At 45.5% G+C, this 72,089-nt stretch overlaps 2 protein-coding genes across 2 annotated transcripts; one reads left to right on the forward strand and one right to left on the reverse strand.

Annotated features, from left to right (window-relative positions):
* The first annotated feature begins 28,968 nt into the window (after window positions 1-28,968).
* On the forward strand, window positions 28,969-30,844 carry LOC123103936 (STOREKEEPER protein). Its single transcript, XM_044525636.1, has one exon. It carries the CDS (start codon window positions 29,132-29,134, stop codon window positions 30,602-30,604), a length of 1,473 nt encoding a protein of 490 aa, XP_044381571.1. The 5' UTR covers window positions 28,969-29,131; the 3' UTR covers window positions 30,605-30,844.
* Window positions 30,845-42,127: 11,283 nt separating this feature from the next.
* LOC123103937 (uncharacterized) lies at window positions 42,128-45,338 on the reverse strand. The gene is made up of 2 exons (XM_044525637.1): window positions 45,103-45,338; window positions 42,128-43,151 (listed from the first exon to the last, which is right to left on the reverse strand). Exon 2 carries the CDS (start codon window positions 43,141-43,143, stop codon window positions 42,448-42,450), a length of 696 nt encoding a protein of 231 aa, XP_044381572.1. The 5' UTR covers window positions 43,144-43,151; window positions 45,103-45,338; the 3' UTR covers window positions 42,128-42,447.
* Window positions 45,339-72,089: the final 26,751 nt, after the last annotated feature.

Raw genomic sequence — 72,089 nt, forward strand, 5'->3', positions numbered from 1 at the left:
TTACTAGTTACAATGTTCAGTTCTGGTTAGGAAAGTATTAACTGTAGGAGAAATTCAAGAGGTGCTTTGTTGAACAGTTGGATATGAATGTTGATCCCGTACAAGATGTATGTGTCTAGATAGGGGCTTGGTAACAGAAGGGGTGGTTGCTGTTATATGGGCTTTGTGGAAATCTAGAAATAGAGCTTACTTCGACAATATATATCCCTAGTATTATTACACAATCTGCTCATTGACTAGAGTTTGAAAACTGTTGCAAGGACGAGAACTACGAGGGACGCAAGTCAAAGTGGCAAGACTAATGTTCCAGGTGGCTGTTAATATCGCCGACAAAAGGAGAGGTTGAGCGCCTACGATGCTCATGATTACTAGGTGATGACCCCTGGAGATGTGTTGTTGTTTCAGACAATGGCTACAATTTGTAATCTATCTTACTGTAATAGTTTCAGTTCCTCGTTGTGTGGTCCTATAATAAGGTTTATGTTTTGCTGGGTAGATGTCTCTTGTTATTAGAAGGGTGCTTGTAAACATATTTTGTGACGCTAATGCCTCGTCGGACACTTGGTGTTATCAAATTCCATAAATAAAATTGGGGGGGGGGGGAGTGTAACCCCTTAACAAAAAAACATAATGCGTTCTTACCTTTTTAACCGCACCTCGCGTCTTTTCTTTTGGAAAAAATGTAGCAGCCCTATGTTTCATTCACTAAGAAGGAGAACCCATAGAGCCAGGAAATTATAGGGAATACAATATGTCATGATTACAGACCACATTAAAAAAATAAAGAAACGACAAGAGAGCTACAACAAGGATGGAGAGAGTCGACGCTTGCAATTACAGATCACATCGACACAACCAACATCGAGAAAGACTTCAACTTTCATCTTCATCTGACCAAGCAAGTCAATGGCTTGAGAGTGGTCGCCTGGTTGCCACCCGTCAACATCCTTTCATAGGGACGAGGGGATCAAGGTGGAACCCTATCTCGCTAACATGGCTTTAGATGAGAGGATCAAACTCTTCGGCAAACTCAGTAGAAAAAAAGACTAGAAGCAAACACCCCCCCACCACCACCACCACCATGAACTGCGGTCATAGATCTTAAATTGGCCAACCGCACTTCAACTAAGATGTCAAAACAAAACTAAGATGTCAAACAAGTAAGGCATGATCAGATGCTTCAAGACGACACACCCAAGGAGGTTACGATGTCATTGACTGGATGCGAGACTTTCACCTGAAGAGCACATGCAGGCAATGTTTGACAGATCCACGACAACTGCTTTGGGAAGGAAAACAACGCCCTAAGGCATCACCGTCAATGCAATTAGGGCATGTACAATGATGCTATCTTAAAAGTGTCATGTAGAATAAATACTGAGATGGAGGAGAGAGAAAATACAAGAAAAAGTATGTCTTCTCTTATACCTAACTAAAAGATGATCTGCGAATCAACATGTGGTTAAGATGGTTAGGTGGACAGTGGTATCCCCATGTAACGCCCTCGATGCGGCTATATCTCCCACGTGCCGAAGCACGACTTAGAGGCATAACCACATTGAAAGCAATGTCGCAAGTGAGGTAATCTTCGCAACAACCCATGTAATACATAAGGGAAAGAGATACATAGTTGGCTTACAATCGCCACTTCACCCAATACATGAATAAAGCATTACATCAACCAGATACAATCAAGGTCCAACTACGGAACCCAAAATAAAAGAAGACTACCCCAAAAGCTACACAGATCCCCAATCATCCCAACTGGGCTCCACTACTGATCAATTGAAAACGGAACAACATAACGAACACGATCTTCAACTAGCTCCTCCTTGAGCTCGGTTGTGTCACCTGCACGGTATCATCGGCACCTGCAAGCTGGTTTTGGAAGGAATCTGTGAGTCACGGGGACTCGGCAATCTCACACCCTCGCGATCAAGACTATTTAAGCTTATAGGTAAGGTAAAGGTATGAGGTGGAGCTGCAGCAAGCGACTAGCATATATGGTGGCCAACATGCGCAAATGAGAGCGAGAAGAGAGAGAAAAGGCACGGTCAAACAACTATGATCAAGAAGTGATCCTAGAACAACCTATGTCAAGCATTACTCCAACACCGTGTTCACTTCCCGGACCCCGCCGAGAAGAGACCATCACGGTTACACACGCGGTTGATGCATTTTAATTAAGTTAAGTTTCAGGTTATCTACAACCGGACATTAACAAATTCCCATCTGCTCATAACCATGGGCACGGCTTTCGAAAGTTCAAATCCCTGCAGGGGTGTCCCAACTTAGCCCATCACAAGCTCTCATGGTCAACGAAGGATATTCCTTCTCCCAAGACAATCCGATCAGACTCGGCATCCCGGTTACAAGACATCCTCGACAATGGTAAAACAAGTCCAGCAAGACCGCCTGATGCGCCGACATCCCGATAGGAGCTGCACATATCTTGTTCTCAGGGCACACCGGATAAGCAATCCATACAACTAAAACCAGCCCTCGAGTTTCCCCGAGGTGGCGCTGCAAGGGGCTCTAGTTTTGACCAACACTTAGACAAGCACTGGCCCGGGGGGTTAAAATAAAGATGACCCGTCGGATGCGCGACTCCCAAGGGAAAAAGGCTAGGTGGTGAATGGTAAAACCAAGGTTGGGCCTTGCTGGAGGAGTTTTATTCAAAGCGAACTTTCAAGGGGTTCCCATTATAACCCAACCGTGTAAGGAACGTAAAATCCGGGAACATAACACCGATATTAGGAAACTAGGGCGGCAAGAGTGGAACAAAACACTAGGCATAAGGCCGAGCCTTCCACCCTTTACCAAGTATATAGATGCATTAATTAAATAAGAGATATTGTGATATCCCAACAAAATATCCATGTTCCAAACAAGGAACAAACTCCAATCTTCACCTGCAACTAGCAACGCTATAAGAGGGGATGAGCAAAGCGGTAACATAGCCAAACAACGGTTTGCTAGGACAAGGTGGGTTAGAGGATTGGCTTAACAATATGGGAGGTATGATAAGCAAGTGGTAGGTATCGCAGCATAGGCATAGCAAAAGAGCGAGCAACTAGCAAGCAAAGATAGAAGTGATTTCGAGGGTATGGTCATCTTTCCTGAAATCCCGCAAGGAAGAAGAACGAGTCCATGAAGAAGATAAACGCGACGTTATCAGAACCAACCCAAAGAAGCAACACCGGAAAGGAGCAAACAACATAGTAAACAATCACCACATACACATGGCATGATGCACAACCAAGTATGATGCATGTCCAGTTTAAATATGCATGGCATGGCAAGGGGCACAAACAAAACTACAAGTTAAGTGGAGCTCAATATGCAACGAGTTGCATATTGACGGAACACCACATCAATTATTTAGTTCTCTCTCGTTTAAGTACCCAACAATATTAAATGTTGTTAAACATGGCAAGAGATGAAGAAAAAGTAAACTACACAATCTAAGCAATTTAAATGGGGCCGGAAACAACAACAACAACAACAACAACAACAACAACAACAACAACAACAACAACAACAACAACAACAACAACAATTCCGGTAAAACCCCATATGCATTTAGCAAATTGGTGTAACAACAAAGTTAAACATTTAAATGTTATTATCATGATGCGGAGGACATGTTCAAGATTATGCAATTTTAATGAAAATGTTGATAAGAGCATTGTGAAGCATTTTGTCATCGTGGTGGAAACGAAAAGGGGTGCCACGACAACAATAACAATAATGGTGCCACGGCAACGTTCTGGTTCCGGTACTTGATTGAGATAGCGATGCAAAGGCGAAGTGTGCGGATGCGTGCAAAAGATGGTGGGGCGCTCCCGGATACCGAGTGTCCCACGAGTTGGCGACAAGGAAATGAGTGACAATTTGGACACGGTGCAAACACGAGCATCTCAAACATCGCAAGCATTCATTCACAGACGTCGTCTCGAGGTTATACCTTCGAAGCGTGCAAGCGGGACAGTTCTCGTTTGGTGCAAAGTAGAGGAAGTAGACGTTCTCGCGACGGCGGTAGTGGAAGTAGTCGTTCTCGCACGCTCTAGGGTCGACGGTAGAGGTTCTCGCGATCTCGGCGACGGTGGTGGTACATGTTTATCGTTACACGAGTTTCCGTAGACGTTCATGTCATCGGTGTCGTGGTACTTGGGGTTTTCGGACTTTCCAGTCCCGTTCTTGCGACGGTAGTCGTTCACGTTCGTTCGGAGAGGTACTTGATGACTCCAACGTCTTCGGGGCGGCGGTAGTGGTACACACGAAGGTAGTCGGACTTGATGGATCCGATGGCTCCGGACGTCGTGGTACTTGTCGATCCGGGTCTTGAGGCATACTAGGCATCGGTACCTTCGAGGAACTCGGCGTGTCCAAAACATAGCAGAACAAGGTCCCGGTTGCGGTCGTGTGAACGTTCAGTGAAGACGAACTTGCCGGACTTGTCGAACTGAAGGGGTACTTGGTGTTTTTAGGATTCCGAAGAAGGCGGTAGAGGTACTTGGCGCTCCGGTTCTTGCGGGGTAGTCGAACTTGACGAATACGAAGGGGTACTCAGCGAAACCACGTAGTTGTACACATGTTGAAGTAGTGGTACTCTGATGTCGACGATTGTTGAACTTGGAGGGCCATCGGCAGTTTCCTGACTTGGGTCTCCGTGTGCATGTCTTGACAGGTCCGGGGGTTCTCGGTGGTGACCATAGTCTTCCTGATGGCGCCGTGGTGGTCTAGCAGCAACAACAACAAGGGCGTCGAGGCCCATGGGCGCAGAGGAGATGGAGAGGAGGTCGGTTCAGCGGTGAGGAGGATGCAGGGGAGGCCCGGGCAGCGCATGGGGCTGTTGTTGCTGCTCCGGCAAGTAGGCAGCGGGTCGAGGCGCTCGGGATCCCGCGTCCAGATTGAGCAGGGCGAGGGAGCTGCGGTCGGGGGGCTCGGGCGATGGGCAGAGAGGCATGACACGGCGGGGCAAGGGCCAGCGACGAGGCAAGGCAACGAAGGGAGCCAGCGAGGAAGGAAAGGAAGATGAGCGCAGGGAGATGGGCAGCTCTGGCCGGTCGTCCGGGTCGCGGAGGACGATGGGGAGGCATCGCAGGCCTGCTGATCGGGAGCTCGAGGTGACCAGGTTGGAGAAAGGAGGGCAGGTAGGGAGGACGAGGGGGAGAGGGAAAGAGGTAGCGGTGATGTGGACCAGGGAGGACGACGACTGCGGGCGCGGGGCCTCGCTCCTCCCCCTGGCGATGCAAGGAAGAAGGAGGGGATCGAGGGCGACGGCTTCTGGCGGCGGCGATGGGAATGAGGAAAAGAGGGAGCGAGGCTGCGAGGGAGATGGGGGAGTCGGGCTAGGTTAGGATTAGGTGGGGCGCGACTGGGCCTAGGAGAGGTGGGTTAGATGGGCCGCTGGAACAGGAGACAGTTGGGCCGGCCTGGTGGGAGATTCTAAGAGGCCAGCAGCTGGGCTCTGCTCTCTCTCTCTCTCTCTCAACTCCCTTTAACAGAAAGCAAAGACAGGAGAGAAAAAAAGGAAAAGGAGGGGTTGGAGAAAACAATTTGGGCATGCGGTTAAATCTCTCGGACTCATAAAAATGAGTTCGTTCCGAGAAAAAGCATTTGGCACCGCTTGAAAGGATTGCATTCAAACACATTTGAATGTGATTCGAATAAGTTTGAGTTAGAAAAACATTTTTGGAGAGTCCAAAAATGTTCAGAATTTCTGTGGAGATCGGGAAAGCGATGAAAGAAGATATGGGCAAAGTTTGTGGACCAAACTTGAAGCGGGAAAAAGGCATGTGATTACCTGCAAGTGTGTCATGGTGAATTCCAAAAATGGAATATTTAATATAGCTCCCTAATATCGGGAGGATATGTTATAAAGAGAATCATCATGTGAACTCCCTCGATTTAAATGCATCAAAGATCCATGCCATTTATTTAGTTGAGTTAAGAAAAGAAATGACACGATGGCAAGATGACATGATGCAATGCACATGATGCAATGGTGAATGCAAAGAACCAAACAAATCACACGACGAAACCCGGAAACCCTGGAAGGCATCTAAAGCTCCGGTCTTGGGGCGTCACAACACTCCACCACTATGAGAGGATCTCGTCCCGAGATCTAGGATGGCACCGGAGGAAAAACGGAAGAGAAAGAGAAGAGGTAAAACTAAGTTGCTTCTTTGACAAACGAGTGAAACTAAAGAACCTTGAAAGGTTAAACCATTTCGAGAAAAGAATACAACGGAGATGAGCGAAGTTGAAAACACTCCGTTAGGAAAGATGAACAAGGAACATTACTAGAACCTTGTAGGTTGAAAGACATAAGAAAAGGGTTGCAATGGACAAGAAGTACATGCAAGCACTCCGGATTGCAAGATGAAGAATGCTTGAGCTCCTCTAAAAAGAATCTCAATGAACACTTCGAAAAGGAATTAAATCTTTGATGAACCATCGTGTAGAACCTCCATGAAGAACTCCGGTAACAAAAGAATGATCAATCGAAATGAAAGAGAAGTTGAAAACACACGGCAAAGACTTGTAATGAATAGATGGATTTTCACCATGATATAACCGAGAAAACTTGGAACTCCGGGAAAAGAAAAGATGAAACTATAGAAACTGAGAATTTGATGACACTCCGGAATAAGGAATTAATCACTTGGATGAAACAAGAATATGAATTACGTTATGCTTATCCTTCACCAATTTAAATTGATGACAATCAACGTATTTGGCATACTACTTATTCTCGTGGAAAAGATTAAAGAGAGGTATAGCTTAAACTTGAGAAGGTCTTCAACGAACCACCGGTAGGATTGAAACAACGAATGAATTAATCTGGTAACCATGGAATAGAATCTTGAGCAAACCATCGTAAGAATTGAAAATGAACGAATAAAAGATGAAGAAACACCGCAAAGGACTAGTAAATAAACGAAGATGCTTGATAGAATTTAGATACATGAGAACGAAGAGATCACGAGCTAATAAGAGAATACTTGAATGATGCACCGGCAAGATTTGAGAATGATAACTGAAAGCTGAGAATGAATAAACCTGTATTGATGGACTCCGGATAGTCAAACTGAGAAGACTCTTGAATAGCTTTGGATGGGTGAAAAGAATTCTCACTATCCAAAAACAACTATGAGAGGATGGCATCGAACTAGAACCACGAGTCTTTGAGAGAACAGATAAGATATGGAGGTAAAGCTCTTCTTCGGTCTTCAAATGTTGAGAATGACGACGAGAAACACCAACAATAATTGTCGAGGCACTCCGGAATGAAGAATGGAAAGGTTGATCCAACGATGAAAAGAATTTGAAAAATCTTGGAGAAAGGTATGTGACTGATGATAACTCATTCTTACATCAAACTTTGAAAAGGATTTGATAGATAGCTCCGGGAAGGGAAAAGAGTCAGGTAAGATCCTGGGAAAAGACCTCTGGGTTAGGGCCCACTCAAAAGAAACACCGTTGAACGATTACTTGAAATGGAGATAGCACCGGTTGAATTAAACGGCTTGAATGAGATAACAACCTCGAAATAGGTTGAACGGATTAGGAATAAAAACACGAATCTTCTGGGATATCTTCAGCACTCCGGAACAATTGAATAGCGAGAAATGAATGAATATGAGGTGCACCGGCATGAGAAGACATTTGAAACGAGGAAAAGGATATGATCAACAAAGCTTGAATTGAAACCACCGGAGAAGAAAAAGAACGAATAATGATAACTTGAACCTCCATTAGTATCTTCTTGAGAATCACCGGATAAGAACATTGACGACAAAGAATGGAGAGACTTTGCAAGAATAAAAGGATACTTGATTAAGACATCGGATTCCTTGAAGAAAAAGGGTGGGAGGGTGGGAAAAACAAAAAAAACAACTTGGGACGAATGAAATGAACACCGTTGAGAAGAACTGATAATTGATCTTGCGGACGTTGAAATGGTCTGATCCACTAGAAGAGAAACTCACCAGTTGAAAAAGGATTGACATGAAAGACTCGATGATCAAGAAGGATTAGTATTCACATAGAAATATGTGAACACCGCTTAGGAAAGGTATGGAATCAACATTTGACATTGAGGCAACTCGAATACCACAACTCAAAAGCAAAACAAAGGATTGACTTGCAAAGTAAGCCGGAACAAACATATCATAGAGATTTCGTTCGAAGTTTTCGTGAAGGGGCCTACACAGGCTCGATCGTACAGCACCATCATGTGTGGGGCAGTGCACATGACATACGAAGCGTCCCCGAGTCGGCATAGCCAAAGACTCTTTAAGACACAACGAGACCATTGTAAAACCAACCGTGGATAGGCGGACCACTAGACGTCGAACCCCAATTTCATATCATACATCTATCGAAAAGATATCCTAAGAGCTACTTGAATTCCCACTTATAAACTCCCGAAATTTTCCGGTTATGCAATCAGGTGTTGGGGATACAGGGGAAGCATAATATCTCACCCAAAACTAACAAATCCTACATCCAGCTGTATCCATCCTTCAACACATAACCAAGAAACCTTCGGAAATCATTTACCTCAACCTTTGAAAATCATCCGTTATACGAGTTATGGCAATACTCCCGAACTCCCGCCCCAGTACTGGGTGGCGTCGAGGTTATCTGACCAACAACTGCATAAAAGAGATTTTCGATGTCGGCAAAACTCAGGTATTCCAGAACTGCAATGATAAAATTATGACGACAACACCTCGGAGCTCAACTCCCCGGGACACTGCCACAACCCCTAAATGTCAGGAGGCACCAAGAACAATGTTCTTGTCACAAAACCATCGGAACGATTCCAAGATACCCGCGTGAACCTAAAATTTTTTTAGTAAAATTTGAGAAGAGAAGAGTCAAAACTCTACGTCAGGATGCCTCACTAGAGCGACAAAGGGACTGGGGAGTAAAAAGAAACCTACTCTCCGATATATATAAACCTAAATGACTCAAAACATTTTTTTAGACTCAACAACGCCAACGAGTCGATCAAGCAGGGGGCTCCTAAGGTCGGGGAAGGCTCTGATTACCAACATGTAATGCCCTCGATGCGGCTATATCTCCCACGTGTTGAAGCAAGACTTAAAGGCATAACCACATTGAAAGCAATGTCGCAAGAGAGGTAATCTTCGCAACAACCCATGTAATACATAAGGGAAAGAGATACATAGTTGGCTTACAATAGCCACTTCACCCAATACATGAATAAAGCATTACATCAACCAGATACAATCAAGGTCCGACTATGGAACCCAAAATAAAAGAAGACTACCCCAAAAGCTACACAGATCCCCGATCGTCCCGACTGGGCTCCACTACTGATCAACTGGAAACGAAACAACATAACAAACACGATCTTCAACTAGCTCCTCCTTGAGCTCGGTTGCGTCACCTGCACGGTATTATCGGCACCTGCACACTAGTTTTGGAAGGAATCTGTGAGTCACGGGGACTCAGCAATCTCACACCCTCGCGATCAAGACTATTTAAGCTTATAGGTAAGGTAAAGGTATGAGGTGGAGCTGCAGCAAGCAACTAGCATATATGGTGGCTAACATGCGCAAATGAGAGCGAGAAGAGAGAGCAAAGGCACGGTCGAACAACTATGATGAAGAAGTGATCCTAAAACAACCTACGTCAAGCATTACTCCAACACCGTGTTCACTTCCCGGACCCCGCCGAGAAGAGACCATCACGGTTACACACGCGGTTGATGCATTTTAATTAAGTTAAGTTTCAGGTTATCTACAATCGTACATTAACAAATTCCCTTCTGCCCATAACCGCGGGCACGGCTTTCGAAAGTTCAAATCCCTGCATGGGTGTCCCAACTTAGCCCATCACAAGCTCTCACGGTCAACGAAGGATATTCCTTCTCCCAAGACAATCCGATCAAACTCGGCATCCCGGTTACAAGACATCCTCGACAATGGTAAAACAAGTCCAGCAAGACCGCCCGATGCGCCGACATCCCGATAGGAGCTGCACATATCTCGTTCTTGGGGCACACCGGATAAGCAATCCGTACAACTAAAACCAGCCCTCGAGTTTCCCCGAGGTGGCGCTGCAAGGGGCTCTAGTTTGGACCAACACTTAGACAAGCACTGGCCCGGGGGAGTTAAAATAAAGATGACCCTCGAGATGCGCGACTCCCAAGGGAAAAAGGCTAGGTGGCGAATGGTAAAACCAAGGTTGGGCCTTGCTGGAGGAGTTCTATTCAAAGCAAACTGTCAAGGGGTTCCCATTATAACCCAACCATGTAAGGAACGCAAAATCCAGGAACATAACACCGATATGACGGAAACTAGGGCGGCAAGAGTGGAACAAAACACTAGGCATAAGGCCGAGCCTTCCACCCTTTACCAAGTATATAGATGCATTAATTAAATAAGAGATATTGTGATATCCCAACAAAATATCCATGTTCCAAACAAGGAACAAACTCCAATCTTCACCTGCAACTAGCAACGCTATAAGAGGGGCTGAGCAAAGCAGTAACATAGCCAAACAACGGTTTGCTAGGACAAGGTGGGTTAGAGGCTTGGCTTAACAATATGGGAGGCATGATAAGCAAGTGGTAGGTATCGCAGCATATGCATAGCAAAAGAGCGAGCAACTAGCAAGCAAAGATAGAAGTGATTTCGAGGTTATGGTCATCTTGCCTGAAATCCCGCAAGGAAGAAGAACGAGTCCATGAAGAAGACAAACGGATGTAGTCGAACGGAACCTCACAAACGCGACGTTATCGGAACCAACCCGAAGAAGCAACACCAGAAAGGAGCAAACAACATAGTAAACAACCACCACATACACATGGCATGATGCACAAAACCAAGTATGATGCATGTCCGGTTTAAATATGCATGGCATGGCAAGGGGCACAAACAAAACTACAAGTTAAGTGGAGCTCAATATGCAACGATTTGCATATTGACGGAACACCACATCAATTATTTAGTTCTCTCTCGTTTAAGTACCCAACAATATTAAATGTTGTTAACATGGCAAGAGATGAAGCAAAAGTAAACTACACAATCTAAGCAATTTAAATGGGGCCGGAAACAACAACAACAACAACAACAACAACAACAACAACAACAACAACAATAAAAATTCCGGTTAAACCCCATATGCATTTAGCAAATTGGTGTAACAACAAAATTAAACATTTAAATGTTATTATCATGATGCGGAGGACATGTTCAAGATTATGCAATTTTAATGAAAATGTTGATAAGAGCATTGTGAAGCATTTTGTCATCGTGGCGGAAACGAGAAGGGGTGCCACGGCAACGATAACAATAACGGTGCCACGGCAACGTTCCGGTTCCGGTATTTGATTGAGATACCGATGCAAAGGGGAAGTGTGTGTATGCGTGCAAAAGATGGTGGGGCACTCCCGGATACTGGGTATCCCACGAGTTGGCGACAAGGAAATGAGTGACAATTTGGACACGGTGCAAACACGAGCATCTCAAACATCGCAAGCATTCGTTCATGGATGTTGTCTCGAGGTTATACCTTCGAAGCGTGCAAGCGGGACAGTTCTCGTTCGGTGCAAAGTAGAGGAAGTAGACGTTCTCGCGACGGCGGTAGTGGAAGTAGTCGTTCTCGCACGCTCTAGGGTCGACGATAGAGGTTCTCGCGATCTCGGCGATGGTAGTGGTACATGTTTATCATTGCACGAGTTTCTGTAGACGTTCATGTCATCGGTGTCATGGTACTTGGGGTCTTCGGACTTTCCGGTTCCGTTCTTGCGATGGTAGTCGTTCATGTTCGTTCGGAGAGGTACTTGATGACTCCAACGTCTTCGGGGCGATGGTAGTGGTACACACGAAGGTAGTCGGACTTGATGGATCCGAGGGCTTCGGTACTTGTCGATCAGGGTCTTGAGACATACTAGGCATCGGTACCTTCGAGGAACTTGGCGTGTCCAAAACATAGCGGAACAAGGTCCCGGTTGCGGTCGTGTGAACGTTCAGTGAAGACGAACTTGCCGAACTAAAGGTGTACTTGGCGTTTTTAGGATTCCGAAGAAGGCGGTAGAGGAACTTGGCGCTCCGGTTCTTGCGGGGTAGTCGAACTTGACGAATCCGAAGGGGTACTCAGCGAAACCGCATAGTTGTACACACGTTGAAGTAGTGGTACTCTGATGTCGATGATTGTTGAACTTGGAGGGCCATCGGTAGTTACCTGACTTGGGTCTCCGTGTGCACGTCTTGACATGTCCGGGGGTTCTCAGTGGTGGCCATAGTCTTCCTGATGGCGCCGTGGTGGTCTAGCAGCAGCAACAACAAGGGCGTCGAGGCCCATGGGCGCAGAGGAGATGGAGAGGAGGTCAGTTCAGCGGTGAGGAGGATGCAGGGGAGGCCCGGGCAGCACATGGGGCTGTTGTTGCTGCTCCGGCAAGCAGGCAGCGAGTCGAGGCGCTCGGGATCCCGCGTCCAGATCGAGCGGGGCGAGGGAGCTGCGGTCGGGGGGCTCGGGCGTTGGGCAGAGAGGCATGATGAGGCGCGGCAAGGGCCGGCGACGAGGCTGAAGGAAATATGCCCTAGAGGCAATAATAAAGTTATTATTTATTTCCTTATATCATGATAAATGTTTATTTTTCATGCTAGAATTGTATTAACCGGAAACATAATACATGTGTGAATACATAGACAAACCGAGTGTCACTAGTATGCCTCTAATTGACTAGCTCGTTGATCAAAGATGGTTATGTTTCCTAACCATAGACATGAGTTGTCATTTGATTAACGGGATCACATCATTAGGAGAATGATGTGATTGACTTGACCCATTCCATTAGCTTAGCACTTGATCGTTTAGTTTGTTGCTATTGCTTTCTTCATAACTTATACATGTTCCTATGACTATGAGATTATGCAACCCCCGTTTACCGGAGGAACACTTTGTGTGCTACCAAACGTCACAACGTAACTGGGTGATTATAAAGGTGCTCTACAGGTGTCTCCGAAGGTACTTGTTGGGTTGGCGTATTTCGAGATTAGGATTTGTCACTCCGATTGTCGGAGAGGTATCTCTGGGCCCTCTCGGTAATGCACATCACTTAAGCCTTGCAAGCATTGCAACTAATAAGTTAGTTGCGGGATGATATATTACGGAACGAGTAAAGAGACTTGCCGGTAACGAGATTGAACTACGTATTGAGATACCGACGATCGAATCTCGAGCAAGTAACATACCGATGACAAAGGGAACAACGTATGTTGTTATGTGGTCTGACCGATAAAGATCTTTGTAGAATATGTGGGAGCCAATATGAGCATCCAGGTTCCGCTATTGGTTATTGACCGGAGACATGTCTCGGTCATGTCTACATAGTTCTCGAACCCGTAGGGTCCGCACGCTTAAAGTTTCAGTGATGGTTGTATTATGAGTTTATGTGATTTGATGTACCGAAGGTAGTTCGGAGTCCTAGATGAGATCGGGGACATGACAAGGAGTCTCGAAATGGTCGAGACATAAAGATCGATATATTGGATGACTATATTCGGACATCGGAAAGGTTCCGATTGATTCGGGTATTTTCAGGGGTACCGGGGAGTTACGGGAATACGAGGAAGAAGTAATGGGCCTCATGGGCCAAGTGGTGCAAGAGAGGAGGCAGGGCGCACGGCTCCCCTAGCCCAAACCGAATTGGACTAGGGGGGCGGCCCCCCTTTCCTCCTTTTCCTCCTTCTCCTTCCTTCTCCTTCTCCTCCTTCCTTTCCTCCTCCTAGTAGGAGTAGGAAAGGGGAGTCCTACTCCTACTAGGAGGAGGACTCCTCCTCCTGGCGCGCCCATAGAGGGCCGGCCGGCCTCCCCCTTGCTCCTTTATATACAGGGGCAGGGGGCACCTCTAGACACACAAGTTGATCAGTTGATCTCTCCCAGCCGTGTGCGGTGCCCCCCTCCACCATATTCCACCTCGGTCATATCGTAGCGGTGCTTAGGCGAAGCCCTGCGTCGGTAGCAACATCATCACCGTCACCACGCCGTCGTGCTGACGAACTCTCCCGTGAAGCTCTGCTGGATCGGAGTTCGCGGGACGTCATCGAGCTGAACGTGTGCTGAACTCGGAGGTGCCGTGCGTTCGGTACTTGGATCGGTCGGATCGTGAAGACGTACGACTACATCAACCGCGTTGTGCTAACGCTTCCGCTTTCGGTCTACGAGGGTACGTGGACAACACTCTCCCCTCTCATTGCTATGCATCACCATGATCTTGCGTGTGCGTAGGAATTTTTTTGAAATTACTACGTTCCCCAACAGTGGCATCAGAGCCTAGGTTTTATGCGTTGATGTTGTGCACGAGTAGAACACAAGCGAGTTGTGGGCGATATAAGTCATACTGCTTACCAGCATGTCATACTTTGGTTCAGCGGTATTGTTGGATGAAGCGGCCCGGACCGACATTACGCGTACGCTTACGCGAGACTAGTTCCACCGACGTGCTTTGCACACAGGTGGCTGGCGGGTGTCAGTTTCTCCAACTTTAGTTGAACCAAGTGTGGCTACGCCCGGTCCTTGCGAAGGTTAAAACATCACCAACTTGACAAACTATCGTTGTGGTTTTGATGCGTAGGTAAGAACGGTTCTTGCTAAGCCCGTAGCAGCCACGTAAAACTTGCAACAACAAAGTAGAGGACGTCTAACTTGTTTTTGCAGGGCATGTTGTGATGTGATATGGTCAAGACATGATGCTAAATTTTATTGTATGAGATGATCATGTTTTGTAACCGAGTTATCGGCAACTGGCAGGAGCCATATGGTTGTCGCTTTATTGTATGCAATGCAATTGCGCTGTAATGCTTTACTTTATCACTAAGCGGTAGCGATAGTCGTGGAAGCATAAGATTGGCGAGACGACAACGATGCTACGATGGTGATCAAGGTGTCGCGCCGGTGACGATGGTGATCATGACGGTGCTTCGGAGATGGAGATCACAAGCACAAGATGATGATGGCCATATCATATCACTTATATTGATTGCATGTGATGTTTATCTTTTATGCATCTTATCTTGCTTTGATTGACGGTAGCATTATAAGATGATCTCTCACTAAATTTCAAGATAAAAGTGTTCTCCCTGAGTATGCACCGTTGCCAAAGTTCGTCGTGCCCAGACACCACGTGATGATCGGGTGTGATAAGCTCTACGTCCATCTACAACGGGTGCAAGCCAGTTTTGCACACGCAGAATACTCAGGTTAAACTTGACGAGCCTAGCATATGCAGATATGGCCTCGGAACACTGAGACCGAAAGGTCGAGCGTGAATCATATAGTAGATATGATCAACATATTGATGTTCACCATTGAAAGCTACTCCATTTCACGTGATGATCGGTTATGGTTTAGTTGATTTGGATCACGTGATCACTTAGAAGATTAGAGGGATGTCTTTCTAAGTGGGAGTTCTTAAGTAATATGATTAATTGAACTTAAATTTATCATGAACTTAGTACCTGATAGTATCTTGCTTGTCTATGTTTGATTGTAGATAGATGGCCCGTGCTGTTGTTCCGTTGAATTTTAATGCGTTCCTTGAGAAAGCAAAGTTGAAAGATGATGGTAGCAATTACACGGACTGGGTCCGTAACTTGAGGATTATCCTCATTGCTGCACAGAAGAATTACGTCCTGGAAGCACCGCTAGGTGCCAGGCCTGCTGCTGGAGCAACACCAGATGTTATGAACGTCTGGCAGAGCAAAGCTGATGACTACTCGATAGTTCAGTGTGCCATGCTTTACGGCTTAGAATCGGGACTTCAACGACGTTTTGAACGTCATGGAGCATATGAGATGTTCCAGGAGTTGAAGTTAATATTTCAAGCAAATGCCCGGATTGAGAGATATGAAGTCTCCAATAAATTCTATAGCTGCAAGATGGAGGAGAATAGTTCTGTCAGTGAACATATACTCAAAATGTCTGGGTATCATAATCACTTGACTCAACTAGGAGTTAATCTTCCTGTTGATAGTGTCATTGACAGAGTTCTTCAATCACTGCCACCAAGCTACAAGAGCTTCGTGATGAACTATAACATGCAAGGGATGGATAAGACAATTCCCGAGCTCTTCGCAATGCTAAAGGCTGCGGAGGTAGAAATCAAGAAGGAGCATCAAGTGTTGATGGTCAACAAGACCGCCAGTTTCAAGAAAAAGGGCAAAGGGAAGAAGAAGGGGAACTTCAAGAAGAACAGTAAGCAAGTTACTGCTCAGGAGAAGAAACCCAAATCTGGACCTAAGCCTGAAACTGAGTGCTTCTACTGCAAGCAGACTGGACACTGGAAGCGGAACTGCCCCAAGTATTTGGCGGATAAGAAGGATGGCAAGGTGAACAAAGGTATATGTGATATACATGTTATTGATGTGTACCTTACTAGAGCTCGCAGTAGCACCTGGGTATTTGATACTGGTTCTGTTGCTAACATTTGCAACTCGAAACAGGGACTACGGATTAAGCGAACACTGGCAAAGGACGAGGTGACGATGCGCGTGGGAAATGGTTCCAAAGTCGATGTGATCGCGGTCGGCACGCTACCTCTACATCTACCTTCGGGATTAGTTTTAGACCTAAATAATTGTTATTTGGTGCCAGCGTTGAGCATGAACATTATATCTGGATCTTGTTTGATGCGAGACGGTTATTCATTTAAATCAGAGAATAATGGTTGTTCTATTTATATGAGTAATATCTTTTATGGTCATGCACCCTTGAAGAATGGTCTATTTTTGTTGAATCTCGATAGTAGTGATACACATATTCATAATGTTGAAGCCAAAAGATGCAGAGTTGATAATGATAGTGCAACTTATTTGTGGCACTGCCGTTTAGGTCATATCGGTGTAAAGCGCATGAAGAAACTCCATACTGATGGACTTTTGGAATCACTTGATTATGAATCACTTGGTACTTGCGAACCGTGCCTCATGGGCAAGATGACCAAAACGCCGTTCTCCGGTACTATGGAGAGAGCAACGGATTTGTTGGAAATCATACATACAGATGTATGTGGTCCGATGAATATTGAGGCTCGTGGCGGATATCGTTATTTTCTCACCTTCACAGATGATTTAAGCAGATATGGGTATATCTACTTAATGAAACATAAGTCTGAAACATTTGAAAAGTTCAAAGAATTTCAGAGTGAAGTTGAAAATCATCGTAACAAGAAAATAAAATTTCTACGATCTGATCGTGGAGGAGAATATTTGAGTTACGAGTTTGGTCTACATTTGAAACAATGCGGAATAGTTTCGCAACTCACGCCACCCGGAACACCACAGCGTAATGGTGTGTCCGAACGTCGTAATCGTACTTTACTAGATATGGTGCGATCTATGATGTCTCTTACAGATTTACCGCTATCGTTTTGGGGTTATGCTTTAGAGACGGCTGCATTCACGTTAAATAGGGCACCATCGAAATCCGTTGAGACGACGCCTTATGAACTGTGGTTTGGCAAGAAACCAAAGTTGTCGTTTCTGAAAGTTTGGGGCTGCGATGCTTATGTGAAAAAGCTTCAACCTGATAAGCTCGAACCCAAATCGGAGAAATGTGTCTTCATAGGATACCCAAAGGAAACTGTTGGGTACACCTTCTATCACAGATCCGAAGGCAAGACTTTCGTTGCTAAGAATGGATCCTTTCTAGAAAAGGAGTTTCTCTCGAAAGAAGTGAGTGGGAGGAAAGTAGAACTTGATGAGGTAACTGTACCTGCTCCCTTATTGGAAAGTAGTACATCACAGAAACCGGTTTCTGTGACACCTACACCAATTAGTGAGGAAGCTAATGATAATGATCATGAAACTGCAGATCAAGTTACTACCGAACCTCGTAGATCAACCAGAATAAGATCCGCACCAGAGTGGTACGGTAATCCTGTTCTGGAAGTCATGCTACTAGATCATGATGAACCTACGAACTATGAAGAAGCGATGGTGAGCCCAGATTCCGCAAAATGGCTAGAAGCCATGAAATCTGAGATGGGATCCATGTATGAGAACAAAGTGTGGACTTTGGTTGACTTGCCCATTGATCGGCAAGCAATTGAGAATAAATGGATCTTCAAGAAGAAGACTGACGCTGACGGTAATGTTACTGTCTACAAAGCTCGACTTGTTGCAAAAGGTTTTCGACAAGTTCAAGGGATTGACTACGATGAGACCTTCTCACCCGTAGCGATGCTTAAGTCTGTCCGAATCATGTTAGCAATTGCCACATTTTATGATTATGAAATTTGGCAAATGGATGTTAAAACTGCATTCCTGAATGGATTTCTGGAAGAAGAGTTGTATATGATGCAGCCAGAAGGTTTTGTCGATCCAAAGGGAGCTAACAAAGTGTGCAAGCTCCAGCGATCCATTTATGGACTGGTGCAAGCCTCTCGGAGTTGGAATAAACGCTTTGATAGTGTGATCAAAGCATTTGGTTTTGTACAGACTTTTGGAGAAGCTTGTATTTACAAGAAAGGTGAGTGGGAGCTCTGTAGCATTTCTGATATTATATGTGGATGGCATATTATTGATTGGAAATGATATAGAATTTCTGGATAGCATAAAGGGATATTTGAATAAGAGTTTTTCAATGAAAGACCTCGGTGAAGCTGCTTACATATTGGGCATTAAGATCTATAGAGATAGATCAAGACGCTTAATTGGACTTTCACAAAGCACATACCTTGACAAAGTTTTGAAGAAGTTCAAAATGGATCAGGCAAAGAAAGGGTTCTTGCCTGTGTTAGGTGTGAAGTTGAGTAAGACTCAATGTCCGACCACCGTAGAAGATAGAGAGAAAATGAAAGATGTTCCCTATGCTTCAGCCATAGGCTCTATCATGTATGCAATGCTGTGTACCAGACCTGATGTGTGCCTTGCTATAAGTCTAGCAGGGAGGTACCAAAGTAATCCTGGAGTGGATCACTGGACAGCGGTCAAGAACATCCTGAAGTACCTGAAAAGGACTAAGGATATGTTTCTCATATATGGAGGTGACAAAGAGCTCATCGTAAATGGTTACGTTGATGCAAGCTTTGACACTGATCCGGACGATTCTAAATCGCAAACCGGATACGTGTTTATATTGAACGGTGGAGCTGTCAGTTGGTGCAGTTCTAAACAAAGCGTCGTGGCGGGATCTACATGTGAAGCGGAGTACATAGCTGCTTCGGAAGCAGCAAATGAAGGAGTCTGGATGAAGGAGTTCATATCCGATCTAGGTGTCATACCTAGTGCATCGGGTCCAATGAAAATCTTTTGTGACAATACTGGTACAATTGCCTTGGCAAAGGAATCCAGATTTCACAAGAGAACCAAGCACATCAAGTTCCATTCGGGATTTAGTCCAAGTGGGAGACATAGAAATTTGCAAGATACATACGGATCTGAATGTTGCAGACCCGCTGACTAAGCCTCTTCCACGAGCAAAACATGATCAACACCAAGGCTCCATGGGTGTTAGAATCATTACGGTGTAATCTAGATTATTGACACTAGTGCAAGTGGGAGACTAAAGGAAATATGCCCTAGAGGCAATAATAAAGTTATTATTTATTTCCTTATATCATGATAAATGTTTATTATTCATGCTAGAATTGTATTAACCGGAAACATAATACATGTGTGAATACATAGACAAACAGAGTGTCACTAGTATGCCTCTACTTGACTAGCTCGTTGATCAAGATGGTTATGTTCCTACCATAGACATGAGTTGTCATTTGATTAACGGGATCACATCATTAGAAGAATGATGTGATTGACTTGACCCATTCCATTAGCTTAGCACTTGATCGTTTAGTTTGTTGCTATTGATTTCTTCATAACTTATACATGTTCCTATGACTATGAGATTATGCAACTCCCGTTTACCGGAGGAACACTTTGTGTGCTACCAAACGTCACAACGTAACTGGGTGATTATAAAGGTGCTCTACAGGTGTCTCCGAAGGTACTTGTTGGGTTGGCGTATTTCGAGATTAGGATTTGTCACTCCGATTGTCGGAGAGGTATCTCTGGGCCCTCTCGGTAATGCACATCACTTAAGCCTTGCAAGCATTGCAACTAATAAGTTAGTTGCGGGATGATATATTACGGAACGAGTAAAGAGACTTGCCGGTAACGAGATTGAACTACGTATTGAGATACCGACGATCGAATCTCGGGCAAGTAACATACCGATGACAAAGGGAACAACGTATGTTGTTATGCGGTCTGACCGATAAAGATCTTCGTAGAATATGTGGGAGCCAATATGAGCATCCAGGTTCCGCTATTGGTTATTGACCGGAGACATGTCTCGGTCATGTCTACATAGTTCTCGAACCCGTAGGGTCCGCACGCTTAAAGTTTCGGTGACGATTGTATTATGAGTTTATGTGATTTGATGTACCGAAGGTAGTTCGGAGTCCCGGATGAGATCGGGGACATGACGAGGAGTCTCGAAATGGTCGAGACGTAAAGATCGATATATTGGACGACTATATTCGGACATCGGAAAGGTTCCGAGTGATTCGGGTATTTTCAGGGGTACCGGGGAGTTACAGGAATACGAGGAAAAAGTAATGGGCCTCATGGGCCAAGTGGTGGAAGAGAGGAGGCAGGGCGCGCGGCTCCCCTAGCCCAAACCGAATTGGACTAGGGGGCCGGCCCCCCTTTCCTCCTTTCCCTCCTTCTCCTTCCTTCTCCTTCTCCTCCTTCCTTTCCTCCTCCTAGTAGGAGTAGGAAAGGGGAGTCCTACTCCTACTAGGAGGACTCCTCCTCCTGGCGCGCCCATAGAGGGCCGGCCGGCCTCCCCCTTGCTCCTTTATATACAGGGGCAGGGGGGCACCTCTAGAGACAAAAGTTGATCAGTTGATCTCTCCCAGCCGTGTGCGGTGCCCCCCTCCACCATATTCCACCTCGGTCATATCGTAGCGGTGCTTAGGTGAAGCCCTGCGTCGGTAGCAACATCATCACCGTCACCATGCCGTCGTGCTGACGGAACTCTCCCGTGAAGCTCTACTGGATCGGAGTTCGCGGGACATCATCAAGCTGAACGTGTGCTGAACTCGGAGGTGCCGTGCGTTCGGTACTTAGATCGGTCGGATCGTGAAGACGTATGACTACATCAACCGCGTTGTGCTAATGCTTCTGCTTTCGGTCTACGAGGCTATGTGGACAACACTCTCCCCTCTCATTTCTATGCATCACCATGATCTTGCGTGTGCATAGGAAGTTTTTTGAAATTACTACGTTCTCCAACAGAGGCAAGGCGATGAAGGGAGCTTGCGAGGAAGGAAAGGGAGACGAGCGCAGGGAGATGGTGGGGAGGCGTTGCAGGCTTGCTGATCGGGAGCTCGAGGTGACCGGGTTGGAGAAAGGATGGCAGGTAGGGAGGACGAGGGGGAGAGGGAAAGAGGTAGCGGCGTTGTGGACCAGGGAGGACGACGACTGCGAGCGCGGGGCCTCGCTCCTTCCCCTGGCGATGCAAGGAAGAAGGAGGGGATCGAGGGCGATGGCTTCTGGTGGCGGCGATGGGAACGAGGAAAAGAGGGAGCGAGGCTGCGAGGGAGATGGGGGAGTCGGGCTAGGTTAGGATTAGGTGGGGCACGACTGGGCCTAGGAGAGGTGGGTTAGATGGGCCGCTGGAATAGGAGACAGTTGGGCCGGCCTGGTGGGAGATTCTAAGAGGCCAGCAGCTGGGCTCTGCTCTCTCTCTCTCTCCCTCTCTCTCTCAACTCCCTTTAACAGAAAGCAAAGAGAGGAGAGAGAAAAAAGGAAAAGGAGGGGTTAGAGAAAACAATTTGGGCATGCGGTTAAATCTCTCGGACTCATAAAAATGAGTTCGTTCCGAGAAAAAGCATTTGGAACCGCTTGAAAGGATTGCATTCAAACACATTTGCATGTGATTTGAATAAGTTTGAGTTAGAAAAATGTTCGGAATTTTTGTGGAGATCGGGAAAGCGATGAAAGAAGATATGGGCAAAGTTTGAGGACCAAACTTGATGCGGGAAAAAGGCATGTGATTATCTACAAGTGTGTCATGGTGAATTCCAAAAATGGAATATTTAATATAGCTCCCTAATATCGGGAGGATATGTTATAAAGAGAATCATCATGTGAACTCCCTCGATTTAAATGGATCAAAGATCCATGCCATTTATTTAGTTGAGTTAAGAAAAGAAATGACATGATGGCATGATGACATGATGCAATGCACATGATGCAATGATGAATGCAAAGAACCAAACAAATCACACGACGAAACCCGGAAACCCTGGAAGGCATCTGAAGCTCCAGTCTTGGGGCGTCACAACACTCCACCACTACAAGAGGATCTCGTCCCGAGATCTAGGATGGCACCGGAGGAAAAACAGAAGAGAAAGAGAAGAGGTAAAACTAAGTTGCTTCTTTGACAAACGAGTGAAACCAAAGAACCTTGAAAGGTTAAACCATTTTGAGAAAAGAATACAACGGAGATGAGCGAAGTTGAAAACACTCCATTAGGAAAGATGAACAAGGAACATTACTAGAACCTTGTAGGTTGAAAGACATAAGAAAAGGGTTGCAATGGACAAGAAGTACATGCAAGCACTCCGGATTGCAAGATGAAGAATGCTTGAGCTCCTCTGAAAAGAATCTCAATGAACACTTCGAAAAGGAATTAAATCTTTGATGAACCATCGTGTAGAACCTCCATGAAGAACTCCGGTAACAAAAGAATGATCAATCGAAATGAAAGAGAAGTTGAAAACACACGGCAAAGACTTGTAATGAATAGATGGATTTTCACCATGATATAACCGAGAAAACTTGGAACTCCGGGAAAATAAAAGATGAAACAATAGAAACTGAGAATTTGATGACACTCCGGAATAAGGAATTAATCGCTTGGATGAAACAAGAATAAGAATTACATTATGCTTATCCTTCACCAATTTAAATTGATGACAATCAACGTATTTGGCATACTACTTATTCTCGTGGAAAAGATTAAAGAGAGGTATAGCTTAAACTTGAGAAGGTCTTCAACGAACCACCGGTAGGATTGAAACAACGAATGAATTAATATGATAACCATGGAATAGAATCTTGAGCAAACCACCGTAAGAATTGAAAATGAACGAATAAAAGATGAAGAAACACCGGAAAGGACTAGTAAATAAATGAAGATGCTTGATAGAATTTAGATACATGAGAACGAAGAGATCACGAGCTGACAAGAGAATACTTGAATGATGCACCAGCAAGATTGGAGAATGATAACTGAAAGCTGAGAATGAATAAACCTGAATTGATGGGCTCCGGATAATCAAACTGAGAAGACTCTTGAATAGCTTCGGATGTGTGAAAAGAATTCTCACAATCCAAAAACAACTATGAGAAGATGGCATCGAACTAGAACCACGAATCTTTGAGAGAACGGATAAGATATGGAGGTAAAGCTCTTCTTCAGTCTCCAAATGTTGAGAATGACAACGAGAAACACCAACAATAATTGTAGAGGCACTCCGGAATGAAGAATGGAAAGGTTGATCCAACGATGAAAAGAATTTGAAAAATCTTGGAGAAAGGCATGTGACTGATGATAACTTATTCTTACATCAAACTTTGAAAAGGATTTGATAGATAGCTCCGGGAAGGGAAAAGAGTCAGGTAAGATCCTGGGAAAAGACCTCTGGGTTAGGGCCCACTCAAAGAAAAACCGTTGAACGATTACTTGAAAAGTAGATAGCACCGGTTGAATTAAACAACTTGAATGAGATAACAACCTCAAAATAGGTTGAACGGATTAGGAATGAAAACACGAATCTTCTGGGATATCTTCAGCACTCTGGAACAATTGAATAGCGAGAAATGAATGAATATGAGGTGCACCGGCATGAGAAGACATTTGAAACGAGGAAAAGGATATGATCAACAAAGCTTGAATTGAAACCACCGGAGAAGAAAAAGAATGAATAATGATAACTTGAAGCTCCATTAGTATCTTCTTGAGAATCACCGGATAAGAACATTGACGACAAAGAATGGAGAGACTTCACAAGAATAAAAGGATACTTGATTAAGACATCGGATTCCTTGAAGAAAAAGGGTGGAGGGTGGGAAAAACAAAAAAACAACTTGGGACGAATGAAATGAACACCGTTGAGAAGAACTGATAATTGATCTTGCGGACGTTGAAATGGTCTGATCCACTAGAAGAGAAACTCAACGGTTGAAAAAGGATTGACATGACAGACTCGATGATCAAGAAGGATTAGTATTCACATAGAAATATGAGAACACCGCTTAGGAAAGGTATGGAATCAACATTTGACATTGAAGCAACTCGAATACCACAAATCAAAAGCAAAACAAAGGATTGACTTGCAAAATAAGCCGGAACAAACATATGATAGAGATTTTTTTCGTGGTGGGGCCTACGCGGGCTCGATCGTACAACACCATCATGTGTGGGGCAGTGCACATGACATACGAAGCGTCCCCGAATCGGCATAGCCAAGGACTCTTTAAGACACAACGAGACCATTGTAAAACTAACCGTGGATAGGCGGACCACTAGACGTCGAACCCCAATTTCATATCATACATCTGTCGGAAAGATATCCTAAGAGCTACTTGAATTCCCACTTATAAACTCCCGAAATTTTCCGGTTATGCAATCAGGTGTTGGGGATACAGCGGAAGCACAATATCTCACCCAAAACTAACAAATCCTACATCCAGCTGTATCCATCCTTCAACACATAACCAAGAAACCTTCGGAAATCATTTACCTCAACCTTCAAAATGCATCCGTTATACGAGTTATGGCAATACTCCCGAACTCCCGCCCCAGTACTAGGTGGCGTCGAGGTTATCTCACCAACAACTGCATAAAAGAGATTTTCGATGTCGGCGAAACTCAGGTATTCCAGAACTGCAATGATAAAATTGTGAAGACAACACCTCGGAGCTCAACTCCCCGGAACACTGCCACAACCCCTAAATGTCAGGAGGCACCAAGAACAATGTTCTCGTCACAAAACCATCGGAACGATTCCAAGATACCCGCGTGATCCTAATTTTTTTTTAGTAAAATTTGAGAAGAGAAGAGTCAAAACTCTACGCCAGGATGCCTCACCAGAGCGACGAAGGGACTGAGGAGTAAAAAGAAACCTACTCTCCGATATATATAAACCTAAATGACTCAAAACCTTTTTTTAGACTCAACAACACCAACGATTTGATCAAGCAGGGGGCTCCTAAGGTCGGGGAAGGCTCTGATTACCAACTTGTAATGCCCTCGATGCGGTTATATCTCCCACGTGTCGAAGCACGACTTAGAGGCATAACCGCATTGAAAGCAATGTCGCAAGTGAGGTAATCTTTGCAACAACCCATGTAATACATAAGGGAAAGAGATACATAGTTGGCTTACAATCGCCACTTCACCCAATACATGAATAAAGCATTACATCAACCAGATACAATCAAGGTCCGACTACGGAACCCAAAATAAAAGAAGACTACCCCAAAAGCTACACAGATCCCCGATCATCCCGACTGGGCTCCACTACTGATCAACTGGAAACGGAACAACATAACGAACACGATCTTCAACTAGCTCCTCCTTGAGCTCGGTTGCGTCTCCTGCACGGTATCATCGGCACCTGCAAACTGGTTTTGGAAGGAATCTGTGAGCCACGGGGACTCAGCAATCTCACACCCTCGCAATCAAGACTATTTAAGCTTATGGGTAAGGTAAAGGTATGAGGTGGAGCTGCAGCAAGCGACTAGCATATATGGTGGCTAACATGCGCAAATGAGAGCGAGAAGAGAGAGCAAAGGCATGGTCGAACAACTATGATCAAGAAGTGATCCTAGAACAACCTACGTCAAGCATTACCCAACACCGTGTTCACTTCCCGGACCCCGCCGAGAAGAGACCGTCACGGTTACACACACGGTTGATGCATTTTAATTAAGTTAAGTCGCTGCCTCCAAGGGCACCAATAGTGGAATCACGGCATCTCACATTGTGTGAGGGCGTGAGGAGAATACGGTGGCCCTAGTGGCTTCTTGGGGAGCATTGTGCCTCCACACCGCTCCAGCGGAGACGTACTTCCCCTCAAAGGGAGGGAACTTCGGTAACACATCCTCGTCTCCACCGGCTCCACTCTTGGTTATCTCATGCCTTTACTTGTGCAAGATTATTTGTGATATATCTCTTGCTTGCTTGTGTACTTATCTTTGTTGCATCATATAGGTTGCTCACTTAGTTGCATATCTAGACAACCTACTTTGATGCAAAGTTTAAATTGTTAAAGAAAAGCTAAAAATTGTTAGTTGCCTATTCACCCCCCCCCCTCTAGTCAACTATATCGATCCTTTCACTCTTGTTATTAGAAGGGTGCTTGTAAACATATTTTGTGACGCTAATGCCTCGTCGGACACTTGGTGTCATAAATTTCCAGAAATGAAATTGGGGGGGGGGGGTAACCCCTTAACAAAAAAACATAATGCGTTCTTACCTTTTTAACCGCACCTCGCGTCTTTTCTTTTGGAAAAAATGTAGCAGCGCTATGTTTCATTCACTAAGAAGGAGAACCCATAGAGGCAGAAAACAATAGGGAATACAATATGCGATGATTACAGACCACATTAAAAAACGACAAGAGAGCTACAACAAGGATGGAGAGATTCGACGCTTGCAATCACAGATCACATCGACACAACCAACACCGAGGAAGACTTCAACTTTCATCTTCATCTGACCAAGCAAGTCAGTGGCTTGAGAGTGGTCGCCTGGTTGCCACCCGTCAACATCCTTTCATAGGGATGAGGGGATCGAAGGTGGAACCCTGTCTCGCTAACATGGTTTTAGATGAGAGGATCAAACTCTTCTGCAAACTCAGTAGGAAAAAAAAGACTAGAAGCAAACACCCCCCCCCCATCGTGAACTGCGGTCATAGATCTTAAATTGGCCAACCGCACTCCAACTAAGATGTCAAAACAAAACTAAGATGTCAAACAAGTAAGGCGTGATCAGATGCTTCAAGACGACACACCCAAGGAGGTTACGATGTCATCGACTGGATGCGAGACTTTCACCTGGAGAGCACATGCAGGCAATGTTTGAAAGATCCACGGCAATGCCTTTGAGAAAGAAAACAATGCCCTAAGGCATCACCGTCAATGCAATTAGGGCATGTACAATGATGCTATTTTAAGAGTGTAATGGGACGTGTTTGGTTGCTCGCATTAGGCCCAACCAGGCCCGTGCGGGAAGGGAACGAGCTGTTTGGTTGACTGGTTTTCCTGTTGGGCCTGCATAGCACGAAACTTAAAGCACCTCTGGGCCTGGCTCACTGAAAACACAGGAATCGACAGTTTCTCGCGAGCCAAGCCGAGGCGAGCACAAGCGAGTGGGCCCTTGCACGAGTGGAGACGGGAGGGATGCGAGGTGATTACGTGAGGTCTTCAACCCTCTGATCTACACAACAGTGCTTCGGTTCGAGGTAAGCTCTATACGAAAAAGATGCACTTCGATGCTACGGTTCCATTCAGGCGATCGGTTCGTACTTTCGTCGGCCGTAAGTTCTTAATCTCGTGTTCCCGTTTGGAGCTATTCTGGACGAATTTTATCAGATTCATCGCGCACGATCGATCATTTGAAATTTCCTTTGACCAGCAGCCTAATATCGCAATTCCTCACAACATTCGTGTTGTAAGTTTTTGGTTTCGACGATCGTAGCTTCATCTCTCTTTAAACAGCAGTCTACTGCACTGACGCCGTCATGTCGAGCTCCTCTGTCCTCTGCTCAGAGCCCTCCTACTCGTCCCTCTCGATGCCTAAGACCTTTCCTTTGATCTCCTTGCCCACGTGCTACTACACTAGAGTCGTTTGCGGCGTCGCTCATCTCAGCCTACTCTTTGTCGTCCTCCTACTGCACTGACGCTGCAATGGCGCGCATACTGCTTTCTTGTGTCCTCCGTCTCAGCGCACACTGTAGTTCGCCGCGCCGCCGACGGGGTCGATCATCTTCGCCTCCTCTCCCTCGCCCTACTACACTGAAGTAGTTTCCGGCGTCGATCATCTCGCCCTCCTCTCTCGTCCACTGCATTGACGATACCATGGCGCGAGCACTGCATTCTCCTCCTCTGTCCATTGTCTTTGCGCGAGCACCGCAGCTAGTTCGCCGACGGTGTCGCTCGTCCACGACTCCATGCTTGTCATGTCGGACGCCACAGCCACTATCCACCGTAGTCGCCATTGTCCGGCGCATACTGCACTTCTTATCCCCTTCCCTCTGCTAGCTTTCAACCATGTCTGCTAAGTGAAGTGCTAACTCTTAATCATACCTCATGCGTGCAACCAAACACCGAGTTCATGTGCCGCTTGGGCCAATGCAGGCAACCAAATAAAGTGCACGTGCGTATTACCTAATGCAGGGACCCTAAATGTAGGCAACCAAACAACTCACAGATGTCGCGTATGAGGCTGTTTTTTCAGAGCCAGACTGGGTTGGGATGTGTATGCAACACAACTACTATTCATTACGGCAACCAAACACGCGCATGTAAATACTGAGATGGGGAGAGAGAAAATACAAGAGAAAATATGTCTTCTCTTATACCTAACTAAAAGATGATCTCTTATCACAGTTTCTCTCATCATATATGTTGGGACAACCTTAGTCAAACTTGAACCAGTCTGACTCGAGTCAAAGGAAAACGGGCCTGGTAGACACCCGGGCGGAGCGAGCACGCCCGGTCGCGCCGACTGTTTGGCAACGAGACCGCCCGGTCATGCCGCGGACAGGCATTGGCATTGGCATTGCGCACCGCACGGAAGGCCGGCACGGCACCCACCCACCCACCGCGGGCGTGGGCGTGGCGCATGCCAATCAAGCACGCCCACCCGCCGCACCCAACGACTCGATCGCACGCACCGCGCCGCGCTCTGCCTCTTAAAATATCGGCACCGATGCAGATACAGATTACCCAAGGGCCGCCGGGCTAGCAGCAGAGCACAGCACACCACAGCGCAGACCCCCAGCGCGAGGGACACGAGGCGAGAGCGCCCCAGGCCAGACCTTGCCGCCCCGCCGCCCGCGTCCCGCATGGCACCCAAGCGCTCCGCCGCCACGGCGTGGGGGTCCCCGTCCGACGCCTCCGACGCGGAGGGCGACGCGGGCCACCGCCGCCGCGGCCGCGACGACCCCCCCTCCGACACCGACCCCTCCAAGACCCCGCCGCCCAACCCTAACCCTAAGTCGTCCGCCGCCGCGCCCTCCTCCACCCCCTCCGTCGCGGCTGACTCCGCCGCCGCCGGATCCGACTCCGGGGGCACCTACGACTCCGACGCCGAGGCGCACCGCCGCCCCGCGCCCAAGCCCGCCGCCTCCTCGCCCAAGCCCGGCGGCAAGCCCAGGGCGCGCTCCCCCGGCATCAACTCCGACTCCTACAACTCCGAGGACTCTGACGCCGAGGCCGACCGCCGCCTCGCCGCTCCCAAGGCCGCCCCCTCGTCGCCCAAGCCCGGCGGCAAGCCCAGGGCGCGCTCCCCCGGCATCAACTCCGACTCCGAGGACTCCGCCGCGCCCGTGGCCTCGGACGCCGACCTCGACCCGGCCGCCGGCGCCGACTCTGAAGACGACAACGTCTCGCCGCTCCGCTCCGCGCGCCGCCCCCGCGCCGAGGCATCCATCATCAAGCCCATCAGCTCCCGCCCCATGGACTCGCCGCCCCGCGGCGGCGCCTCTGCCTCCGAGCCGCGCGTCAAGCGCCCCCGCAGCGCCGCCATATCAGCGCCCTCTCCGGACCCGCTGAAGCGCCCCTCGCGGCTCTGGAGCCATGACGACGAGCTTCTCATCCTGCGCGGCCTCGCCACATACCGCGCCAAGAGCGGCGTGCTCCCTGGTTCCACCAATGACATCGGTAAGCTCCACAGCCACATCCGTGCCCAGCTCAGTGTTAGGGTATCCACCACGCAGCTCAGTGATAAGGTCCGGCGCCTCAAGCAGAAGTACCAGTTGCTTGCCACCCGTGCCAAGAATGGACGGGAGCAGGAGTTGCACACCCCGCATGACCGCAGCATCTATGAGCATGCCAAGAAGGTCTGGGGGTTGGTTGGTAGTGGTGGTGGTGATGGAGGAGGCAGTGGGTATGAGAATTATGGTGGTGGTGATAGTGATGAATTGCAATACAGCGGAGATAGCGATGATGATATGGAGAGTCAGCGGGATGACCGCTACCACATCAAGAACCGGAAGGTGAGGCCAATTACAGCGGCCAATGGCAATGGGATTGGGCTTGGGGCTGTCAATGCCAATGGCAGAGGGAAAAGTGGGCTTGAGAAGGGGAAGGATGCATATCCCTACCTGTGGGAGACTGTTGAGGAGCTGTCCAAGGAGCATCCGAGTGGTGCGGCATTCAAGAAGGCATTTGAGGTGCTCGAAGGATCAAAAGCACGGGCGATAGAGGAAAAGCTGAGGAGGTTTAGGTTGACGGAGATCAGACAGCAGCTGCGTAGGATGGACCTGATGAAGGAGACGGTGAGGATGGTGCTCGATGCCCTTGAGAGTGCTGACTGAATAATGGCTGATCGATAGTGATTGGTAAACTGTTGGAAGGGGGAAATCAGTCTTTTTGTTTCTAGATAGACTATATGTGGTTAATTACTTACTTCCCTGGACAAGGTTGCAGTTGCCTCCATCAAAATTAGGCATAGAACATGGAGTGATGGTCTTCTCCTTGTTATTGTTCATGGATCATTGTATTTTGGGATTCTTAGGTGCTAACTTGTGGTTTATATGCTATTTGGTTGTGTCAAATCAGGGTTCTTGTATCCTCGTTGTGAATGCTGTGTTCACATATCCCCCCCTTTGTGCTGGGCCTTTTAAATCACATCATCTGCAGGCTGGTCAATATTGGGTGCTATTGTCTTACGCGCTTAGAGTTGCATAATTTTGTGACCATGCTAGGTCATGTCATTGCGCTTAATTAGAGTTGCAATGTCTTCCTTTTGATTTCTTCATTGGCATTTCTAGTTGTAATTGTAGTTGAGAAACAACTGCTACTGTGCATGCTTCAGGGCCTGTTAGATTTAAGCGGCGTGTTATATTTAAGCAAGTTCTTATAGTGAGAATGTTGTTGTTATATTTAAGCAAGTTCTTATAGTGAGAATGTTGTTTATATATTGTAAAGTTTGCGAGATGTTGCTCCTACCATCCATTATGTAAGGCCTGCCAATTTTGCTTGGATTGAATAAGATGGTGTGCTGTGGTTGTTATAGTTGAGGGTCAAAAGTAGTGGTTAGCTTTAACATGATTCGCTGGTGCTTTCATCACATAACACATTCTTTGAAAAGGGGATATTCTGAAGTCGATGCTTTCTCGGGATGGGAATAGTAGTCTGAAATACACCTGATGGAAACCTTTGTTGATTGTGATCTCTGCACATGTTTAATGCCTATGCTGTTGTGCGGCTGTTATGCGTGTCTATGTCGGTGAGCTTGTGTTATGCACTTGTGCGTTTTGGTGTCCCCCCATAGTTCTCTCATGTCACTGGTGTTTGATACGGGTGATTATCTTGGTCCTTGCTGGTGTTTTCTCTATCCATGGATTTTTAGAATCCTGCGAGTCCTGGGCTCTCTCTTCACTGGTGTGGTGATTATCTTAGCCCTTTTCATTTTTATCATGACATTCTTGAGGATACCGGTGTGTCTGAGGGCATGTACCATGATCAGGTCGAGTGAGTCCAACCGTAAACCGGTTTTTCTTCAAGGGAAAAAACATGTCGATCATGCATAGAAGCATTTTGCAAATCGAATTACACTATTTGATCAGGGCAACCATTCCTCGGACCCTTTGACCTCACCGTGAAGCGAAACGAAATTGATCAGGTTGAGTTCAGATTCCAGTAGTAGATGAGATAAATTACCATCCCTTTGTGTCCTGATAGTGCAACAGTACACTGCTGTACTCTTTGAACCATTGCTCGCAGCTCAGTCGTCCTTCGTTTGTCTTTTGGTGGACGGCAAAGCTGGGCCGACAGTTCAGGTAGAGCAGAGCTGGAGAATCTCCAAGCGAACTGGTAGCACATCTGGCCGAAGATTTTTGGCGAAACCACGCACCAGTAGCTTTCGTTGTGCTCTGTACGATTCTCCAGTGGGCGCAGCGCGCGGCGCGGGCCGTTCAGGGTTTAGGAGGAGTGGAGGAACGTCGTTAATCAGGGTGTGGGTGTAGCCTGGCATCATCAAGGGGAACTCCATGATTTTTCAGCCAAGCTCGCGTGGGTGAGACCGGACTTGGCGACTCACTGGTGATCCGCCGTGACTTGGCGACTCACTAAGTGACCCGCCCGGTCTCTTCACTCACTGATGACCCGGCCGAGGCAGGTGACTCATTGGTGACCCGGCGGGCGGGTCAGAGAAATGACAAGACCCGGTGGCCCAGAGGGCGGTTCATGGAAGTCTGGCTCAAGCTATGGTGGGCCGATTTAAGAGGAAAGTATAAGGAATGTTTTCTTACAAAGGAAGCAAGACTATGACTCCACTTGTAATAGAGTAATTCTAATCCCAATAGGACCATCAGCTGCCAGTGAATTTGCAACCGACCGTGGCTTCTCTCTCAATGTGCAGCGTTCATCTGGCGGAACCAATCCAACTCCTACCGTTCAATTTATTTTTTTGAATCAAAGGGGTTTCCCCCTGCCCTCGACTTTCTATTAAAAAGCAGAGGCAAACACCACCACCAACGTTCAAACAGCTCTCAGCCACAACCAGTTTTGAGAAATTCAAAAGGGTGCCTAGCAGGACAAGGTAGGCAGCTACAGTAAAAAAGTTAGTACAGAGTTGAGACACTTATTTTGAGACAGATGGAGTACAATAGATAGAAATCAGAGGAACCTACCATCACCCTACTAAACCACCCGGGCATTGATCATCTCCAAGCAATCCCAAGGAGCTCCCTCCGATGATGATCGATTAGGCGCAACCGCGCAAGCATCTGAGGAGCAGGGCAGCTTGAGCATCTGCACAGAGCATCTTCCATTGTCTGACCAAACCCAGGATGCACGACCTTGAAAAAAAAACTGTTGTGTAACAACCATAAGGTAGCAAATGTGATCATCTTAACAACTATAGCATGTTTCCTTTTTATCCAGTAGACAACCAAGTCATAAAAGGAGCAAGGACTTGGAATACCAAGAATATCAGCCACCATTCCAGCTTTTTTTTGCAACAACCCAATCAAAGAACAGATGTTGAATACCTTCCATTTCATTGCAAAATACACAAGTAGGATCAACCACATTGGCGCCGTTTAGCCAAATTATCTCTATTAAGACTCTTATTATGTAAAATGAGCCATAGGAAAACACGAATATTTGGAGGTGTTTTAATTTTCCAAATGCAATCTTTAAGACTAGAAGAGATCCCACCAAAATTGATTAGCTTGTAAAAGGACTTAACAGAATATATGCCAGAAGACTCAAGAGACCAAACATGGCTTCACTAGATAAAACAATTGGTTTCATGAGAGAAAGCAACTCAAACCAGCTACCGATAATTTTCTCACTAACACATCTTCTAAAAGTCAACTTTAGATCTGAACCATCCCAAAACCCATGCAACTGTAGCATCTTGATGTTGGCAAATCACATACAAGTCCCAAAAATTGGTCTTGAGTGAACACTCACCCATCCAAACATCATGTCAGAAGGCAACATTTTTCCCATTACCAAGTTTCCATCTATAAAAAGTTTTAACAGCAGAAAAAGCTCAGGAAACACCTTTCCAAAAAGGAGAGCCCAGACCAGGCCTATCCCAAAGAATAGTAGGTTTATCAGTATTATACTTAAACTCAACAACATCTTCAGTCATTGGGTCGATTATCAGGAAACCTTTTACTCCAAGAGACCAGAAAAGCCATGTTAAAATCCCAAAGATTAGGGACCCAATCTTTCTTTCAAGAAACAAGCCCCCAATTTCCAAGATGGTATTTGCGATCCTCCCCAATGTTGCCCCAAAAGAAAAGACCCATTTTCTTTCACGGCCCACTTAGGAAATTTAATCATGGTCATTTTGTGTGTGCAAAAACAATAGGGAAGACCCCTACTGTGACTCTATTTTTCATTATATGGATGGGTAATTACAATGGGCAGGCATAGCCTGATTACAATGCAAGTACTGAACAATGCAAGTACTGAGCAAGAGCAACTTTCCCCTATAGGACAAATTTCTACCAATCCAGCTAGAAATATTCTAATAATTCTATCAATAATGGGTTGAAGATCCTCCCTTCTCAACCTTTTGAGATGCAAAGGAACACCCAATTACTTAAAAGGAAATGAACCAATCTGTTAGCAAAATATTTGAGAAGTACGCATGTCACTTTTATGGAAATTAATTTTCATTCAAGATAACTTCTTAAAACAATAAAGGATCCATTTCAAATTTCTATCGTGATCCAAAGGAGCATTTAAAAAGAGAATGGTGTCATCTGCATAGTACAGACTAACACCACCACCAGGAATAGCATGAGGAAATAAGCCATCAATTAAATTGTGTTGAACATCTTTATCAAGCATCTTAGGAAAGACATCATCAACCAAGTTAAAAGGCAATGGGGGGGAAAAGGGTCTCCTTGTTTCAAACCTTTGCCACCAACAAAATAAGGACCATTGGTATCATTGATCCTAACACAAAAAGAATTTTGGAATAAAGTACTACAAATACAAGCAATCCATTAACTACCCAAACCCCTAGATGTGAACATTTCCACAAGAATATCCTAACTCACTCTATCATAGGCTTTATCATAGGCTAGTTTCAACACTAGCCCATTGACACCAGTTCTATGAATCTCATGGATAACCTCATGAGCCATCACAACACTTCCTGGAATAAACATAATTTGATTTAGAGAAATAAGCCTAACACAAATAGGAGAAACTCTAGGAGACATAAATTTAGTAAAAAAACTTAATAACACAGTTACCCAAGCTGATAGGACGGAACTTCGTCATCTCTTTGGCATTAGGTTACTTAGGAATCAGGGTAATAATAGCAAAATTAAGACGGCAAACGTCCAAAGTACCAGCTTCAAAATCCCTCACAAGGCCCATAAAATCCTTTTTAATTAAATCCCAAAACGTCTAATAAAATATAAAAGAAAACCCATCCGGGCCAAGGGCACGGTGAGCATAAGAGCTCGTAATGGTATCCTTAATCTCTTACTCGGAATAAGGTTTTTTCCAGTAAGGCATTCTCTTCCTTAGAAACAAGATCATTAGCCTCACAAAAAATAGAACCCAAATAAATATCAGGCTTAGGCTTAAAAGCAAATAAATTCTTGTAGAAAGAAGTAGCCACCCCCAACATCTCAGAGGTATAGGTCACATGACCATTATGCCCGGTGATAGCGGATAGATGATTCTTACGATGTCCGTGGTTAACCAAAAGAAATGAAAATAAGCATCATTGTGAACCCCCCCTAAATCTTTCTATCTCTAGATCTTTGCCACAAGGCAGTCTCTTACATTCTATTTATATCCTCATTTGGTAGCAAGTTTTCTCAAAAAACAGCTGAAATATTAAACTCCATAAGGAGAGCTTTCTTCTTCTTTTGATTAGCTACCTCAATGTTATTATTCCAACCTTTAATCTTCTTCCTAAGCAACCTAGTTTTGAATTGCCAATTCTCAATGGCGGAAACATCATTAGAATTAGTACTCCACACATCATGAACCAATTTAGTAAAGTTAGGGTGAGATAACCACCACTTCTCAAACCTAAATATCTTGGGACTTGTAATTTTTCTGACCCGAATGTCTAAAATGGGAGGAGTGTGATCACTCCCAATTCTAGGCAAGGCCACAAGGGAAAGAGAGAGGGAAGTGTTAATCCCAGCTCACAAAAGTGAGCACTCTACCGTTCAATTTCATGTGCTAAATTGATCAGACATAAGAGGTTTATGACTGCCCCATACATGGGTTCATCTTGTAGGCATAGAAGTATAGACAGCCATGGCAACTAATAAAGACAATAATCTAGCTACAATTCAACTAGTCAAGATATGCACCAGTAGCTTTCGATGTGTGTTGTACAATTCTCCAGTGGGCGCAGCGCGCGGCGCGGGCCGTTCAGGGTCTAGGAGGAGTGGAGGAGGATCGTCGTTAATCAGGGTGTGGGTGTAGCCTGGCATCATCCAGGGGAACTCCATGATTTTTCAGCGAAGCTCGTGTGGGTGAGAACTTGACCATCAGCTGCCAGTGAATTTGCAAGCGACCATGGCTTCTTTCTCCCAACGAGCAGCGTTCATCTGGTGGAACCAATCCAACTCCGGCCGTCCAATTTTGTTTTATTTTGAACCAAAGGGGTGTTCAAACAGCTCTCGGCCACAACCAGTTTTGAGAAATTCAAAAGGGTGCCTAGCAGGATAAGGTAAGCAGCTACAATAGATCAAAACCAGAGGGACAGATGCGTCAAGGTGCCAGACGGATGTTGCCATTTGTGCAAGGCCAAGTTTCGCAATGACAGATCTCCAAAGCCTAATAGTGTACCAACATTTGAAGATTAGGTGTGCAGCCATCTCTTGTTCCCTTTTGCAAAGAGGGCAAAGGCCACAGTTTGGCCAACCATGCTTCCCCAGACGATCGGCGGTCTAAATTCTATGTTGCAAAGCTAGCCATGCAAAGAATTTGATCTTTAGAGTTACCCACATTTTTCAAACCATGCGGTCCATGGGTGAAAGGGTTAGGCCAAGGAATTGGGCCTTGTATGCGGTGGCCACCGAGTAAACTTCATCGTTCGAGTGCTTCCAAATAATATCATCCTCGTGTTGCTCATCAAGGTGGAAGTCATGAACAAGCAACCAAAGAGTGAAGAATTCTAAGATGTGGGCACCGGAGATGATGGTGTTGTGGTTTATTTTGAGGATCCACACGTTTTCTCTAAGAGCCTCGCACACCTTTCGATTCTTTCTCCTCGAGCCTCGTATATTAGAAGAGCAATATCTTTGGGCTTGTGCCCAAGCAACCAAAGGGAGTCCCAAAACAACGTTTGGGCGTCGTCACCGACGGTAATAGTAGTTGAGGTGTAGAAGAACTCAAAATCCTCCCATGTGCAAGGGTTTCCATATCCCACCCATAACTTGCGTGGCTCCTTCCATTCATACCAAATCCACCGGAGGCGTAAGGCACATGCAAACTTGTCGGTGTTTAGCATAACTCTGACCAAACCCAAGATGCACTTCATGCTTCGCAAGTTCGACCTTGAAAACAAATTGTTGTGTAGCAACCACAAGGGAGGAGATATGATCATGTTTCTTTTTTATACAGTAGACAACTAAGTCATAAAAAGAGAAGGACTTGGGATACCAAGTATCTCAGCCACCATTCCAGTTTTTTTTGCAACAACGCATCAAAGAACATATGTTGAATACTTTCCATTTCAAATACACAATTAGGAACAACCACATTGGTGCCGTTTAGCCAAATTATCTCTATTAAGACTCTTATTATGTAAAATGAGCCATAAAAACATGAATGTTTGGAGGGGTTTTAATTTTCCAAATGCAATCTTTAAGACTAGAAGAGATCCCACCAAAATTGATTAACTTGTAGAAGGACATAACAGAATATATGCCAGAAGGCTCAAGAGACCAAACATGACTTCACTAGATAGAACAATTGGTTTCATGAGAGAAGGAAACTCAAACCAGCTACCAAGAATTTGCTCACTAACACATCTTCTGAAAATCAACTTTAGATCTGAACCATCCCAAACCTGTGCAAGTGTGGCATATTATTATTGGCAAATCACATACAAGTCCCAAAATTGGTCTTGAGTGAACACTCACGCATCCAAACATCATGCCAGAAAGGCACCATTTTCCCATTACCAAGTTTCCATCTATAAAATGTTTTAACAGTAGAAAAAAGCCCAGTAAACACCTTTCAAAAAAGGAGAGCCCAGACCAAGCCTAGCCCAAAGAATATTAGGTTTATCAGTATTATATTAAACTCGACAACCTCTTCTAGTCATTGGGACGATTGTCAAAAAACCTTTTACTCCAAGAGGCGAGAAAAGCCATGTTAAAATCCCAAAGATTAGGGACCCAACCTTTCTTTCAAGAAACAAGCCCCCAATTTGCAAGATGGAATTTGTGATCTTCCCCAATGTTGCCCTAAAAGAAATGAGCAATTTGCTTTAATGGCCCACTTAGGAAATTTAATCATGGACATTTGATAGGTAGGAATACTAGCAATGCAAGTATTGAGTAGGATCAACTTTCCCCTATAGGACAAATTCCTACCAATCTAGCTAGAAATATTCTAAATAATCCTATCAATAATGGGTTGAAGATTCTCCCTTCTCAACTTTTTGAAATGCAAAGGAACACCCAATTACTTAAAAAGGAATGAACCAATCTGCAACAAAAGATTTGAGAAAAGGAATTAGCAATGTTATCCTCTACATGGATACGCATGTCACTTTTATGGAAATTAATTTCCATCCAAGACAACTTCTTAAAACAAGAAAGTATCCATTTAAAATTTCTAGCATGATCCAAAGGAGCATTTAAAAAGAGAATGGTGTCATCTGCATATTGCAGACTAACACCACCACCAGGAATAGCATGAGGAAATAAGCCATCGATTACATTGTGTTGAGCGTCTTTAGCAAGTATCTTCTAAAAGCATCAACAACCAAGTTAAAAAGCAATGGGGGGAAAAGGGTCTCCTTGTTTCAAACCTTTACCACCAACAAAATAAGGACCATTGGTATCATTGATCCTAACACAGAAAGAATTTTGGAATAAAGTACTACAAATACAACCAATCCATTTACTACAAAAACCTCTAGATGTAAGCATTTCCATAAGAAAATCCCAACTCACTTTATCATAGGCTTTCTCATAGTCTAGTTTCAACACCAGCCCATTGGCACCAGTTCTATGAATCTCATGGATAACCTCATAAGCCATTACAACACTTTCTGGAATAAACCTCTATTTAATAAATGTAATTTGATTTGGAGAAATAAGCCTACAAAAACCTCTAGATGTAAGCATTTCCATAAGAAAATCCCAACTCACTTTATCATAGGCTTTCTCATAGTCTAGTTTCAACACCAGCCCATTGGCACCAGTTCTATGAATCTCATGGATAACCTCATAAGCCATTACAACACTTTCTGGAATAAACCTCTATTTAATAAATGTAATTTGATTTGGAGAAATAAGCCTATCACAAATAGGAGAAACTCTAATAGTCATAACTTTACTGAAAAATCTTAATAACACAATTACCCATGCTAATAGGACGGAACTTCTTCATCTCTTTGGCATTAGGTTACTCAGGAATCAGGGTAATAATAGCAAAATTAATACAGTAAACATCCAAAGTACCAGCTTCAAAAATCCCTCATAAGCCCCATAAAATCCTCTCTAATTAAATCCCAAAACGTCTGATTAAAGGTAAAAGAAAACCCATCCTGCCAAGGACACCATGAGAATAAGAGCTCAAAATGGTCTCCTTAATCTCTTCTTTGGAATAAGGTTTTCCAGCAAGGCATTCTGTTCCTTAGAAACACGATCATTAGCCTCCCAAAATCAAAACCCAAATAAATATCAGGCTTAGGCTTAAAAGGCAGATGTCAGACTCATACTCAAACTTACTCCCTTGTCCCATAATATAAGACGTTATTACATCCAATTTACTCATAAATTGAATGTAATAATGTCTTATATTATGGGACGGAAGGAGTACATAACAGGCAAAGCCCAGAATCCTGCCAACCTCATCACTCTAGATGGTCAGCAGTCCACACGCTATTTTGGATAGTAAGCCAAGCATAAAAAATTACCATTGGAGGAGCCCACACCTTCTAAATGACCTAGTTAATGGGGGTGAGTATAGCTCCCAAGAATTGAGCTTTGTATGTCGCCACCAAGTATCACCGTTAGAAGAGAACTTCCAATGGATAGAGTCGTCAACATCCTCGTTCAAAGGAACATTGAGACGAAAGCTCCACAAATTCGGCGACATGGTTTCAAGGGAGGCAATTTCTCATGTCAATCACTTCTATCCACGCATTATCTTTCACGACGTCGCTGACTTTCCAATTCTTCCGCTTGGAGGCTTTCAAAATGAGAGGGGCGATGGCTTTTGGCTTGTGCCCATGCAGCCATGGGCCATCCCAAAACGGGGTCCTCTTCGCATTTCTAAGGGTGATGGTGATGAGAGCATAGAAGAGGTTTGTGTCCTTTTCGTCGAAGGGGTTGCCCGTCCCAACCTGAATCTTTGTGGGATCCTTCCATTCTAGCCATGGCAACCAAAGTCGAAACTCCCTTGCAAATTTCCTGAGATTGAGCAAACCAAGGCTCCCAAGATGGTTAAGCCTGGAAAAAGGTCTCACAATTAACCTTACACTTCCCGACTATCACCTTATTGGTCCCCGCCCAAAGAAACAATCTTTCAATCTTGTCGATACTTTTGAGGACATGCGGGGGGAAACAAGCGACATGATGTGGTGGACCATCTGTGGGGTGAGGACCGATTTGGCGAGCACCCCACGACCCGCCGAAGTGATGTTCATGCCCTCCCAAGGAACAAGCTTCATCACCACTTTGTCCTAAAGGTACTGATAGTCGATCTGCTTGATTTGCCGAAACTGAGAACGGTAGGCCGAGGTACCACATGGGGAAAGTAACATGCATGGCAGGTAGCCCCGTGAGGATGCTACCCTAGGCCAAATCCTACACCGTATGGGAACAAATGAGCTCTTGTGGAAGTTTGTTTGTAGCCCTGTCACATCACCGAACTCCTGTAGGATACGAGCAAGGTTCTGGATATCTTCCTTGATTGGCGCATTAAAAACGGTTGTGTCGTTAGCATATAGAGATGTCCCGATGATAGCTCAAGGTCCCCAGATTTTATGGAGGAGGCCAAGTCTAGTAGCCGATTCGAGGATTTGTTGTAGTGGGTTGATGGCTATGACGAACAACATCGGTGAAAGCGGATCTCCTTGCCTAAGACCGCGACCATTTGCAATGGGATAAGTTGGCACACCATTGAGAAGAATCTTCGGCGAAGAGGTGCTAAGTAGGGTGGCAATCCAATCATGAAATCTACTAGGGAAGCCCCTTCTCCGAAGAATGTTAAATATTTACTCCCAACGCACCGAGTCAAAAGCTTTCCAGAGATCAAGCTTGAAGAGGAGGGAGAGGGCTTTGTTCCTGTGGAGCCGTCGGGCATGGTTCCTCACACACATAAAGTTTTCGTGGATACTTCTCTTCTTGATGAAAGCACTCTGAGAATTGCACATAATTGCATTAATGTGTGGTGAAAGTATAATGGCAAGCATCTTGGCAATGACCTTTGCAATGGCATGAATAAGGCTAGGGCCTACAATCGGTGCAAATAAGTAGGGACGAAGTTTAAAAAGATAATAGAAAAGTCGCCAGAAGGTAGAGAACAGGAGAAGATTACTCTCGCGGTTTTTACATTACTCAAACCCTTTGCACCTGCGATGGTCCAAAGCCAACTTTTGTCTTTTATTTTATCCACAATTAGCATAGATGGGGAAAACCCATGCGTTCCGCTCTTTTCAAATCTCCCAAATAATATCCCGCGTCATATACACTGCAAGGTGCTTAGAGGGGCGATTATAAAAATAATTTGATTTATCCTTGAGCACTGGTGCCTAAGTAAGCGTCTGCTATACAAATAAGCACCGATGCTTAGAAAAGAAACTATTCATTTTCATAGTTGGGGATCCGAAGGCAATTGAAAACCTTCATCCAAGTTGTAACCGTGAAATGACATTGGTATATGATATATGACGCGTGCGAACTCTTGTACTTGCTTACAAAGAGGACAAGTGTCACATAATGGAAAAGTGGCTAGTCTGGTTCGGGAATAAAGCAAGGACCAGCGTTCAGTTTTTCACGGCCCATTAGCCATCTTCAAAATAGTGGATGTCAGGTTCATATGTTTCTTTTTTGAACTTTCATATACGATATTGGATACCCGCTAAATTCATTTTTAAGAAAAAGAATCTCCGACATCTACATATCGGCCAAAGTATTAACCTTATCAACCTGCCCAGAGGAGATCAATAGCAAGTTGAATTGCATATTTCAGAAGAAAATGTTATGTTCATACAATGCAACAGTCAACAGGGATGCACAAGAGCAGTGCATCACACACCAGATAAAATGGACAGATATGAACTTCCTAAAAAACTATTTAAACCATTCCACCATTTTGCTAGTACCTTTAAATCCATGAAAGCCTCAATGTTTCTTCTGAATATAGGTCACTCATACTCCCTAAAACAGATCCAGGCAACTGCTACTCTGTCAGGTCTCAACTTCTGTAGGAGGTTGCGCTAACGGTAATGGCACATCATTTTCTCCATATTGGCCATTTACACTGCAGTATCATTAGCAGCACCAAGGTGATCATCACCTCCACGCCAACCAGATGACAGAAGCTCCTCCCACTGCAACATGGCAGACAATAGCCCTTGGAGCATTGACGAGCTCGTCGCGCAGATCATGTCTTGCAACGTGGTTCTGAACATGAGTCGCCTCCATCTATAAGTCTGTAGAGGGTCCGCAGCACGAGGCTTTGCCGAAGGATGCTTCTTTCGTGCATGCCTGCAGAGTTCTCGGTATGTACCACTGTATGAGCAGCCATCTTGCATGCAGCTCCTCCTGTTTCTGTTTAGCTGCTCCCGAGCAGGCTCAACCAGTGTATATCCCTTAACCTCACCACGGCAAAGTGGGCATGTGAGCACTATCGAGCCTGGATCATCACCGCTTCCTGGGCTTCTGCGTGACTCTATAAGCTGGCCGAGACAATTTGAGTGGAGGAAGCTGGTTCCACATACATATGGAAGGCAGCCTTTGTCATGAGATGAACAGAGTAGAAGGACAGCATCATGCGGACATTCGATGCAGACTGGACAGATCGCGTCTTTCCATGCACATTTCTCCGTTGCTGCTAATGTTGGCTCCTGGGTAGCAACTCTCTTGAAACTACAATGGCTGAAGGGCCTCAAATAACGCGTTGATCTGAGCTCACCAGACGAATATTTCATGCTCCTTGAATTTTTGGCCATCTTGAAGACTGCAAGTGCAAGATCAGCATGCTTAGCGTATCAACTCCTACAAAGTCTAATACAAGAAAATTCATATTGTCCATTGCACAAATAAAAATTAAAAAGAACCAGCTAACTGTAGGGTGAAAAGGGTGTTGTTAAAGGTTCTTTTTTGCTCCACTCTTCATATAAATAAATGAACTAGAGATCTGATTGATGGTTGATATATGAAAGGGCAACACATGATGCTGTGAAGAAATTAAATGGTTGATGTCACCCCCTTTTACTGTTTTACCCTGATAATTTTCCCTACGGGTGTATAAGGAACTATACAGTCTGATTCTAGCTATATGAAAGGGCAACACAAGATGCTGCGAAGAAATTAAATGGTGGATGTCACCCATTTTTGTTGTTTTACCCTGATATTTTCCCTACACGCGTACAAGTAAATGTAAAGTCTGATTCTAGATATATGGAAGGGCAACACAAGATGCTGTGGAGAAATTAAATGGTTAATGTCACAAACTTTTGCTGTTTTACCCTGATATTTTTCCTACAGGTGTATAAGGTACTATATACAATCTGTTTCAAGAATCTCAAAGTCTTATAAAAAGTGGAGAAATTAAATGGTTGTCACCAACTTTTTCTGTTTTAATACCCTAATATTTTTCCTACGGGTGTATAAGGTACTCCCTCTGTAAAGAAATATAAGAGCATTTAGATCACTAGAGTAGTGATCTAAACCCAGAGGGAGTACTATACAGTTTGATTCAACAATCTCAAACTCTTATAAGAAGTGGAGAAATTAAAATGGTTGTCACCAACTTTTGCTGTTTTAATACCCTAGTATTTTTCCTACGGGTGTATAAGGTACTCCCTCTGTAAAGAAATATAAGAGTGTTTAGATCACTAAAGTAGTGATCTAAACGCTCTTATATTTCTTTACAGAGGGAGTACTATACAGTTTGATTCAACAATCCCAAACTCTTATAAGAAGTGGAGAAATTAAAATGGTTAACGTCACCAACTTTTGCTGTTTTACCCTGATAGTTTTCTTATGGGTGTATAAGGTACTATAACAGTTGATTCAAGAATCTCAAGCTCTTATAACTTATAAGAAGTCCAACATCATATGCTGATCACAAATTCAAGGGAACATATTAGTGCTAAACTTTGAATCATTTGCTTTAGTCAGCACAAGTTCCGCTGGACATTGTATGCCAACTATAAGATCGACCAGAAGAATCAAACAGAGTACCAGATATGCTTTGTTCTCTTTATAATAGAGATCCATAATTGTTTCCATCACATAAAGATAGTAAAAGGCAACTTTGATGTTCCTAGTAGTCCAAGAAAAAGATAACTATGACACATGTGATTGCTACTGCAAGTGTGCCATTTCAACCAGACAAAATATAAGATAAAGATCAGTTCCCTCAAACCTTCACTAGCATATGTGTCGAATGTTAGATATCTTCACACGCGATGGACCTTACAGGAATGGAAACTAAAAAAGATTAAGATCAAAAACATATAGCACACAAAGGGATTCTACATAAAGTTAAAGATGGATTGTACTACGAAATCTACATTGCTAACAATATGGCGGACGTAGTGTCTGTCCAGGTTCCTAAAACAGTCTTAATTGCAATAACCGAACACGATCCATACGCTTTGCAGCACAGGGGAGTTTTACAGTGTCAAATCTTAACGCTATTGGATGTTTTGGGGGGTAAGACAGCGCCCAAAAATCACAACTTGAGGACACCCGATACGCATCTAAGCAACACTAAACACTTGTTTTCAACAGCAAAAGACCAAACACTTGTTTTCAGCAGAAGAAACACCAAACACTTGTTTTGAACCAAAGAAACACTCAGCGCCAGTTCCCCTGCCCGACGCAGGCAAACAACAGATCAAGATAAACAAGGCAAAGGAGGCGAACGGGCCGATTTGAGGCGGGGAGATTCAAAAACTTACCACCCGTGCCTCGATTCTCCGAGGAGAGAAGCAAAGGCCGCGCGGCGGGCGCGGCGGCGGAGGCGGAGGCGGCGACGGCGGGGAGGGAAGTCGCGGTGGCGTCGCCTCCCTGGGCGAGAGGCCGAGAATTCGGTCGGGTTTGCGGAGCGCGGCGGTGGAGCTTTTGAGCCGGGCTGCGGGGTACCTCCTGTCTAGGAGGAAGGGAGGGAGCCGGCTGCGATGTGGTGGCTAGGGCCCTAGTGGTGGTAGTGGCTTTGACCCTGGAGGGACAGGGAGACGAGGCGGGCTTGTCAAAACCTAGCACGGCCCAAGGCCCAGGAACGCGCTGTTAGACGGGCTGGCCCAGTTAGGCTTACCATTTCGCCGGTTTTAATTCACAAAGTGAGGTTGTCTCAAAAAGAATTTTTAATAAAGTGTGGGCATTCCTCAAAAAAAAGGAAGCTTCCAGAATGCCTCATGTCCTCAAAAAACAGGGAGCTTCCAGAAGATTTTTTTTCTTTTTTTTCTTTTCTGTGCATTTTATCTTTTGCTTTATATTGCCTTTTTATTTTCATTTTTTCTGGTTCCTTATCTTTTTTCCCGTTCCTTATATTTTTTCAAAATTTCTATATATTTTCCCATTTCCTTTTATTTTTGCGTTTTTTCAATTTTCCAATTCGTGATTTATTCCAAGTTTATGTTTTAAAAAAATTGCTAATATATTTCAAATCGGCAAAATTTTCCTTGAATTTCATGAAATCAAATTTGGGAACTTCTTTAAGACCAAGACATTTTTCAAATTTCTGGAAATTTATTGAAATTATGAACTCCTTTTCAAATTCATGATTTTTTTAATTCATAGAATTTTTAAGACCACAAAATATTTCTTTGAATTTGCAAACGTTTTTTTAATAATGATAAAATTTCAAGTCATTGACCATCTTTTGAATTTGCAAAAAAAATTGTAAACCTTTTAGGTTACCAAACATTTTCAAATTTGTGAACAGTTTTCAAATTTTAGAAGAAAATTCAAGTTTGCACATAATTTTCAAGTTGACAATCGTTTTTTAAACTTATTTTTTCAGATTCTCGATCTTTTTTCAAATTGGTGAGCAATTTTACAACCTACGAACTTCTTCAAATTAGCAAACATTTTTTTAATTTACAACATTTTTCAAATTCAAGAATATTTTTAAAATTTGTAACTTTTTTTAAATCTGCAAATGTAGTCACATTTATGAACTATTTAATCTATGGAAAACTAAAGGGTCGTTTTTCCCTCAAAAACCAGCAGTTGAATAAAAAGCGAGCGAGCCGACTAGGAAGGAGCTCAAACGAGCAAGCATGAAAAAAAACGACAAGCAAGCTGAGGAGCGGAGAAGCAAGACGAGTGAGCTGAGCTAAGAGCATCTCTAGCCACACCTCTAATAAGCCCCCCAGGTCATTTTTTCGACGCCGGTGCCAAAAAAACGTCCCAGTCGTGCTCCCGGACGCCAAAAAACGCCGATTCGGCACTTTTTTTTGCCCGGCGGTCACAGGCCGAACTTGGTGCACCGGGGGCAGTTGGGGGCTCCGGCGCAAGGGAAAAGCACGGCTGGCCCACGTCGTCAGGGGAAAAGTTAAAGTTTTCTTCCCCGACTCGCCTCCCACCATCGCGCCCTCGGCCGCTAGTAGCTATATCCCGGCGCCGCCCGCCGCCTTTCACCACTAGATAGCCATTCCACGCCGGAAAAATAGCAAAGCTTCGCCGTGGCAGCCCCTCCAACAGCAGCTGGGCGTTTCCGGCTGCGGAAGGTCAGTTTAGCGGCGGGTACACGCTCACCGGGCGCAAGGTGTTCGGCGATTTGCCTGCCTCGGCGATGGACTCGGATGACGAGGAAGCGCTCGTCGGCTGCTGGAGGAGGAAGCCGAGGCCGACGTTCAGGAAGAAGAGCATCTCATGGTGCTCGCCGCCCTCGCCCAGCTGCTGGCGAGCAATGAAAAGCCGCGGCGAGGTGGCTCGGTGCCGGGGCGGGTGAAAGCAAAGAACCGACATCGTCTCGAAGGCTACTGCATGCTCTACTCCGACTGCTTCGCCGATGCTCCACTTCACGGCGAGAAAACATTTCGGCGCCGTTATCGGATGAGCCGAAAGCTCTCCTCAGGATTGTGAATTCCATCCGGGAGTTCGACAACTACTTCAAGTGCAAGATGGATTGCACCGGCGCCCTTGGATTCACCTCCATCCAGAAGTGCACGACAGCGATGAGGATGCTTGCATACGGAGCTCCCGGTGATTCACTCGACGACTATGGGCGCATGGCCGAATCCACCAGCATAGAGTGTTTCTAAAAATTCTGTCGGGCAGTGGTGGCCGTGTTTGGACTACAATACTTGAGAACACCCAATGCAGAAGACGCTGCTCGGATCCTAGCACAGAATGCAGCAAGAGGATTTCCTGGGATGCTTGGAAGTATCGACTGCATGCATTGGAAATGGAAGAATTGCCCATTTGCTTGGCAGGGGATGTACAAAGGCGCCAAAGGCGGTTGCAGTATGGTACTTGAGGCGGTGGCCACACATGACCTCTAGATTTGGCACTCCTTCTTTGGTATGCCAGGAACTCACAATGACATCAACGTGCTGCAGTGCTCTCCTGTCTTTGCCAAGCTTGTTGAAGGTCATTCTCCTTCGGTGAACTTCGAGATCAATGGGTGGCACTACAACAAGGGGTACTATCTAGCTGATGGCATCTATCCGAGATGGTCGACATTTGTGAAGACGATCTCAAACCCTGTGCCAGGAGGCAAGAACGTCTGGTTTGCGAAGGTTCAGGAGGCTTGCAGGAAGGATGTCGAGCGGGCATTTGGTGTGCTCCAATCTCGATTTGCTGTTGTCCAGTACCCCGCTCAGACCTGATCGAAAGATCAAATGTGGGAGATTATGACTTGCTGTGTCATCTTGCACAACATGATCATCGAGAGCGAGCAAGAAGACCCAGTGTTTGACACTGAACCATACTACAAGCAGGGTCCTCTAGCCGAAGTTGATCACTAGCTACCGGCAACCTGGACTGCCTATCTCAGTATGCGTCAGGAGATCCGAAACCCACAGGCGCATCATCAACTGTAGCAGATTTGATAGAGCATCCATGGAGGCTCAAGGGCGACGCCGGGCGCGGTGTGTGATGAAATATGGGTTTTTATTTGTTGAAATATATAATTTGTATTGAACTATTTGTTGTTATACTATTTTGCTGAAGTATTTGATATTTCTATGATGAAACATGTGATAAAAAATTTATGTGTATAATTGAACGTCGAACAACGGTGAACCATGTTGAATATGGGCCTATTGTCACCCATATAGGCTCTTTATTCGTTGAAATGGGGCTGAAAAATGAGCCAATATCGACATCTAGGACAAGCTGGGACAACGACTGGGCGCGAAATCACCCCCAATATTAATTGCATCACCGGCTCACCCTTAGAAGACGATTTTTATGCATTCTGTGGGAGCGAACGGCTAGAGACGCCCTAAGAAACGAGACAATCTCATTTACGTCGTGACCCAAGGGAGTATGCGTGCGACTTGGCAAATCCTAATTGACCCCCACAAGCTTCAAACCAGTGGAGGCAACGCCTGTAGGGCGAGCGAGTTGGGCCCATTTAGCAGCTCCTGTTACTAAGATTTTAGGAACGTTACGTAATGTTCCATATGTTTTTATTTTCTTGGTGGATTTTTCTTTCTGGTTTTCTCAGTCTTTTTATTCTTTATTTCCCATTGTTCCAAACTTTTAATAAACGTTCAAAAATTATTCATGGTTACAAAAGTGTTCAGAAATTTTAAAAAAGTTATCGTTATGTCAAAAAATGTTAATCAAAAAAATGTTTGGAATTTTTAAGCTTTGGTCGTTTTTATGAAAATTGGTTCAGATATTTTAAAAGAAATTCGCATTTTTTGAAAAATGTTCACTATTTTCAAAACTTGTTACAAGTTTAAAAAAATTGTGTTTATGAAAACTATTCAAGAATCTCAGAAATACTTGAATGTTCAGTGATGCAAACAACTTAAAAAATTGCTCTTTAAAAAAAGTTCAATGTTATTAAAAACTATTCACATTATAAAAAAAGATGATATTTGAAAATTGTTTGTTGTTTCAAAAAAGTTCTCATTTAAAATAATGTATGCTATTGTACAACAATTTTCTATATTACATCGTCTCGACATAGTATCGGTTTGCTATAGTACCTCGGTTTAGTTCTCAGTCGCTACAGTACTGGTTTCCCACTCGTTGCCGTGGATTTAATGGGCCGGCCCAACGTGGATACCTCTGTGCGGCAACCCTCCTGGAACGCATCAGGGTTATTTCTCGCCCGTTGCAAGACATAGAGGCTGATTGGTTTGCTACCAATATTTGGCAAGCCAACATTTGGCAAACTCAGAAGTTGCTGACATTTGGCAACCTTTTGTGAGATTGACAATCAAAATTGGCATGCAACCAATCTCTAGCCAACATTTGGCAATTGCCAAAATTTGGCATGGCAACTTTTGACATCAAACCAATTAGGATCATAGTTTCGCATTGAATCTGGCGTGGCGCTACTCAATAGGCCCAACACTGTTGGTGCGCGTGAGTTTTTTTCTCTGTGTGGTTTTCTTATCTTTTTTTATCACTGTTTATATGGTGGTTCTAAGGATGGTAATTTTAGCCATGTATGTGACCCGCATGGGTAGGGTTGTTTGGGGAACGCAGTAATTTCAAAAAAATTCCTACGCACATGCAAGATCTATCATGGTGATGCATAGCAACGAGAGGGGAAGAGTGTTGTCCACGTATCCTCGTAGACCATAAGCGGAAGTGTTATGACAACGCGGTTGATGTAGTCGTACGTCTTCACGACCCGACCGATCCTATTACCAAAAGTACGGCACCTCCGCGATCTGCACACGTTCGGCTCGGTGACGTCCCACGAATTCTCGATCTAGCTGAGTGTCGAGGGAGAGCTTCGTCAGCACGACGGCGTGATAACGGTGATGATGAAGCTACCGGCGGAGGGCTTCGCCTAAGCACTACGAGGATATGACCGAGGTGGATTATGGTGGAGGGGGCACCGCACACGGCTAAAGGATCAATGATCAACTTGTGTGTCCTAGGGTGCCCCCTGCCCTCATATATAAAGGAGCAAGGGGGGAAGGCCGGCCGGCCCTTGGGGCACGCTAGGAGAGGAGGAATCCTCCTCCTGGTAGGAGTAGGACTCCCCTTTCCTAGTCCTAGAGGAGGAAGGGGGAAGGAAGGAGAGGGAGAGAAGAGAAGGAAAGGGGGGCGCCTGCTACCTCTTGAGCACTGCGTTGGTTTTCCCTTGAAGAGGAAAGGGTGATGCAGTAGAGCAGCGTAAGTATTTCCCTCGGTTTTTGAGAACCAAGGTATCAATCCAGTAGGAGGCCACACACGAGTCCCTCGCACCTACACAAACAAATAAACTCCTCGTAACCAATGCGATAAAGGGGTTGTCAATCCCTTCACGATCACCTATGAGAGTGAGATCTAATAGATATGATAAGATAATACTTTTGGTATTTTTATGAAAAAGAGAAATAAAGATGCAAGTAAAATAAATGGCAAAGGAAATAACTAAGTATTAGAAGATTAATATGATGGAAAATAGACCCGGGGGCCATAGGTTTCACTAGAGGCTTCTCTCGAGAGCATAAGTATTACGGTGGGTGAACAAATTACCGTTGAGCAATTGACAGAATTGAGCATAGTTATGAGAATATCTAGGTATGATCATGTATATAGGCATCACGTCCAAGACAAGTAGACCGACTCCTGTCTGCATCTACTACTATTACTCCACACATCGACCGCTATCCAGCATGCATCTAGAGTATTAAGTTCAAGAGAACAAAGTAACGCTTTAAGCAAGATGACATGATGTAGAGGGATAAACTCATGCAATATGATATAAACCCCATCTTGTTATCCTCGATGGCAACAGTACAATACGTGCCTTGCTGCCCCTATTGTCACTGGGAATGGACACCGCAAGATTGAACCCAAAGCTAAGCACTTCTCCCATTGCAAGTGAGGGAGTCCTGGATTAGGGGGTCTCCGGACAGCCGGACTATATCCTTTGGCCAGATTGTTGGACTATGAAGATACAAGATTGAAGATTTCGTCCCGTGTCCGGATGGGACTTTCCTTGGCGTAGAAGGCAAGCTTGGCAATACGGATATGTAGATCTCCTCCCTTGCAACCGACTCTGTGTAACCCTAGCCCCCTCCGGTGTCTATATAAACCGGAGGGTTTAGTCCGTAGGACAACAGACAATCATACCATATGCTAGCTTCTAGGGTTTAGCCTCTACGATCTCATGGTAGATCAACTCTTGTAATACTCATATCATCAAGAACAATCAAGCAGGATGTAGGGTATTACCTCCATCAAGAGGGCCCGAACCTAGGTAAACATCGTGTCCCCTGCCTCCTGTTATCATCCGCCTTAGACGCACAGTTCGGGACCCCCTACCCGAGATCTGCCGGTTTTGACACTGACATTGGTGCTTTCATTGAGAGTTCCATTGTGCCATCACCATAAGGCTCGATGGCCCCTTTGATCATCTGTAACGATGCGGTCCAGGGTGAGGTTTTCCTCCCCGGACAGATTTTCGTATTCAGCGGCTTCGCACTACGGGCCAATTCGCTTGGCCATCTGGAGCAGATCGAGAGCTACGCCCCTGGCCATCAGGTCAGGTTCGGAAACTTAAACTACACTGCCGACATCCGCGGAGACTTGATCTTCAACGGATTCGAGCCCATGTCAGGTGCGCCGCACAATCACGACAAGCATGATGTAACTCTGCCGTCGGACAGTGTTCGGGAGATCGCATCTGCAACTACTCCGACCTTCAATCCGGAGCAAATTGCGCCATCCAAGGACGGAGGGATAGACCCCGCCATGGAGGCCGCACTCTCAGTGGCGATGGAGCCGGATACTGACTTCACCCCTTACAAGAGCCCTGTCGCCGAACCACTGGATTCATCTCCGGCCACGGACTCCGAGCCGCCTGCATCCATGCCTATCGAATCCGACTGGGCGCCGATCATGGGGTTCACCTCCGCGGATATCTTTCAGCATTCGCCTTTCGGCGATGTGCTAAATTCATTAAGGTCTCTCTCCTTGTCAGGAGAACCTTGGTTGAACTATGTCCGGCTAGAATGGGATGCGGACGACGAAGAAATTCGCTGCCCACCCACCACCCACTTAGTAGCCACTGTCGATGATTTAACTGACATACTCGACTTCGACTCCGAAGACATCGACGATATGGACGACAATGCAGGAGACAAACAGGAACCACCGCCCACAGGGCGCTAGACCGGCACCTCATCATATGATATATACATAGTGGACACCCCCAAAGAAGTCAATGGCGATGAGACAACGGAGGATGACCCCTCCAAGAAGCAACCCAAGCGCCGACGTCAGCGGCGCCGCTCTAAGTGTCGCCACAGTAAAAGTAGTAATACCGACACAAGAGACAATAACACTCCGGATAGTGCCGAAGACAACCACAATCCCCTCCAACATGATGTAGAGCGGGAGGGTGAACAAGCTAGCCCTCCAGAGCAGGCAGCAGATGGAGAATCGGAGGAGGACAATTACATGCCTCTCTCCGAAGGTGAGGTGAGCCTCGGCGACGAAGAATTTATCGTGCCTGAGGATCCATCGAGCAGGAGCGCTTCAAGCGCCGGCTTATGGCCACAGAAAATAGCCTGAAGAAAAAGCAACAACAGCTTCAAGCTAATCAAGACTTGCTAGCAGACAGATGGACCGAAATTCTTGCGGCCGAGGAATACGAACTCGAGCGCCCCTCCAAGAGTTACCCAAAATGCAGGTTGCTACCTCACCTCGAGGAGGAAGCATTGAAACCTCCATCACCAGTGTACGATGTGGCTGATCGGCCACCGCGTGGCCGAGTCAGAGAGGCGTTTCAGCCTGAAGTTTAGCTTGCACCCCCCGCCACTCAATCAAAAATACCAAGGCCCGGGGCAACACACGGGACCTGCGAGACGTATTGGACAGCAGGATGCAAGGTCAATATACGGGCCGCGGGGGCGCGCGACAACGCGGGACGATGACCGTCGTGCCAGATACACTAAAGGTAAATCCGACCGGGCCGAATACAGCAGACAAGACTCATATGAACTGCGTCGTGATATAGCCCGGCACAGAGGCGCCGCACACCCCCTATGCTTCACTGATGAAGTTATGGATCACGAATTCCCGAAGGGTTTTAAACCCGTAAATATCGAATCGTATGATGGTACAACAGATCCCGTTGTATGGATTGAGGATTTCCTCCTTCACATCCACATGGCTCGCGGTGATGATCTACATGCCATCAAGTACCTCCCACTAAAACTCAAAGGACCAGCTCGGCATCGGCTGAATAGCTTGCCAGCAGAGTCCGTCGGTAGTTGGGAGGATTTGGAAGACGCATTCCTTGACAACTTCAGGGCACTTATGTGCGACCACCGAATGCTGATGACTTGAGCCATATAACTCAGCAGCCAGGGGAATCGACCAGGCAATTCTGGACACGGTTCCTAACTAAGAAAAACCAAATTGTCGACTATCCGGATGCAGAGGCCTTAGCGGCATTCAAGCATAACATCCGTGACGAGTGGCTTGCCCGGCACCTCGGCCAGGAGAAGCCGAAGTCTATGGCAGCCCTCACGACACTCATGAACCACTTTTGCGCGGGCGAGGATAGCTGGCTGGCTCGCAGAAACAACACATCAAGGAATCCGGGCACTTCGGATACCAAAGATGCCAACGGCAGACCACGTCGTAACAGACCAAAGCGCCGCAACAACGGCAATAACACCGATGATACGACAGTCAATGCCGGATTCAGAGGCTCTAGATCCGGTCAACGGAAAAAGCCATTCAAAAGAAGTACTTCGACTCCGTCCAGTTTGAATCTCATACTGGATCACTCGTGTCAAATCCACGGCACCCCCGACAAGCCAGCCAATCACACCAACAGAGAATGCTGGGTGTTCAAGTATGCCGGCAAGTTAAATGCCGAAAACAAGGATAAGGGGCTGCATAGTGATGACAAGGAGGAGTCCCGGCCGCCGAACACGGGAGGACAGAAGAGGTTCCCCCCACAAGTGAAGACGGTGAACATGATATACGCAACCCACATTTCCAAGAGGGAACAGAAGCGTGCACTAAGGGACGTATATGCGATGGAGCCCGTCGCCCCAAAGTTCAACCCATGGTCTGCTTGTTCGATCACCTTTGATCGCAGAGACCACCCCACTAGTATCCGTCATGGCGGATCCGCCGCACTGGTCCTAGACCCCATCATCGACAGATTTCACCTCACTCGAGTCCTTATGGATGGCGGTAGCAGCCTGAACCTGCTCTATCAGGATACATTGCGAAAAATGGGTATAGACCCCTCGAGGATTAAACCCACCAAAACCACCTTTAAGGGCGTCATCCCAGGTGTAGAGGCCCATTGCACGGGCTCAATCACACTGGAAGTGGCCTTTGGATCTCCGAACAACTTCCGAAGCAAGGAGTTAATCTTCGATATCGTCCCGTTTCGCAGTGGCTATCACGCACTGCTCGGGCGAACCGCATTTGCAAAATTCAATGCGGTACTGCATTACGCATACCCCAAGATCAAGATGCCAGGACCTAGGGGGGCATAACAGTGAATGGAAACACAGAACGCTTGCTCCGCATGGAAGAGCACACTGCGGCCCTCGCAGCAGAAGCACAAATCAGCCTTTTAAGGAAAACCACTAATTCGGCGGTACAGCCCCCGAACACCTTCAAGCGAGTCCGGAGTAAACTGCAACAGGATCACCTGGCACATTCAGAGCTCGCCTAGCAATTCGGCCCCCGTCCCAGTCCCAGTCAAGCGGCGAAATCCATGTCGCGTGTACATAATTACGCACTGAAAATACCATGGACATAGGCGGGGGCACGATCAGGGCACGTCCCGCAATGCGGCTTAACCGCCCTAGGGGCTGTATACCTTTATCATTTTTTTCTCTTTCAGTACCTAACTCTCTGGAAGCCCTTTCCGGCAGTACGATTGCCGGACACCTTACGAGAAGGAACAACCGAGGAGGCAAGAAGCTAAGATGTACACAAGAACCCTCAGGTGGTCTCTAATAATAATCAATATACCCACTTTCTACTATCCATACGCAGCTTGCCCTTGGATAGGACATGTCAAATAGTCCTACTTTCTGCTTATTGCACTACTTGTATCAGTATGCTTCGACGTATTATTTAAATAATAATGCATAACATTAGTCTATTATTGAATTATTCATCCCCTTTTTCTTATATGTTCATTTACGACAATCTGCACCCGTACATTCGGGTACGGTCAGTACGCCAGGGGCTTTCGTTTACCCCATAATACGGCGTGAGAAGTCCGAACACTTTCGACATTGTGGCACCCCGAACTTATAGCATTATATGCATCAGCTCCGAATCATGTCTTGGGTCAATAGTTGGGTTTGCTCGGCTCCCATGCTTTGGTACCTTACGTTTCGCTATATCGGCTAAGGTAGCGCTGGGAGAACTACTGTGATTGTGTCCCGGTTCTTCCGGACGAGCACCTCAGTAGAGAAAGCCGAAAACTAACTGTCATGATAAGGCGAGAGTTGGTCGCTGTTCGAGAGGTCTCAAGTCCTTAAAGACTTTTTACGCTTCGGGCGAGGAGTCGGCCTTGCCCGACTTAGGCGTGTATAGCGCCCCAAATTCGGCCTTCCGAATACTAGGGGCTTCGCCAAAATTTAAAATTGTAGACTTCTATGGCTAAGTGAGAGTGATAAAACCTTATAGTCCGATTGCCTGGTTCGTTGTGCTGAACACCTCCCTCGAAGGACCCAAAATTGGGATAAAGAGTGCTCAGGTTTATCCCGAACACCCCAGTACTAGTTACATGGGGGCAGAAGCCGACGACTGGCCAACTCTCAGATTTTATAAACGGCCGCACAGAAGGTAATATTTTAAATTAAAAAAGCGTTGCATAGTGCAAATGAACTCGTTTCACATTACAGGATCACATGAGCATGTTCATTCAAAAATTACATCTCTGGCACATTCATCCGCCACAAGGCGGGAACCCTTCAGGACACTCTCATAATACATTTCGGGGCAGCGATGCTCCTTGCCCTCCGGCGGCCCCTCCTTCACCAGCTTCACGGCGTCCAGCTTCGCCCAGTGCACCTTCGCCCGGGCAAAAGCCCTGCGCGCACCCTCGATGCAGACGGACCGCTTTATGACTTCAAGCCGTGGGCAGGCATCCACAAGCCGCCTCACCAGACCGAAGTAGCTGCCGGGCAGGGGCTCGCCAGGCCACATCCGGACTATAAGACCCTTCATGGCCTGTTCGGCCGCCTTGTGAAGCTCGACCAATTGCTTCAGCTGGTCGCTCAAGGGCATTGGGTGTTCGGTCCCAGTATACTGAGACCAGAACAACTTTTCCGTCGAGCTCCCCTCCTCAGCTCGGTAAAACTCCGCGGCATCCAGTACACTGCGGGGAAGATCTGCGAACGCTCCTGGAGAGCTCCGAACTCGGGTAAGTAAAAGGAAAGTTTCCTTCACATGCTTGCTTTGCATAATGAATGCCTTACCCACTGCTATCTTCTTCACCGCATCAATCTCCTGGAGGGCCTTGTGGGCTTCAGCCTTGGCGCTCCGGGCGCTTTCAAGCGCCTTCGCAAGCTCGGACTCTCGCGTCTTAGAGTCAAGCTCCAAGGACTCATGTTTTTTTGGCGAGAGCCTCGAGCTCTTGCTGCACCTCGCCTACTCAGGCTTCTTGCTTTTCCCGCTCAATGCGCTCCTTGGCCGCTTTGTCTTCGGCCTCGGACAGCGCCTTCTTCAGGGTCGCCACTTCGGTCGGGGCCCCTGGCAAATTCATGATGATCCTATTACGTTACACCCAAACTTCTTTTTAATATATAGACAAGGTATTGCTTACCTTTTCTCTCCTCGAGCTGCCTCTTGGTAAGGCCGAGCTTGTCCTCGGACCGCTCCAGGTCCTGCTTCAGTGCAGAGACCTCCGCAGTACGTGTGGCAGCGGCCAGCAGTGAAGCCTGCACATACACATAGACATATTCTAATTAGACTCCTGAGTTATCATTTGATCCTCTATTCAGCCTTTCTTCGCGAACGCCGAACAGAGCATCAGGGGCTACTGTCCATGCGGTAATATTTTCTTATATTTTGATTGCTTACCTCAAAGCCTGTTAGGAGGCTGGCGCAAGCTTCGGTCAGTCCGTTTTTGGCGGACTGAATTTTCTTGATTACCGCACTCATGATAGTGCGGTGCTCTTCGTTGATGGAAGCGCCGCGAAGCACTTCCATCAAGTTGTCTGGTGCCTCTGGATGGACAGAGGACACCGACACGGGTGGCTTGCCCCCTTAACGGGGGATCGCCTGCCTGAGTCTGGAACCACCGAAGGTTCCGGGGCAGTATTCGGCTGGGGGCCGAACTTGGAGCCCGTGGGAGTCTTGCTCCCTTTGCGCCTAGGGTCCGGAAGGTCGCCTCGAGGCGCCCCTAGGACTACCTCCCCTCGGCTCGGTGCCTTTCGGGACAACACCTCGATGTTGTCCGTAGGGCAAGGGGTGGAGGCGGTCGGAAGTGAATCACTATTCCTATCCGACAAGTCCAGTGAACCGTCCGACGAATCTACGTCGAGATGAGCTTGGGACGGACTGCATAATCATATGCGGTGTAATGATAAATAGTGCAATAAGAGATACCATGAATTACTATGGTGTCCAGATACTTACGACTTCGCCAGGGGCTTCTCCCTGGGTAACCACTCATCGCCGCTATAGGCGGCCATCATGGAGCAGTCCGGAGGGAGGGTCCTTCCCTTCTTGGACCCTTCGGCCTCCCTGGTTGGGCCGGCCTTCCTTTTCTTGTCTCCCCCGGCTGGGGGGAGGACTTTCCTCCTCCTCCTCCTTGTTTTCATGGGAGGAGTGTGCGTCGGAGTCATCGGACGATGAGTCCAATACAACCTTGCGCCGGAGACCCTTTCGGGTCCCCGTGGCCTTCTTCTTGGTCTTCTTCACCGGCACCTCGTAAGGTGCCGGAGCTAGCATCTCCGTTAGGAGAGCATCTGCAGGATCTTCAGGTAGGGGGGCTGGGCAATCAAGCCACTCCACTGTCTTTATCCAGTCCTGTTAATGACATGGAAGATTAGATCCCGCACATGATTTAATTGGGGCAAATAAATACCCTGTGAGATATAAAAACTTATCGGATTGGCATGGCGCTTTGCGCTGAGTCCGCGGTCCTCGGTGAGGGAAGGGGGTACCTCGGCGCCCTTGAACAAGACCCTCCAGACATCCTTGTGCGTCGTGTTGAAGAGCTCTCGCATCGTCTGGTGCTTGGCCGGGTCGAACTCCCACAAATTGAATGCCCGTCGTTGACACGGGAGGATCAGGCGGAAGAGCATGACCTGGACCACGTTGACGAGCTTGATTTTCTTGCTCATCATGTTCCTGATGTAAGTCTGGAGTCCGGCCAGCTCTATCGGAGAACCCCAGGACAGGCCCTTCTCTTTCCAGGAGGTGAGCCGCATGGGGATTTTGGATCGAAATTTGGGGGCCGCCACCTAGTTGGTCTCGCGCGGCTCGGTGATGTAGATGAAGGAAATATGCCCTAGAGGCAATAATAAAGTTATTATTTATTTCCTTATATCATGATAAATGTTTATTATTCATGCTAGATTTGTATTAACCGGAAACATAATACATGTGTGAATACATAGACAAACAGAGTGTCACTAGTATGCCTCTACTTGACTAGCTCGTTGATCAAAGATGGTTATGTTTCCTAACCATAGACATGAGTTGTCATTTGATTAACGGGATCACATCATTAGGAGAATGATGTGATTGACTTGACCCATTCCGTTAGCATAGCACTCGATCATTTAGTTTGTTGCTGTTGCTTTCTTCATGACTTATACATGTTCCTATGACTATGAGATTATGCAACTCCCGTTTACCGGAGGAACACTTTGTGTGCTACCAAACATCACAACGTAACTGGGTGATTATAAAGGTGCTCTATAGGTGTCTCCGAAGGTACTTGTTGGGTTGGCGTATTTCAAGATTAGGATTTGTCACTCCGATTGTCGTAGAGGTATCTCTGGGCCCTCTTAGTAATGCACATCACTTAAGCCTTGCAAGTATTGCAACTAATGAGTTAGTTGCAGGATGATGTATTATGGAACGAGTAAAGAGACTTGCCGGTAACGAGATTGAACTAGGTATTGAGATACCGATGATCGAATCTCGGGCAAGTAACATACCGATGATAAAGGGAACAACGTATGTTGTTATGCGGTCTGACCGATAAAGATCTTCATAGAATATGTGGGAGCCAATATGAGCATCCAGGTTCCGCTATTGGTTATTGACCGGAGACGTGTCTCGGTCATGTCTACATTGTTCTCGAACCCGTAGGGTCCGCATGCTTAAGGTTTTGATGACAGTTATATTATGAGTTTATGAGTTTTGATGTACTGAAGGAGTTCGGAGTCCCGGATGAGATCGGGGACATGACGAGGAGTCTCAAAATGGTCGAGATGTAAAGATCGATATATTGGACGACTATATTCGGACATCGGAAAGGTTCCGAGTGATTCGGGTATTTTTCGGAGTACCGGAGAGTTACGGGAATTCGCCGGGGAGTATATGAGCCTTATTGGGCCATACGGGAATAGAGGAGAGAGGCCAAAAGGAAGGAGGCGCGTGCCCCCCTCTGGTCTGAATTGGCAAGGGGTGCAACCCACTTTTCCTTGTTCCTCTCCCCCTCTTTCCTTCTTTCCTACTCCAACAAGGGAAGGAGGAGTCCTACTCCCGGTGGGAGTAGGACTCCCCCTTGGCGCGCCCTCCTCCTAGGCCAGCCACCTCTCCCCTTGCTCCTTTATATACAGGGGTAGGGGGGCACCTCTAGACAACAGTTCATCATTGATCTCTTAGCCGTGTGCGGTGCCCCCCTCCACCATCGTCCTCGATAATATTGTAGTGGTGCTTAGGCGAAGCCCTGCAACAGTAGAACATCAAGATCGTCACCACGCCGTCATGCTGACGGAACTCTTCCTCGACATTCTGCTGGATCGGAGTCCGGGGATCGTCATCGAGCTGAACGTGTGCTAGAACTCGGAGGTGACGTAGTTTCGGTGCTTGATCGGTCGGACCGTGAAGACGTACGACTATATCAACCACGTTGTGCTAACGCTTCCGCTTTCGGTCTATGAGGGTACGTGGACAACACTCTCCCCTCTCGTTGCTATGCATCACCATGATCTTGCGTGTGCGTAGGAATTTTTTTGAAATTACTACGTTCCCCAACAGTGGCATCCGAGCCTAGGTTTTATGCATTGATGTTATATGCACGAGTAGAACACAAGTGAGTTGTGGGTGATATAAGTCATACTGCTTACCAGCATGTCATACTTTGGTTCGGCAGTACTGTTGGATGAAGCGGTCCGGACCGACATTACGCGTACGCTTACGCGAGACTGGTTCTACCGACGTGCTTTGCACACAGGTGGCTGGCGGGTGTCAGTTTCTCCAACTTTAGTTGAACCAAGTGTGGCTACGCCCGGTCCTTGCGAAGGTTAAAACAACACCAACTTGACAAACTATCGTTGTGGTTTTGATGCGTAGGTAAGAACGGTTCTTGCTAAGCCTGTAGTAGCCACGTAAAACTTGCAACAACAAAGTAGAGGACGTCTAACTTGTTTTTGCAGGGCATGTTGTGATGTGATATGGTCAAGACATGATGCTAAATTTTATTGTATGAGATGATCATGTTTTGTAACCGAGTTATCGGCAACTGGCAGGAGCCATATGGTTGTCGCTTTATTGTATGCAATGCAATCGCGCTGTAATGCTTTACTTTATCACTAAGCGGTAGCGATAGTCGTGGAAGCATAAGATTGGCGAGATGACAATGATACTACGATGGAGATCAAGGTGTCGCGCCGGTGACGATGGTGATCATGACGGTACTTCGGAGATGGAGATCACAAGTACAAGATGATGATGGCCATATCATATCACTTATATTGATTGCATGTGATGTTTATCTTTTATGCATCTTATCTTGCTTTGATTGACGGTAGCATTATAAGATGATCCCTCACTAAATTATCAAAGTATAAGTGTTCTCCCTAAGTATGCACCATTGCGAAAGTTCTTTGTGCTGAGACACCACGTGATGATCGGGTGTGATAGGCTCTACGTTCAAATACAACAGGTGCAAAACAGTTGCACACGCGGAATACTCAGGTTAAACTTGACGAGCCTAGCATATAACAGATATGGCCTCGGAACATGGAGACCGAAAGGTCGAGCGTGAATCATATAGTAGATATGATAACATAGTGATGTTCACCATTGAAACTACTCCATCTCACGTGATGATCGGACATGGTTTAGTTGATTTGGATCACGTGATCACTTAGAGGATTAGAGGGATGTCTATCTAAGTGGGAGTTCTTAAGTAATATGATTAAATTGAACTTAAATTTATCATGAACTTAGTCCTGATAGTATTTTGCAAATCATGTTGTAGATCAATAGCTCGCGTTGTTGCTTCCCTGTGTTTATTTTGATATGTTCCTAGAGAAAACTAAGTTGAAAGATGTTAGTAGCAATGATGCGGATCGGATCCGTGATCTGAGGTTTATCCTCATTGCTGCATAGAAGAATTATGTCCTTGATGCACCGCTAGGTGACAGACCTATTGTAGGAGCAGATGCAGACGTTATGAATGTTTGGCTAGCTCAATATGATGACTACTTGATAGTTTAGTGCACCATGCTTAACGGCTTAGAATCGGGACTTCAAAGACGTTTTGAACGTCATGGACCATATGAGATGTTCCAAGAGTTGAAGTTAATATTTCAAGCAAATACCCGAGTTGAGAGATATGAAGTCTCCAACAAGTTCTATAGCTAAAAGATGGAGGAGAATAGCTCAAGCAGTGAGCATGTGCTCAGATTGTCTGGGTACTACAATCGCTTGAATCAAGTGGGAGTTAATCTTCCAGATAAAATAGTGATTGACAGAATTCTCTAGTCACCATCACCAAGTTAGTAGAACTTCGTGATGAACTATAATATGCAAGGGATAACGAAAACGATTCCCAAGCTCTTCGTGATACTGAAATCAACAAAGGTAGAAATCAAGAAAAGCATCAAGTGTTGATGGTAAACAAAACCACTAGTTTCAAGTAAAGGGACAAAGGGAAGAATGGGGAAATTCAAGAAGAACGGCAAGCAAGTTGCTGCTCAAGTGAAAAACCCAAGTCTGAACCTAAGCCTGAAACTGAGCGCTTCTACTGCAAAGGGACTGGTCACTGGAAGCGGAACTACCCCAAGTAATTTGCGGATAAGAAGGATGGCAAAGTGAACATAGGTATATTTGATATACATGTTATTGATGTGTACTTTACTAGTGTTTATAGCAACCCCTCAGTATTTGATACTAGTTCAGTTGCTAAGAATAGTAACTCGAAACGGGAGTTGCAGAATGAACGGAGACTAGTTAAGGGTGAAGTGACGATGTGTATTGGAAATGGTTCCAAGATTGATATGATCATCATCGCACACTCCCTATACTTTCGGGATTAGTGTTAAACCTAAAATAAAAGTTATTTAGTGTTTGCGTTGAGCATAAATATGATTGGATCATGTTTATTGCAATACGGTTATTCATGTAAGTTAGAGAATAATTGTTGTTCTGTTTACATGAATAAAACCTTCTATGGTCATACACCCAATGAAAATGGTTTGTTGGATCTCGATCGTGGTGATACACATTCTCATAATATTGAAGCCAAAAGATGCAAAGTTAATAATGATAGTGCAACTTATTTGTGGCACTGCCGTTTAGGTCATATTGGTGTAAAGCGCATGAAGAAAATCCATGCTGACGGGCTTTTGGAATCACTTGATTATGAATCAGTTGATGCTTGCGAATCGTGCCTCATGGGCAAGATGATTAAGACTCCGTTCTCCGGAACAATGGAGCAAGCAACTGACTTATTGGAAATAATACATACTGATGTATGCAGTCCGATGAATGTTGAGGCTCACAGCGGGTATCGTTATTTTCTGACCTTGACAGATGATTTGAGCAGATATGGGTATATCTACTTGATGAAACATAAGTCTGAAACATTTGAAAAGTTCAAAAACCTTCAGAGTGAAGTGGAAAATCATCGTGACAAGAAAATAAAGTTTCTAGGATCTGATCGCAGAGACAAATATTTGAGTTACGAGTTTGGTCTTCAATTAAAACAATGTGGAATAGTTTCACAAAATCATGCCACCTGGAACACCACAGCATAATGGTGTGTCCGAACGTCATAACCGTACTATTATTGTATATAGTGCAGTCTATGATGTTTCTTACCGATTAACCACTTTAGTTTTGAGGTTATGCATTAGAGACAACTACATTCACGTTAAATAGGGCACCATCTAAATCCGTTGAGACGACACCGTATGAACTATGGTTTGGCAAGAAACCTAAGCTGTCATTTCTTAAAGTTTGAGGTTGCAATGCTTATGTGAAAAAGTTTCAACCTGATAAGCTCAAATCCAAATCGGAGAAGTGCGTCTTCATAGGATACCCAAAAGAAAATGTTGGGTACACCTTCTATCATAGATCCGAAGGCAAGATATTCATTGCTGAGAATGGACCCTTTCTAGAGAAGGAGTTTCTCTCAAAAGAAGTGAGTGGGAGGAAAGTAGAACTTGATGAGGTAACTGTACCTGCTCCCTTATTGGAAAGTAGTTCATCACAGAAATCTGTTCCTATGACTATTACACCAATTAGCGAGGAAGCTAATGATGATGATCATGTAACTTCAGATCAAGTTACTACCAAACATCATAGGTAAACTAGAGTGAGATCCGCACCAGAGTGGTACGGTAATCCTGTTCTGGAGGTCATGTTACTTGACCATGACAAGCCTACGAACTATGAGGAAGCGATGATGAGCCCAGATTTCACGAAATGGCTTGAGTCCATGAAATCTGAGATGAGATCCATGTATGAGAACAAAGTATGGACTTTGATTGACTTGCTCATTGATCGGCGAGCCATTGAGATTAAATGGATCTTCAAGAGAAAGACGGACGCTGATAGTAGTGTTACTATCTACAAAGCTAGAATTGTCGCAAAAAGGTTTTCGACAAGTTCAAGGTCTTGACTATGATGAGAGTTTCTCACTCGTATCTATGCTTAAGTCTGTCCGAATCATGTTAGCAATTGCCGCATTTTATGAAATCTGGCAAATGGATAAACAAAACTGCATTCTTTAATGGATTTATTAAAGAAGAGTTGTATATGATGCAACCAGAAGGTTTTGTCAATCCTAAAGGTACTAACAAAATATGCAAGCTCGAGCGATCCATCTATGGACTGGTGCAAGCATCTCAGAGTTGCAATATACGCTTTGATAAGTTGATCAAAGCATATCGTTTTATACAGACTTGCGGTGAAGCCTGTATTTACAAGAAAGTGAGTGGGAGCACTACAGCATTTCTGATAAGTATATGTGAATGACATATTGTTGATCAGAGATAATGTAGAATTATTCTGCAAAGCATAAATGAATGTTTGAAAGGAGTTTTTCAAAGAAAGACCTCGGTGAAGCTGCTTACATATTGAGCATCAAGATCTATAGAGATAGATCAAGACGCTTGATAAGTTTTTCAATGAGTACATACCTTGACAAGATTTTGAAGTAGTTCAAAATGGAACAATCAAAGAAGGAGTTCTTGCCTGTGTTACAAGGTGTGAAGTTGAGTAAGACTCAAAACCCGACCACGGCAGAAGATAGAGAGAGAATGAAAGTCATTCCCTATGCCTCAGCCATAGGTTCTATAAAGTATGCCATGTTGTGTACCAGACCTATTGTATACCCTACCCTGAGTTTGGCAAAGGAGTACAATAGTGATCTAGGAGTAGATCACTGGACATTGGTCAAAATTATCCTTAGTGGAATAAGGATATGTTTCTCGATTATGGAAGTGACAAAAGGTTCGTCGTAAAGGGTTACGTCGATGCAAATTTTGACACTGATCCAGATGACTCTAAAATCTCAATCTGGATACATATTGAAAGTGGGAGCAATTAGCTAGAGTGGCTCTGTGCAGAGCATTGTTGACATAGAAATTTGCAAAACACTTACGGATCTGAATGTGGCAGACCCGTTGACTAAACTTCTCTCACAAGCAAAACATGATCACACCTTAGTACTCTTTGGGTGTTAATCACATAGCGATGTGAACTAGATTATTGACTCTAGTAAACCCTTTGGGTGTTGGTCACATGTCGATGTGAACTATGGGTGCTAATCACATGGTGATGTGAACTATTGGTATTAAATCACATGGCGATGTGAACTAGATTATTGACTCAAGTGCAAGTGGGAGACTGAAGGAAATATGCCCTACAGGCAATAATAAAGTTATTATTTATTTCCTTATATCATGATAAATGTTTATTATTCATGCTAGAATTGTATTAACCGGAAACATAATACATGTGTGAATACATAGACAAACAGAGTGTCACTAGTATGCCTCTACTCGACTAGCTCGTTGATCAAAGATGGTTATGTTTCCTAACCATAGACATGAGTTGTCATTTGATTAACGGGATCACATCATTAGGAGAATGATGTGATTGACTTGACCCATTCCGTTAGCATAGCACTTGATCGTTTAGTTTGTTGCTGTTGCTTTCTTCATGACTTATACATGTTCCTATGACTATGAGATTATGCAACTCCCGTTTACCGGAGGAACACTTTGTCTTCTACCAAACATCACAATGTAACTGGGTGATTATAAAGGTGCTCTACAGGTGTCTCCGAAGGTACTTGTTGGGTTGGCGTATTTCGAGATTAGGATTTGTCACTCCGATTGTCGGAGAGGTATCTCTGGGCCCTCTCGGTAATGCACATCACTTAAGCCTTGCAAGCATTGCAACTAATGAGTTAGTTGCAGGATGATGTATTACGGAACGAGTAAAGAGACTTGCCGGTAACGAGATTGAACTAGGTATTGAGATACCGACGATCGAATCTCGGGCAAGTAACATACCGATGACAAAGGGAACAACGTATGTTGTTATCCGGTCTGACCGATAAAGATCTTCGTAGAATATGTGGGAGCCAATATGAGCATCTAGGTTCCGCTATTGGTTATTGACCGGAGACGTGTCTCGGTCATGTCTACATTGTTCTCGAACCCGTAGGGTCCGCACGCTTAAGGTTTCGATGACACTTATATTATGAGTTTATGAGTTTTGATGTACCGAAGGAGTTCGGAGTCTCGGATGAGATCAGGTACATGACGAGGAGTCTCGAAATGGTCGAGACGTAAAGATCGATATATTGGACGACTATATTCGGACACCGAAAAGGTTCCGAGTGATTCGGGTATTTTTCGGAGTACCAGAGAGTTACGGGAATTCGCCGGGGAGTATATGGGCCTTATTGGGCCATACGGGAATAGAGGAGAGAGGCCAAAAGGAAGGAGGCGCGCCCCCCTCTGGTCCGAATTGGACAAGGGGTGCAGCCCACTTTTCCTTGTTCCTCTCCCCCTCTTTGCTTCTCTCCTACTCCATCAAGGATCCCCCCTTGGCGCGCCCTCCTCCTAGGCCGGCCACCTCTCCCTTTGCTCCTTTATATACAGGGGCAGGGGCACACCTCTAGACAACAGTTGATCATTGATCTCTTAGCCGTGTGCGGTGCTCCCCTCCACCATAGTCCTCGATAATATTGTAGTGGTGCTTAGGCGAAGCCCTGCAACAGTAGAACATCAAGATCGTCACCACGCCGTCGTGTTGACGGAACTCTTCCCCGACATTCTACTGGATCAGAGTCTGGGGATCGTCATGGAGCTGAACGTGTGCTAGAACTCTGAGGTGCCGTAGTTTCGCTGCTTGATCAGTCGGGCCGTGAAGACGTACGACTACATCAACCGCGTTGTGCTAATGCTTCCGCTTTCGGTCTACGAGGGTACGTGGACAACACTCTCCCCTCTCGTTGCTATGCATCACCATGTTCTTGCGTGTGCGTAGGAATTTTTTTGAAATTACTACGTTCCCCAACAGTAGAACCACCCCGATTGCCACCCCTTTATGGTATCCACATAGGTGCCCTCGAGCCAGGTGACGTTAGGAATTTTGTCCACCATGGCGCCTCCGCAATCTGCTTGCTGGCCGACCACCATCTTCGGTTTAGCATTGAAGGTTTTCAGCCATAGGCCGAAGTGGGGCCTGATGCGGAGGAAGGCCTCAGACACGATTGATAAACACCGAGATGTTGAGGATGAAATTGGGGGCCAGATCATGAAAATCCAGCCCATAGTAAAACATGAGCTCGCGGATAAATGGGTGGAGGGGAAATCCTAGTCCTCGGATGAAGTGGGCAAGAAAAACTGCCCTCTCATGGGGTTCGGGCGTAGGGATGATCTGCCCTGCATCTGGTAGCCGGTGCGCAATATCCGCAGCCTGATATCCGGCTTCCCTTAAATTTGCGATGTGCTCCTCCGTGACGGAGGAGACCATCCACTTGCCTCCTACTCCGGACATGCTTGGAGTGGTTTGAGAAGAAAAACGCGAACTTGGGCGCTGGAGCTCGAGTGTGTGAGAATGGATAAGCAAGGAGGTAGAAGGCGTGGGTAAAAGGGGTGAATCCTTGTCCCTTTATAAGGGCGGAAGAGGCGATGCGCCTCCCCACTTGCCTGGTAAAATCGCTTATTCCCCAAGCGCCGCAATTGATGGCGCGGTTGGGTTACCCATGTCCGTATTGATGAGAATCCCGTAATAAGGGGGACACGATCTCTGCTTTGACAAGACGTGTCAAGAAAACCGCCCCACGATATATGCGGTGCTGGTTGAGAAAAATGGTTCGAATAATGACCGGGCCATGACATGATGTCATGCTGTCAAACATGTCAGCAGATTGGATTTTTGGAAATATTATTCTCTCTACGGTGGTATGTGAAACTTGTTTTGCAGAGCCGGACACTATCCTTGTGTTCAAAATCTTCTATGGAGTATTCAGAGGAGGAACCCGCCTTGCAATGCCGAAGACAAAACTGCGCGCCGGACTCATCGTCATTGAAGCCTGGTTCAGGGGCTACTGAGGGAGTCTTGGATTAGGGGGTCTCTGGACAGCCGGACTATATCCTTTGGCCGGATTGTTGGACTATGAAGATACAAGATTGAAGACTTCGTCCCGTGTCCGGATTGGACTTTCCTTGGCATAGAAGGCAAGCTTGGCAATACAGATATGTAGATCTCCTCCCTTCTAACCGACTCTGTGTAACCCTAGCCCCCTCCAGTGTCTATATAAATCAAAGGGTTTAGTCCGTAGGACAACAGACAATCATACCATAGGTTAGCTTCTAGGGTTTAGCCTCTACGATCTCGTGGTAGATCAACTCTTGTAATACTCATATCATCAAGAACAATCAAGCAGGATGTAGGGTATTACCTCCATCAAGAGGGCCCAAACCTGGGTAAACATCGTGTCCCCTGCCTCGTGTTACCATCCGCCTTAGACGCACATTTCGGGACCCCCTACCCGAGATCCGCCGGTTTTGACACCGACAGCAAGAAAGATCAATCTAGTAGGCCAAAACCAAACTGATAATTCAAAGAGACTTGCAAAGATAACCATCATACATAAAAGAATTCAGAGAAGATTCAAATATTGTTCATAGATAAACTTGATCATAAACCCACAATTCATCGATCTCAACAAACACACCGCAAAAGAAGATTACATCGAATAGATCTCCACAAGAGAGGGGGAGAACTTTGTATTGAGATCCAAAAAGAGACAAGAAGCCATCTAGCTAATAACTAAGGACCCATAGGTCTGAAGTAAACTACTCACACTTGATCGGAGAGGCTATGGTGTTGATGTAGAAGCCCTCCGTGATCGATACCCCCTCCGGCGGAGCTCCGGAAAAGGCCCCAAGATGGGATCTTGTGGATACTGAAAGTTATGGCGGCCGAATTAGGGTTTTGGCTCCGTATTTGGTAGTTTGGGGGTACTTAGATATATATAGGAGGAAGGAGTACGTCGATGGAGCAACATGGGCCCCACGAGGGTGGAGGGCGCGCCTGGGGGGGAGGCGCGCCCCCTACCTCGTCAAGGGCGGATCCACCATGGGTCAAGCGTGTTCAGATGAACACCCGAAAATTTATGCAAATATTTTTTTATGTATAGGCATATATGGCAGAGTATAGAAATACGATCCTACATGGGCCCAATACGTGCACTTTGGCACTTTGGCAGCAGGCGAGCAGCCCATTAGGCCATTAGGTATTACCTGACTGCGCACGAGAGCCTGGACACGCACCCGGCCAGCCGCTTCCTTCCCCAATTCCCACGAACAGAGACAGGAGCGGTGACGCGAGGGCATGGCGAGCCACGGCCAGCCGCCGGCGCAGGAGTTCACCAGGGCCATCGCCGACGTGGCCGCCGCCGGTGAGGAGCAGGAGCTAGTACCCTATCCCAGTGCGGGTCACGGCGCCGCATCACAGCCACAGAGATAGTAGGTCGCACCGCCGGCGCCGCCGGCCGCCGCAGTTGTCGATGCCACGAAGGGGAGTGTACCTCCAGTGCAGCAATTTGCTCCAACAACCTCAATCTCTAAGCCTAAGGTGAATCCCCTTTCAAGTTCCAAGTTCCAACTCTGAAATTTCATTCTTTGATTTGATTCATTGTGAAATCCGAACTGAATGTGTAGTTTCTATTTGATTCAGTGAGAAGTAGCTATAGATGTCATTGAAAGGAGTTAGGATCTGTTGATTTATTAAAATAAAAATAACAAAGGAATTGTATTTGAATTGTAGGCAGTACAGAATTCAAAACTCAAGAGGAAGAGCATTGCCATTGATTTGAAAACTTTGTGGAGTAGAGCTGGGAAGAAATCTAGAGCATGTGCAGGGGCTCTAGTGAACACAAGTCCAATTGCAGAACATGTTTAGGTTGAGCAGCAAGTGCAGGTGCAGAACACTTCCCCATTGAATCAACTTCATAGCACTATGAGCTCCCCTTCAGTTCAAAATCAGCAGCAACTACAGATTGTTGGTGCCATGAACACAAGTCCAATTGCAGAACCTGAGATTGAGCACGAAGCAAGCGAAGAATCTGAAAATATAGAGGAAGAGAATGACTCTGAAGATGCAGTTTACGATGTTCAGCTGCTTGAACCTAATCCTGGGAAGAGGATTGCTATTGCAGATTATGATGTTAATGACCAGAACAGGATTAGAAGAGGATACATTGCAAAAGGGGCTTGTCAACCAAAAAAGTATGCTTTTCCACAACACCCTGTTGGAGGTATGCATCGATTTGTAGCTAAATGGTTCAAGTCTTATGAATGGCTTGAGTATAGTAAAGAACTAGATGCTGCTTTCTGCTTTGTATGTTATCTTTTCAAGGATAATTCACATGTTGGTGGGGATTGCTTTGTGAATGGAGGATTTAGAAATTGGAATCACAAGGCTAGTTTTGGGAAACATGTTGGTGGGATCAATAGTGCACACAACAAAGCACAAGAGAAATACAATTTCTTCATTGCACCCAAAACAACAATCGTAGAGTCATTTTCTTCAACCACCAAACAAGACAAGGTTCTATATATAGCTCGCTTGACATATTCTCTTAAATGCCTGAGGTTTCTTTTGGGTCAAGGGTTAGCTTTTCGTGGACATGATGAAAGAGAAGTTTCACTTAATAAAGGTAATTTCCTTGAGCTTCTACATTGGCTAGCAGAGAATTTTGAAGAAGTGAATAAGGTGGTTCTTAAGAATGCTCCAAAGAACAACAAAATGATAGCTCATGAAATACAAACAGACCTCCTCAACTCTTGTGCCAAAGAAACTACTAGGCTTATGATGGAAGAGCTAGGTGATAGTTGTTTCTCAATACTTGCCGATGAATCAAGTGATGTGTATCTACAAGAACAATTGGCTCTTTGTCTGCGTTATGTTGATTAAATCGGAAGGGTGGTTGAGAGGTTTCTTGGTATTTTACATGTTGTAGACACCACATCTTTGACACTCAAAACAACAATTGAGAGTTTGCTTATGGAACATGGTTTGACCTTCTCTAGAGTACGTGGGCAAGGGTACGATGGTGCTAGCAACATGAAGGGTCATGTCAATGGTCTAAAGAAACTAATTATGGATGAGTCCCCTTCTGCCTATTATGTGCATTGTTTTGCTCATCAACTTCAGTCATCTCTAGCTGCCGTTGCTAAGGAGAACCGTGATTGTGTTTTGTTCTTTCAACAACTTGCTAATCTATAGAATGTTCTTGGATGTCTTGTAAGAAGATTAGAATGCTTCGTGTGGCTCAAGCTGAATGGATCATTAAAGCATTGGAATTGGAGGAAATTGAAACTAGGAAAGGCATGAATCAAGAGATGGGTTTGAGTAGGCCGGGTGACACTCGTTGGGGATCTCACCACAAAACTATTATGCATATTCTCCGCATGTATCCTTCAATCCGGCTAGTTCTCAACAAGTTAGTAAGAGACCCAACTCAAAGCAATGAGGCTATGCTCGCTGAAACTATGTTGACATATTTTGAGTCATTTGACTTTGTTTTCATGGCACACTTGTTGCAAACCATATTTGGGCACACCAATGACTTAAGTCGTGCTTTGCAAAAGAAAGATCAAGACATTGTTAATGCTGTTGAACTCATTCATTTGACAAAGATTCAATTGCAATTGTTGAGAGATGATGGTGGATGGGAAACTTTCCTTGAAGAGGTCACTTCTTATTGTGTCAAGCATAAAGTCAAAGTTCCTCAAATGGGTGGTAAGTACAAGCCACCTGGAAGACCCTCAAGATTCTACAAAAATCTCATGAATCTCCATCGCTTCCATGTTGAGATGTTTTTGGGTCTTAT

This window comes from Triticum aestivum, chromosome 5A, assembly GCF_018294505.1.
Source record: "Triticum aestivum cultivar Chinese Spring chromosome 5A, IWGSC CS RefSeq v2.1, whole genome shotgun sequence".
NCBI classification, from domain to species: Eukaryota; Viridiplantae; Streptophyta; class Magnoliopsida; order Poales; family Poaceae; genus Triticum; species Triticum aestivum.

Excerpts from the sequence above, each read along its gene's own strand:
- LOC123103936 (XM_044525636.1), top strand. The coding sequence starts at position 29,132 with ATGGCACCCAAGCGCTCCGCCGCCACGGCGTGGGGGTCCCCGTCCGAC.
- LOC123103937 (XM_044525637.1), bottom strand. The coding sequence starts at position 43,143 with ATGGCCAAAAATTCAAGGAGCATGAAATATTCGTCTGGTGAGCTCAGA.